This window comes from Muscardinus avellanarius, assembly GCF_963383645.1.
Source record: "Muscardinus avellanarius genome assembly, chromosome: 1".
NCBI classification, from domain to species: Eukaryota; Metazoa; Chordata; class Mammalia; order Rodentia; family Gliridae; genus Muscardinus; species Muscardinus avellanarius.
The window spans coordinates 139,980,489-140,047,369 of NC_137786.1; the positions used below are offsets into that span (position 1 = coordinate 139,980,489).

Genomic DNA, 66,881 nt, shown 5'->3' on the forward strand with positions numbered 1-66,881 from the left:
ACAGGGTCTCGCTAAGTTGTTGAGGCTGTCCTCGATTGTGCAAAGTAAACGTTCTGAGGTTGAGAAAGATTCAGTCATATTGGTTACAACATTAAAAACATCTGCCAAGCCAGGCGTGGTGGTGCATGCTTGTAATCCCTGCGCTTGGGAGGCTGAGACAGGAGGATCGCACAGGTTCGAAGCCAGCCTCAGCTACTGAGTGAGGCTCTCAGCAACTTAGTGAGACCTTTTCCAAATAAAATATAAAATAGGTATGCGAGTATAGCCTGGCGGTAGAAAAGCCCCTGGGTTCCACCTCCAGTACCACAAAAACAAAAATAAAAACATCTGCCTTGGGCGGGGGTGTAGCTCAGTAGCAAATAACTCGCTTTGAAAGCGCAACTCCCTGGGTCCAATCCCCATTGCCAAAAAGACAAAAAACGATGCCAAAAAGAAAAGGTCAAGTTTAAAGGAAAAAAAAAAAAATCTTAGCGAGAAATCGGCGGGAAACATCCAGGAATTTGAAAGCCGCTGAGAAAATCCCGCCTATGTAGTTGCAGTTGCCCCGCCCTACGTTGCAGTTGTCCCGCCCAGGGCGGCGCGCGGCCTGCTGGGAGTTGTAGTGCGGCCCGCGCCTGCGCACGCGCGCGGCGCCTTCTAGCCTCTGTTTCCCGGCAGGCCGCGCGCGGAGGCAGCCGGCGGGACTGTAGTGCCGCGGTGGCTGCTAGCGTGACCCAGTCGGCGTCGCTTCCCGGGGAGGCGATGGCGTCCTTCGTGACGGAGGTGTTGGCCCACTCCGGCAGCCTAGAGAAGGAGGATCTCGGCACCCGCATCAGCCGCTTGACCCGGCGGGTGGAGGAGATCAAGGTGAGAGGGACGCCGGCTCGGCGCTTGGGGACTCAGAGCGGAGCGGGGGCTGCGGTCAGCCCTCGCGGTGCCGGGCAGCGGCCGGCCGGGGTCGGCTGGGGGCTGAGCCGGGAGCGCGCGCGGGGGAGGGGGCTTGGCAAGGCCTGGGGCGGCGGGCGGGCGGGCGGAGGCCGGACTGCGGGGGAAGGGGCGGTGGCTGGGGAGTGGGGTCGGGTTGGGGACCAGCGAACCAGGGGGAGGAGGAGACCTGAAAGACTGGCCGAACGCGAGGTGGAACCGGAAGCGCAGAGAGAGGGAGCGGGTGAGACGGACGGAAAAGAGGACAGGACCAGCCACCCAGCTGTGAGCGGGCCCTCCGCCACCTGGTCCTCCATTCGGGGATGAGTAGAATGGCTTTGGGACGACTGCGCCATTCTCACTCAAACTCTTTTGAGACCCCTCACTATGTTTTCAGACTTTCTTCTTCATCCCCAAGCACTGAGGCCATGCTGAGGATTAGAAAACATGTCATTGCTACATACGTTGATTTGCTGAGCTTAGCCACACACAGTTGCACTTCGTACTGGCATGTTACCTTACTAGTATTTGGGCATATCTTAAGTTACGTTCGTGTAATTTTTTTTTTTTTTTTTTGGTACCTGCACAAGTCTGGACTTTAGGGAGCAAGTGTGGCACACAGCACAAGATAGAGTACTTCTTAACTCTTGATTATGCCAAAGCTTTTCCTGAATTTTAATTATTCATATCATTGGCATTTACATCACATGGCTTTAGCGTTTTTCACTGCTTTTTAATGTTATGGGATGAGGACAGGCTATTAAGCTACCTTAGCATGACATTCAAGGCTCCTACCAATGCTGGACCTAAATAGTTTCTTTGTCAACTTTCTATCATCCACTCAGGCCCGGTTTTGTTTCTTTTTTTCCTAGTTTCCAGTTTTGCTTATATTGCCATTTCTCCATCTTTATACCATTGTTTGAAGTATTTATACTCATTTTCAACTTCCATCTTAAATGTAGTCTTCTGCATTTAAGAAAAATACCATTTTCTCCTAGAGAATTGGCATTTCTAATTTGTACTTTTGAAGAGTTTGTAACTATTCCTGAATTATGATTTGGCCTGTAGTCTGGTAATTTCAGTGTATAGATCTTTCCTACTGAAAATAATTCTTGTATCTTCCAAAGCATTGACTCACTCAATACAGAGTATCCAGTAGTTTATTAAGTTAATTTGAATTAAAAGAGATAATGAAACAAATCATTTAAGAGTCTTAAGATTGGCCTTAAAATTTTATAGGCAAGATTGATTGAGGTATATGATTTTTGATTTATCTGTTTACATTGTGTGTGTTAGAGAGAGTGTGTATGTGTGTGTGTGTGTGTGTGTGCGTGCTGTATTTTTTATTTTGAAACAGGATCTCACTAAATTAGTACACACCAACCTCAAACCTGTGATCCTCCTGTCTCAGCCACCCAAATAGTGGGGTTACAGGCTTGTGCAACCATCCAGCCATCTCTTTACACTTTTAAAAGTAGGTATATTATTAAAATTTGTGGATAGTTTGATTAGTTCAGTATGAAAATTTTTGGTTGCATCTTTATCTTTTCCAGTATTTGTGTAATTCTTGGGCACTGTTATAGTTTTTTAATGTGTGGGATCCTTAAAAGTGGAAGAAATGTGTTTTTGAAAGAAACTTATTAACTTGGAGGGACAATTAATAAGCTGTGGGTCACTGTTAGGAAAGCTTCAACATGGAAGATGCCTTTTGGAAGAAAAGTTGTGTATTTTTAGCAAAGTTCCTTCCTCATCTCACTGTCTTAAAATTATTCTTTTATTGCAGGGTGAGGTATGCAATATGATCAGTAAGAAGTATAGTGAATTCCTGCCTAGCATGCAGAGTGCACAGGACCTGGTTGCCCAGGTGGATAAACTATCTGAGGACATTGACCTGCTGAAATCCAGGATAGAAAGTGAGGTAAGAATAGTTTGTTAAATTGGATGGGTTTGTAGGGAGATAGTTTAGCTTCTGAGTCCCAGTACCACCCAGTTCCACATAACTTTTCTTTTTAGTACTAGGGATTGAACCCAGGGCATTCTACCTCTGAGCTATAACCCAACCCTTTTTATATTTCATTTTGAAACAAGGTCTCACTAAATTGCTGAGGGTCTTGCTGAATTGTTGAGGGTCTTGTTGAATAGCTGAAGCTGGCCTCAAACCTATGATTCTCCCATCTCTGCCTCCTAAGTACTGGGATTACAGGAGTGCACCATTGTGCCTGGCTAAGGACTTTATATTTTTTGGCAGTGGTGAGGATTGAATCCAGGGCCTTGCACATGTTAGGCAAATGCTCTGCCACTGAGCTGCATCCTCAGCCCCACACAACTTTTAAAGACCTCACTTTCCTTATTAGTAAATGGAGGTTGAACCAAATTATTGTAGTGTCACTTCACTTCTAAATTAGAAATATTTTTGCTGGGCGTGGTGGCGCACACTTGTAATCCCCGCGCTTGGGAGGCGGAGACAGGAGGATCACAGGTTCGAAGCCAGCCTTGCTTGCTTAAGAGACCCTGTTTCCAAATAAAAAATATAAAATAGTTCTGGGAGTATAACCTGGAGGTAAAGGGTTCCATCCCCAGTACCACCAAAAAAAAAAAAAAAAAGAAATTAGAAATATTTTCCAAAACAAATACTTTTTTATAGTAACTTTATTTTAAAGCTATAGTAATAATATCTTGCATTTGGATAGCACTTTGTAAAATAGTCTCAAGACCTTATTTTTATAAGAAGAAAATAGATGAAGCTTAAAACTAGATATTTGGTCTTTTGTCTTTTCCTAGTTTGAAGTACTTCCATTTCTTAATGGCCAATATTCTCTTAGATCTGCAGCTGGCTTCAACACTTTCAAAGTTCATTGCAGTCTTCAAGGCCTTCTTCTGGAAAGTTGGCTGGGTATGTCTACCACAATCACTCAATTTGGCTGCCATCAAGCTACTTTCCTTGAGCATGCAAAAGAGCATGCTCCTCTTGTAACTTCTTGAGGAGAGTCTGGCAGATTTTTGAAGTGTTTACCATGGTTACTGGAGTGTTGTCTTCACAGAAAGAAATAAGTCAGTCTGGAATCAGAAGTATTTGCTTTCTACTTTTAAAAAAACATTTGCTCATATATTATCTCACCAAGATTTTCCCTATGTAGTTTGCATTAGGAAATATAAGCAAGTGGAAGAAAACATGCTAATATAGAGGTGTAAACAGTCTAATTTTAAGGGTCTTCTATTACCTATTTCTACGTTATTGCTCAGGGATCACTGATGCAAAAATTATGATGTTGAGGTATTTTAAAGATTTTTAATATCAAAGAAATCAAATCTGTTCCCTCTGTGGTAGTTGTTAAAAGAAGGAAAGTAGCTGGGTGTTTTGGTGCACACTTGTAAACCTAGTATTTGGGAGGCTGAGACAAGAGGATCACAGGTTCATGGCCAGCCTCAGCTACTTAGTGAGGGCTTCTCCAACTTAGTGAGACTCTGTTTCAAAATAAAAAATAAAATAGGACTGGGGGTGTAGCTCAGAGGTAGAATGCCTCTGGGTTCAGTCTCCAGTACCACACACAGAAAAAAAGGAAAGTAAACAAATGTGTTTTTCAAAAGTTATCTATAAAACTTGAATCAAAAATAAAATCATTGGTTACCTAGAATATCTGTTTAGTATCCTAATTACCCATTAGCATTTTAATCATTCTGTGTGTGTGTGTGTGTGTGTGTGTGTGTGTGTGTGTGTGTGTGTGTTTTACTGGGGATTGAACTTAGGGGCATTCTACCTCCAAGATATAGCTCAGCCTTTTATTGATTTTTATTTTGAAACAGGGTCTTGCTAAGTTGCTGGAGCTGCCCTTGAACAATCCTGTCTCAGCCTCCCAAGTACTGGGATTATAGGCATGTACCACCATGCCCAGCTTGACTAGAGGTGTTTTTGTGTGTGTGTGTCTCAGAACTAAACCTAGTGGCATTCTACCTCTGAGTCACTCTACCCCCAAACCCCATAGAAAGAGGGTATATATTGATGAGTCTCACTACTTGCTGAGGCTATCCTCAAATCTGTGATCCTCTTGTCTCAGTCTTCAGTAGAGCATGTGTGTGTGTGTGTGTGTGTGTGTGTGTGTGTGTGTGTGTGTAGAACTAGGGATTGAAACCAAGGGGATTCTACCTCTGAGCTATATACCCAGCCCTATTTTTTATTTATTTTCTTTGAAACAGGGTCTCACTAAATTGTGTAGGGCCTTACCAAGTAGTTGAGACTGACTTCGAATCTAATCCTCTTGTCTCGGCCTCCCAAGTACTGGGATTACAAGCATGCACCACCATGCCTGGTTTTACTAGAGTTTTTAATAATAATACATCTGTTACTCTGCAACCCTGGCACAGATTAAAGAAAATATTCTCAGTTTATTTGTACTTAGTTGATTTTTTGATCAGTAAGTTAGTAGTATGGTATTAGATACGCTGTTAGAAGTGAAGTATCTGAACAAGACAGTATTGAGCGCTCTGGACCTTTTGTGGGTTGGATTGTAGTTGATATAATTTATTCAGTTCTGGTTGTTGTGTTTTTAAAGATGGCTGGTCTTGATGAGAAGGTTCTGAACACCGTAATGATGAACAGTGAAAGAAACTGAGGAAGTTAAACCTTGGGAAGAAACACTTACAGGATAGTATAGAAATGTGAGAAGCTCTAGAGATTTGTCTTTGAAAAGATAGCTTTGAGCTGGGTGTGGTGGTACCTGCCTATAATCCCAGTACTTGAGAGGCTGACACAGAAGGATCACAGGTTTGAGGCCAGCCTCAGCAACTTAGCGAAATTCTGTTTCGAAATTAAAAATAAAAAGGGCTGGGGTGTAGCTCAGAGGTAGAATGCCCCTCCCTTCAGTCCTCAGTATCCCCCCAGAAAAAGAGGCAGTATTGACCATACATGGTGGCTTGTGAGAAATGCAGAATCTTAGGCCCCAACTCTAGACCTGTAGAATCAGAACCTGGATTTTAATGAGATTTATCATGTTTATTCGGTATAGTTAGGGAAGCACTGCTTTAGGATTTTTTTTTTTTATTATTGGTGTGGTTGACGCTGGTCTCTGTGAGGTTGCAGCTATAGAATAAGGGCAAGGAGAAGGCACAGAGAAGTCATATATATTTTTTTTAGGACTCAGAAGTGGTGTGCAACCAAAAATGTTTCCAGATATTGCTAATTGTTCCTGGGTGGGAATGGGGCACAATCACTCTCAGAGGGTAGCCAGGGAGAAAGGAGTATCAATGTATAAGAAGTGGTTAGAGAAACAGTGAAGCTCCCTAAAGGAAAATATAAAGGAATGGCCAGAGAACTAGGCAGAAAATCAGTAGAAAATTGTATCATGAAGCTGTGGGAAAAGAATGTTTCAGAAGGAAAGAAACAGCATAGTCTATTAAATAATTAAATACTGGTAATGTGTATTTTGGATTTAGCAACAAGGCATTGATTGATGTTTTTGACAACAATTTTGGTGGAACAGTGAATGAAACTAGAGTCCAGATCAAAGTGAGGTGTAGTGTGAACAAGAGGTGAGAAAGTAGAAACAGTGAGCACTGATTATTTCAAGAAGCTTATCTGTGTGGAGAAACAGAAATAAAGCAGTTGCTAAGAAATAGGATAGTTGCTCAGAGGGAAGGGATTTTTTTTAAAGATGGAGGAAATGTTAACATATTTAAATCTTATTAGGAGGAGCCATGCATTAGTATTTGATCACTATATATTTCATGAATGAATGAAGAATGAATTAGGGAGAGGTTAAAGTCTTGGAAAGAGTGGGATAGAATGGGAGGTGGATTATATCTTAATATTATTATTATTAATTATTATTTTTGGTGATACTGGGATTGAACCCAGTGCCTTGGGCATGCTAGCCCAATACCCTACCACTTAACTAACAACCCCAGCCCTATTTATTTATTTATTTATTTATTTATTACAGGTCTGGAGATGGAACCCAGGGGCACTTAACCTCCAAGCTACAACCTGTGCCCTAATTTTTTTTTATTCTTTATTTTGAAACAGGGTCTCACTAAGTTGTGGAGGGTCTCACTAGGTAGCTGAGGCTGTATGCAAACCACGATCCTCCCTGGTCTCAGCCTCCCAAATGCTGGGATTATAAGCATGTGCCACCATGCCTGGCAGCCCTCATTTTATTTTGAAATAGGGTCTTGCTGAGTTGCCTTGTCTGGTCTTGAACTTGAAATCCTTAGCTTCCTGAGTAGCTGGAATCACAGGCTTGTGCTAGCACAGGCATAAAAATCTTTCTAGCCGGGTGTGATGGCGCACACTTGTAATCCCTGCGCTTGGGAGGCTGAGACAGGAGGATCGCACAGGTTTGAAGCCAGCCTCGGCTACTGATTGAGGCTCTCAGCAACTTAGTGAGACCCTGTTTCCAAATAAAATATAAAAAAGGTCCAGGAGTATAGCCCGTAGGTAGAAAGCCTCTGGGTTCCACCCCCAGTACCACCAAAAAAAAAAAAAAAAAAAAATTTCAACATGAATTAAATTGATCTACTTTTTGATTCACTGAATATTTTATTTCTTAGGTGGGCATAGTTTAAAGTATTTATTTTTGATGTATGAATTAGGTCCGTCGAGATCTTCATGTATCGACTGCTGAATTTACAGACTTGAAACAACAGTTGGAAAGAGACTCATTAGTCCTGAGTTTGCTTAAACAGCTACAAGAGGTTAGTAAATCAGCCTAAATTTTAGTGTTTTGGTGCTGAGAAAGTTTTTTTTTTAATTGTTCTCATTATTCAATGAATATTTCCTGCCTAAACTGTGTTTTTTTTTATGTTTTAAAAATGACTTGAAACAATAGGACATATAAGATAAAATAACCTAATAACTCAGACTTCTATTTTCAGTTTTCTACTGCTATTGAAGAATATAATTGTGCATTAGCAGAGAAGAAGTATATCACTGCTGCTGAGCATCTGGAAGAGGTACTAAATCTTTCTCTGAAACATGACCAGTTAGTTCTATAGTGTATATTTTGTGTTCTCTGTATTCTTTATTATTATACAAGTATGTTCTAATTGCTCTGGGTCCAGATGGAGTATTTAACAAAGATTCCATATCTCTACCAGGCACAGAAATGCTTGAAGTTATTAAAGTCCAGAAAATGCTTTGATTTAAAAATGTTGAAATCTCTCAGTATGGAGCTCACAATACAGAAACAGAACATACTCTATCACCTTGGAGAAGAGTGGCAGAAGTTGATTGTATGGAAGTTCCCACCATCAAAAGGTGCTACTGACCTCAGGTGGACTGCTTTGTTTAATCTGCCTGAACCGTTTTGGCCTCTGAATATATTCTAAATATTTTGTATTGGAAGGAAGAGGAGAAGGTTTCATTTACTAACCTCCTAAGACGTATTTTAAATTCTCACGTTGAATACAACGCTCTGTTAAGATGAACACATCTGAGTCCTTAAAGTGCCCTTACTTTACTTCCCTTACATCCTTCTTTCTGTCCCCTTTGCTAGGAAAGTGAGGACGGGTGATTGGGTGGTTAGGGTTTATTTATGTATTTAATTTGTTCTTTTTGCAGTACTAAGGATTGAACCCAGGGGCATTCTGCCTCCAAGTTACACCCCAGTCTTACTTTTAATTCTTTATTTTGAAACAAGGTCTCAGTAAGTTACAGAGGGCCTCACTAAGTAGGGAGCCAGGAACCTGGGATCCTCTTGTCTCAGCCTCCCAAGTACTAGGATTACAAATGTGCGAAACCACGCACGGCTAGGTGGTTAGGGTTTATATGGTGGGGCCGTAGTAGAGGAGGAGGTAGTAGTTTGAGACCACACTAACTTTCTGCTGCCTTATAGGACATAACTTATCAACAGACCTAATCCCAGCCATGTTTCTTGGCTGGAAAATTTTTTTTTTGGTGGTGGTACTGGGGTTCCTGGAAACCCTTCTACTTCTGGGCTACACTCCAAGACACCTATTTTTTATATTTTTTATTTGGAAACAAGGTCTCTTTAAGTCAGCGCTGCTGGCTTCGAACCTGCCTGATTCTCCTGTCTCCGCCTCCCAAGCGCAGGGATTACAAGTGGGCGCCACCACGCCCGGCTTGGCTGGAAAATTTAAAGAAGCCATTTAGCTAGTCTCTGTCTTGCTGAGGAAAGAAGGGAGAGAGGTCATTGGGCCTATGGGTAGAAAAAGGGGTTTGACTCAATTTTTTTTTTTTAGCTTCTGGGGAAAATTATAGTGACAAAATCATGAGACAGGGTTTATTATATTTGTTTGGTGGTACTGGGGTTTATTCATTTTAAAGATGAAGAAATAAGATTATTGTGGCCCTGGCCTTTGACTTATGCGACTTGACTATCAGCCCCTCTGCTGCTCTGCTGATGTGAGCTCCCTTTGATGAGTAAAACCTCAGGAGGTGTATGTTAAGGACAAGACAGTACACTAGTATATTTTTCAGCATTGGAAATTTAGCGTATTTCAAGGGACCCTCACTCTTCTCCTGCTTCATTTTCTATCCATTTTGTCCTCCAAATTCATTAGGCAAGCATATCAGGTATTTTGAAGAAAGTGATCTAGAAAAACTTGGATTCTAACTTCAAATAGACTAAATTAAGAGAAGATGGTGAGTGTGTTGAACTCATTTTTATAACATGCAGTACCTGTTAAACTTGTTTGTCAGGCTATTCTCTTGGTAAAAAAGAACATACAAGTGGAGGTCTATGAAACTAGGAATTCATTTTTGTTCCTTGCTTTCATTCAGTAATTCAGCATATATTAAGTAAACATTTCTTTTAGGTATATCATCTTTTATATTTGTTTCTTTGGACATACTAAAAAAGTCATTTTCTGTTTTAAAGTGATACCAACAATATGTATGCCTTAATTACTATTTGTTTGCATTAGAATTATATTGTAATGAAACCACATGTTTAGGAATCTCAATAGAGATCGCCTCTGAGAACTAAAAATGGGAACATCTTGTATTTCTGAGGCAGCTAATATTCTATGCCCCCCCTTTTTTATTTTAGATACCAGCAGTTTAGAATCTTGCCTGCAAACAGAACTTCATTTATACACTCAACAATCTGAGAAAGAGAAGACCCCTATGCCACCCATCAGTTCTGTCCTCTTGGCATTTTCTATTCTTGGAGAACTACACACTAAGCTTAAATCATTTGGTAAAGCATGTTGCTTTGTTTGATTTACATGAAATTTCAGAAGCCTCAGAATTAAAAGGATGACAAAAAAGATTATAAAATATTTTCTGGAGATTACTAATGACAATTTGACCTCATGATTCATCAAAGAGAATTCTTGTAAATATCCTTTTTATTAAGGGCTTGTATCTTTTTTCCTTATTTAAAAAAAGCCAGTTCCTGTTTACTTTGTTTTTTAAACCAGAATCAATAGTTTGGAAGACTTTAGTGGGAAAACATGCAGTGCATGACATAATATGTATTTTGATTGTGAGATTGAAAGATACATATATGTCTATATATTTTTTCTTTTTTGTATGCTTACTCTTTAGAAATTACTTCTAGTGATTTTTGATGAGTGTTTATATGATTTTTCAGGTCAAATGCTGCTGAAGTATATCCTTAGGCCTCTCGCATCTTGCCCATCCCTTCATGCTGTGATAGAAAGTCAGCCTAATGTAGTTATGGTTCGTTTTGAATCTCTGATGACTGACTTGGAACATCCATCGCCATCTGATGTTTTTGAAAAGATCCGACTGGTGCTGGAAGTGCTCCAGAAACAGCTTCTAGGTGTGTATCTCCAAAGCAGTGTTTTTGTATTTGAAAGAGTAAATATTGTTTTTTATAGTAAATATTTTAGAGATTCCCATAATGCTAATGAAGGGAGGAACAGAAGTAAATTATGCCATAGGAACAAAGTGGTTGCTTCTCTTATTTCTTGCCTACTTTCATTTCTTCTCTGTACTGTATTGACAAATTGCATCACAAGTGGCACCTCATGTTTTTTGTTTTTCTTTTGTGGCACGGGGGATTGAATCAGGGGCATTCTACTTCTGAGTCACACCTCCAGCCCTATTTTATTTTTTATTTTGAAACAGGGTCTCACTAAGTTGCTGATGGCATTGCTAAGCTGTTGAGGCTGGCTGAGAAATTGAGGTCCTCCTGCCTTTCAAGTACTGGGATTACAGGTATGTACCACCATTGCGAGCTCAGATTTTGTATTTCTAATGTTACTTCAGTTGACTCCTCGGATGTACTTTACTCACTGCACTTAAAGTAATACCCCATTTTGGGAATCGTGTATTAATTGTAGAAAGAGAAATTATCCCAGTGCTATTTTATATATTTTATTCATCTGACATAGACAAACTATGTCTAACATAGGAATAAGTTACAGTTCAGGTTCACCTATTGATTAGATCTTTATTTACACTAGAAATAACTAGTTTCCATGTTGCTTTGTATCAGTCTTTTTTTTTTTTTTTTTTTGGTTTCATATTATTTAAAGTTTCTGGTTTTCTTTTTTTTAATTTAATTTTTGTAAGGCCAGGTGTGGTGGTGCTTGCTTGTAATCCCAGCTTGGGAGGCTGAGACAGGAAGATCTCGCAGGTTCAAAGCCAGCCTCAGCTACTTAGTGAGGCTTTCAGCAACTTAGTGAGTCCCTGTTCCCAAATAAAGTATAAAATAGGTCTGGGAGTTTCTCCCAGAGGTAGAAAGCCTCTGGGTTCTACTTTCAGTACCACCAAAAAAAAAAAAAATAATAATAGTAATTTTTGTGTGTGTGTGGTAATAGGGATGGAACCGAGGGTTGTTCTTTCTCTGAGCTACATCCCTAGTCCTTTTTTTTTTTTTGCGGTACTGGGGATCAAACCCAGGGGTATTCTACCTCCAAGCTACATCCTTAGCCCTTTTTTTTATTCTTTATTTTGAAACAGGATGTCACTAAGTTGCAGAGTGACTCACTGAGTAGCTGAGGCTGGCTGAAAACCTGGCAATCTTGTTTCAGCCTCCTATGTACTGGGATTACAAGTGTGTGCCACCATGCCCATGGACCCCCAGCCCTTTTTATTTTTTATTTTGAAACTAAGTTGTTGAGGCTGGCCTTGAAGCTGTAATCCTCTTGTCTCAGCCTTCCAACTACTGGAATTACAGGTGTGCACTACTATGCCAAGCTACTATTTTATTTTAATACTGTTGTTTTTTAGTATGTTTTATTTACCTCTATTTTACATTTTTTCGTTGTTGATTAGTTCGGTCAGCATTTTTGTTTTGGAGAAAGTGAAAATACTGCTATTGTTTGTAGGTTTTGCTGAGAGTCATATAATGCTTAATTGTATACAAATGATTTATAGGTAAAACAAGGACTTCTTTGTGTAGTGGTTTTTTTTTTTTTTGTGGCACTGGGGATTGAACCCAGGGGTGCTCTACCACTGAGCTATATCTCTAGCCCCATCTCCCCTTTAAAATTTTGAGGAAAGTCCTGCCAAGTTGCCTAGCTGGCCACAACTTGTAGTTCTCCTACCTCAACCTCCCATGTAGCTGGTTACAGACATGTGCCACCACACTGGCTTTGTATAGTTTTTTCTTTTTGTGTGTGTGTGTGTGTGGGCTTTTCTACCTCCAGGCTATACTCCCAGACCTATTTTATATTTTATTTGGAAACAGGGTCTCACTAAGTTGCTGAGAGCCTCACTAAGTAGCTGAGGCTGGCTTTGAACCTATGTGATCCTCCTGTCTCAGCCTCCCAAGCACTGGGATTACAGGTGTGCATCACCACCACGCCCGACTTTTGTATAGTTTTGACAGGAATAGAGAAGGAAAAAAAAGAAAAAACCTTAAGCCTTACGTAAACTGTAGGAGTCCACAGTAGCTTTTTTTTTTTTTTTTTTTTTTTTTTTTTTTGGTCATTGTTGTTCTAGATTCTTTGATTAGGTTAGGGAGAAATACATTTTTAATTTTTATTAAAATTAAACAGAGTTGCGAAAAAAATCCAAGAATTGGACTGAATCCAGATATCTCTGGTGTTTTAATATCCTCTATGTTATTCCATCAGTTGGTCACATAGCCACCCTAGCACCTTTAGTGAGTGGAAACTCATTTCTCCAGCTTGCCTTAGGGCAACTCTTGAGTCCTTGGAAGGTTTTTGTTGTGTTCTTTGAAACTCATACCTCCTATTTATACTAAATACTATTACCAAAATGCTCATTTTGCAAATTTTAATCTTTAGGGTAATTCTTTTAAAAGTTTGTTCAAAATATAGCCAGGCATGGTGGCACAAGCTTGTAATCCTAGTAGTTGGGAGGCTGAGACAGAAGGATTGCAGGTTTAAGGACAGCCTCAGCAAATAGTGAGACTCTCATTAACCTAGTGAGACTTTGTTTCAAAATCAAAAAGATTACATAAGGCTGGGGGTATAGCTCAGAGGTAGAAAATGTCCTTGGTTCAATTCTCCATGCCACAAAAACAAAATATATTTCCCATTACATTCTAGTTTATTGATGCTGTTTTTATTAGTGGAACTATTCAGAACAAGTCTAATTCCTGTTACACATGATAGATTTTCACATTTCAGCTGTTATCCTTTCTATGTCTATCACCAATATGAACACCCTTGAGTGTGTGTGTGTGTGTGTGTGTGTGTGTGTGTGTGTGTGTGTGTATGACGTAGTTTTAAGTTCTGTTTCCATTGTTCTCCTGGTGTTTGCAGGTGGGTTTTCCTAAAGCCTCTCTCCCTGTTTTGCACATGGCCTTCTGGCTGTACTCAAATGGCATTTTCTCAGTGTACTTGCATTGCTAGTATGTCTTCCTTTTCTTATAAGAGTACCAGTCATATTGGATCAGAGCATTACCCTTATGACTTAACTTTATTTATGCCTTTAAAAGCCCTATGTCAGCTGGGCGTGGTGGCGCGTGCTTGTAATCCCCGTGCTTGGAAGGCAGAGACAGGAGGATCGTGCAGGTTTGAAGCCAGCACGCTTAAGAGACCCTGTTTCCAAATAAAAATATATTAAAAAATAGGTCTGGGAGTGTAGCCTGCAGGTGGAAGGGCTTCCATGAACCCCAATACCACCAAAAAAAAAAAAAAAAAAAAGACCTGTGTTCAAATACATTCACATTAGGAGTTAGCACTTCAGTGTAAAAGTTTTGTAGTTTTGTGGAGGTAGAATTTAGTCCTTGGCAAGTGTGTGTGTGTGTGTGTGTGTGTGTCTGCACCAAATTTGGCGCGCACGCACACACACACCTTGTTTGTGCATAATATGAAATTGGGAAAACAAAGTAACACTGCCATTTTATATCTAAGTTTATTTGAATATTTGACAAGCATTTTTTTCAAGAAAATCTTGAAGATAATAGTGCAATAAATCTTGCTAAAACTTGTGCAAGCTGGGCGTGGTGGTGCATGTTTGTAATCCCAGCTTTTGGGAGGCTGAGACAGGAGAATCACAGTTTGTGGTCAGCCTCAGCTACTTAGTGAGGCCTTCTGCAACTCAATGAGACCCTGTTTAAAAATAAAGAATAAAAAAAAAGTAGGGCTGGGTGTGTAGCTTGGAGGTACAGTGCCCCCGAGTTTCACCCCCAGAACTGCAAAAAAAAAAAAAAAAAAGACTGCAGACTCAACTGAGTATTGGCAAAGAACACAAGGTCATTATATTTATTGTCTTTTGTTTATTTCAACAGTTCTATAAACCAGGGATAATTTATAATGTTTGCATGTGTATAAAATGAATGATTTTTAACAACTGTATTACCTTTTTCATATAGCATGTTTTATTTAAAAAAACCCCAAATATTTATCATGCATGCCCCTGGGTTCCAACCCCCAGTATAAACAGATTTACAAATCTGAGCTACGTGTGTTGGCATATGACTGTAATTCCAGTATTTGGGAGGCTGAGACAGGAGGATGGCAGGTTCAAGAATAGCCTCAGCAATTTAGCAAGATATTCAGTAACAGCCAGACCTTGTTTCTATATTAAAAATAAAATAGGGTTGGGGGTTTAGCATGGAGGCCTCTACCATCTTGTACACTATTAAGCTGTATGACAACAATGCTCCAATAAAAAAAGCAAAGAAAATAACTATGACAGATTTTTTAAAATATATTTTTTTTTGTGGGATTGAACCTGGGGTTTCACACATGCTAGGCAAGTACTACCACTGAACTCTATCTCCAACTTCATGGTTATTTTTTTAAACTAGAAGAATTATATCATAATTAAAATAAGTATTTCTTTTTAGATATTTGTTATAATTTATGTAAATGTAATATGTGCTATATGCATAAGATATTCAAATTAATAAGTGGCAGTGTTACATTAGCCCACAGAGAAAAAAGTGATTGGAATGGATCAGTCTGACTGGATTACCCTGACTGGATTACCAGTTACATGGAATACTAGAAAGGTGCCTTGTGTGTTTGACAATGCAATATTAATACCATAGTTGCAGTGAAATATAGTCCTCTCAGAACTTTGAAATTGTGTCCAATAGAAAATATTTTATACTGCTTTCTTTTTTTATTTTTAACATTTTTATTTAAAAAAGAACATATAAAAAAACACATAGAGAGGTACTTGGACTATTCACTCAATTTCCCAGTGTTAATGTCTTGCATAACTAGAGTAATAGGAAATTTATGTAGGTACAGTTCAGAGTGTATTCAGCTCTCACATGCACCTTGTGTGTATGTGTTTTATCATATGTGTAGATTTATGGAAACACTACTACAATCCAGATACATAACTCTTCCATCACCATAAGGCCCTCTTTATAACCACACATTTCTGCTTCCATTTTAGACTTAAATTAATCAAAATTAAAAAGAAAATTAGTTCCTCAGTCACATTAGCCACTTTTTTTTTTTTTTTTTTTGTGCGTGTGTGTTACTGGGTTCGAATCCAGGATCATTCTACCTTTGATCTACATCCCCAGCTTGATTTTATTTTTTATTTTGAAATAGGACCTCTCTAAGTTGCTGCTTCACTAAGATGCTGAGGCTGGCCTTGTACCTCTGATTATCCTATCTTAGCCTTCCAACTATTAGGATTACAGATGTGTGCCTCCACCCCTGGATTACAAAGCTGTGCCTCTACACTTGGCACATTAGCTTGTCAGACATATATTAAGTGCTCAATAGCAAAATAAGGGTGGTGGTTTTTGTATTAGACAATGTAATCCTAGACTTGACACAGTAAGGTATTTGAGTTAATATGGTTACATTCTTCTAAGATTCTTATCTCCTCAAGTCTTTATTGGTGAATCAGAACTACATTGAAAATAGTTGGTCTCTTTTGTGATTCCTCTCCTGCATTGGTTATTTATTTATTTATTTATTGTACTAGGGATTGAACCCAGGAGGCTTCTACCACTGAGCTACACCCCTAGCCCTATTTTTATTTTTTATTTTTTTGTGGTCCTGGGGATGAAACCCAGGGGCATTCTACCTTCAAGCTACACCCACAGCTCTATTTCTTAGTCTTTTTATTTTTTGAAACAGTCTCATTGAGTTGTGAAGGGCCTTGCTAAGGAGCTGAGGCTGTCCGTGAACTGCAATCCTCTGGTCTCAGCCTCCCGAATGCTGGAATTACAAGCGTGCGCCACATTTATTTTTTTTGTGGTACTGGGAATTGAGCCAGAGCCATTCTACCTCCAAGCTACACCCTCAGACCTATTTTATTTCTTCTTTAGAAACAGAGTTTTACTAGTTTTCTGAGAGCCCCACTAAATTGCTGAGGCTTTTCTTGAACCTGAGATCCTCCTCTCTAAGCCTCCCAAGTACTAGGATTATAAGCATACACCACCACAGCTGGCTCTCATCCGTCTTTCAATTTTTACTTTGAAACAGGGTCTCACTAAGTTGCAAAGGCTGGCTTCAAACCTGAGATCCTCCTGTCTCACAGCCTTCCAAGTCCTGGGATTATAGGCGTGCACCAGCACACTTGACTGCATTGGTTTCTAAGTATTATTTAATTGACTAATAGGATATATTAAACATAACATCTTCAGAAATGTGTTTGGAAAAACTACCATGTGATAGACTATAGAGGAGGCAGTCTAATATTCTGTTTGGTAGACTAGATATAATGCTTTAATGAAAGTATTTGTTGATATTTTACTTACAATAAACACAGCCTACGTAGAGACTTTTTAGTTTGTTATTAAAGTGGGATTTTATTCTTAGTTTTGGCTTTGAATGTAGAACTTTTGAGTGCTTATAATCTTGTCAGTGTAACAGATGATTACAATACAGATGGCTTAACACCTTATTGTTATAGAGTATAGGCAGTGGGTTACACAATTCATTTGAGTGGTAAAAAATAAAATAATCTTAGTTGTCATGCATTGTCACAGTTGAGATGACTGTAGAATTATCTGGGCTATGCTCTTTCTCATTATTTTAATTAATTAATTAATTAATTTATTTATTTTTGTGGTACTGGGGTTCTGGAAACCCTTCTACTTCTGGGCTACACTCCCAGACCTATTTTTTTATACTTTTATTTGGAAACAGGGTCTCTTAAGCCAGCACGGCTGGCTTTGAACCTGCACGATCCTCCTGTCTCCACCTCCCAAGTGCAGGGATTATAAGCGTGCGCCACCACGCCTGGCCTTTCTCATTATTTTAAAATGAAAAATTCTAAGCCAGATGTGGTGGTGCACACTTGTAATTCCAGCATTTGGGAGGCTGAGACAGGAGGATCCAGATTCACAGACAGCCTCAAGGTACTTAGTGAGGCGCTTTGCAACTCAGTGAGACTCTATTTCAAAAATAAAGAATAAAAAAAAATAGGGCTGGGGGTGTAGCTCAGAGGTAGAATTCCCTTTGGTTCCATCTCCAGTACCGCAAAAAAAAAAAGAAAAGAAAAGAAAAGAAAAGAACAATTCTAGAAAACTAGGGAGTTTAAGAATATATTAGAACTAAAAATAGTTTCTTTTAAAACTTTTTTTTCTTTAAATTCAGATTTGCCTCTTGACACTGACTTGGAAAAGGAAAAGAAATCTGCCATCATCTTGGCTGAAATGCTTGGTGATATGATCTGGGAGGACTTGTCTGAGTGCCTTATCAAAAACTGTTTGGTTTATTCTATTCCAACAAATAGCAGCAAGCTACAGCAATATGAGGAGGTAAAGAACAGAGATATTACAGAAGGTTTTAGGACTTTTATTTCTGTAAATGTTTTATTATTTTTCCCTGTAAATCTTTTGTTCTTTACTCCATTAAGGAAATTATTAATACAAAATAGAAAAAATCTTTATAACTTTATTTCTGGTGTCTTCACTTTCTTGTGCACGCATGCTCTCTGTCTCTGTGTGTGTGTTTTACTGGACATGAAACTCACAAGAAATCTATCTCTGAGCTATACTCCTTAGCCCTATTATATTTTTTATTTTGAAACAAGACCTTACTAGGTTGATGGTTGCTGGGAGTCTCACTACCTGCTGAGACTGTCCTTTAACTTGCAATCCTCCTGTCTCAGCCTCCAGAGTACTGGGCTTATTACAAACATGTGCCACCATACCCAACTTCTTGTCTCAGCTTTTTGATTGGGGGAATATGTTTTCTTTTCCTTCTTTTTTTTTTTTTTTTTTTTTGTGGTACTGGGGATTGGATCTAGGGACATTCTACCTCTAAGCTACAAACTCAGCCCTATTTTGTTTTCATTTTGAAACAGGGTCTCACTAAGTTGTGGAGGGCCTCACTAAGTTGCTGAGGCTGGTCAGACCTATAATCCTCCTGTCTCAGCCTCCTAAGTACTGAGATTACAGGTATGTGCAACTATGCCCTGCTAGTATGTTTTCTTATTAAATTTATCTTTTTTATTCTTTTATACTTGTATCAGCTATAGTACCTATTGTATGGCACTGTTTTTTCCTTCCTTTTAGTGTCTTCTTAAATGAGCAAATAAGTATATTTATTTTTAAAATTTTCGTACCTTTTAAGTCAGCAATTTCTGTTGAAGATATTCTTCCTAATGAATTTAAGGCTGGAAAAATGTTTATACCTTGTAATTGATGATTTGTTCTAAGACCTAAGTGACCATTTTGATTCTTTTCTTTTTTTTCTTCTTTCTTTTTTTTTTTGTGGTGCTGGGGATTGAACTCAGGGGCATTTTACCTCTGAGCTACACCCCCAGCCCAATTTTTACTTTTGAAACAGGGTTTCACGAAGTTGTAGAGGGCCTCACTAATTAGCTGAGGCTTTTGGTGAACCTGGATCCTCCTGTCTCAGTCTCCCAAGTACTGGGATTGCAAGCATGCACCACAATGCCCAGCTTCTTGTTCTTTTCTATGTACTGGATTTGAAATTTTAACATTGAAATGAAATATATATGTACATTTAACATTGGAATGAATATGTGAAATACATTCTTTGTGTCCATAGGTTTTGTAGCCTTGAATTCAACTGACTGCAGATTGAAAGTATTTGGGAAAAAAATTTCCATCTCTAGGAAATATGTGAAGACTTCTCATTATTCTCTAAACAATATAATATAACAGCTATTTACATAGCATTTATATTGTATTGAGTGTTACAAATAATCTAGGAATGATTTAAAGTTTATATATGTAGTGCCTTGATTAAATGGAAATACTGTACCTCTTTAATATAAGGGACTTGATCATCTGTGAATTTTACTCTTTGGAACAAGTCCTCCACAAATACTGAGGAATGACAGTATATAATTCTTTTTCTTTTCATGTTTTTCTTAGATCATACAATCCACTGAAGAGTTTGAAAATGCCCTGAAAGAGATGAGGTTTCTAAAAGGAGATACTACTGATTTATTGAAATATGCTCGTAATATCAATTCTCATTTTGCTAACAAGAAGTGCCAGGATGTAATTGTGGCGGCCAGAAACTTAATGACCTCTGAAATTCACAACACTGTGAAGGTACTAGGGTTATACTACTACTACATTGTATTTAGGAAGCAGTTTATTTTAATTTTTTTGGTGGTACTGGGGTTCCTGGAAGCCCTTCTACCTCCGGGCTACACTCCCAGACCCATTTTATTTTTTGGAAACAGGGTCACTTATGTCAGCACAGCTGGCTTCTAACCTGCGCGATCCTCCTGTCTCCGCCTCCCAAGTACGGGGATTACAAGCGTGCGCCACCACGCCCGGCAGAAGCAGTTTATTTTTGAGATACATGTGATCAAGTGGAAGAGAGTATGACAGTTGCTAAGCTCACAGAGGCAAGATATTAATCTGAGTATTAGTTTTATTCTCTTTAAAGTGGTCTTAATATCTATTTTTTTAATTGGGTATTTAGACATCAAGATAATGAGTTTGAAAGTGTTATATACATTGAAATGTTTGCATAAATGAAATTAAGTGAATTATTTTCATCTTTATGAATTCATGTTTTAGTACACAATTTTGTGTATACTTGGATCATCTAGAGATTGTACTATTACAAAAAAGATCACTTCTTAAACTAAGACTAGTTTGGAGATAAAATATTAACTAAGTAAAATGAAGGGGTATAAATGAATAATTGCAAGGACAATGGACCCATCAATTTACATTAAGGCTAATTTATTTCTTTTGATCTTAGATAATTCTGTGCAGCTTTTGGTGTAATTGTATTTTATTTTATGTTTTTGTTATTTTTGGTACTGAGGAGTGAACATAGAGGCATTTGACCTTTGAGCTACACCCTCAGCTCTTTATATTTTTTATTGTGAAATAGGGTCTCCCTGAATTGCTAAGGCTGGCCTCAAACTGCAGTCCTCTCATCTCACAGCTTTCCACATACTGGGATCACAGGGGTGTGTGCCACCATGCTTGGTTTGGTTTATTTTTATATCATATATATAAAATATTTGGTAAATGCAGGGTATTAGATTGAAGTAAAAATAGACTAAGCCTGTCATTTAGTAGATAATTCTTGGCCTGAGAGATTCTCATTTTTCTGCTATTACAAGGAGACTGGGCTTTTTCTTTTTCTTTTTCTTCATGGTGCTAGGGATTGAGCCCAGTGACATTCTGCCTCTGAGGTTTACCCCCTAGCCCTTTTTTATTTTGAAACAGGGCCTCACTAAGTTGCTGAGACTGTCCTTGAACCTGCTGTGATCCCATTTTCTCAGTCTTTCAGGTACTGGGATTACAGGTGTACACCACCATACCCAACTTGTAAACAGTATTATTACAGAAGTACTCTGTGACTGACTAATTTTCTTTTTTTTTTTTTTTTTTTTTTAGGTGTAATGGGGAATGAGCACAGTGGGGCTCTATTACTGAGCTACATTTTCACCTCCTCTTTTTTTTCTTTTTGAGACAGGGTCTCATAAAGTTGCCCAGGCTGGCCTCAAATTTTCTTACTCAAATAGTTCTGACATTCTAAAAAACTGCATTTTTCCTGAGTACTCAAATCCTGATAATGTAGCTTCTTCTAGGTCAGCATTTCTCATAGTACTGTTGACATTTTGGGCCAGATAGTTCTTTACTCTGGAGGGCTATCCTGTGGATATTTAGCAGCATCCCTGATTTCTGTCCTCAAGTGGTTGGATGTTGGTAGCACCTTTCCCAGCTGTGATAAACAAAAATTACTTTTCATTGCCAAAATTATTCTGGTTGAGAATTACTGCTCTAGATTCTGACCTGGTTCTTTATCTTGGCATTTGGGCCCTGGAATGTGATCTACTCAACTTTTTTTGTGTGTGTGGTACTGGGCGCGGAACCCAGGGGCTTTCTACCTCCGAGCTACACTCCCAGACCTTTTTTATATTTAATTTGGAAACAGGGTCTCACTAAGTTGCTGAGAGCCTCACTAAGAAGCTGAGAGTGGCTTTGATTCTTCACACTCCTCCTGTCTCAGCCTCCCAAGCACTGGGATTACAAGCGTGCTCACCATGCTTGGTTCCTCAACTGTTTTTTGTTTGTTTGTTGAGGTTTTTTTTGGTACTGGGGATTGAATCCAGAGGCATTCTACCATCAAGCTATATCCCCAGCCTGATTTTATTTCTTATTTGGAAACAGGTTCTCACTAGATTGCTAAGAGACTTGCTAAATTATAAGGCCTGGCTTTGAACCTAAAATTATCCTGTTCTGTTCTCCCAAGTACTGTGATTATAAGTGTGCACCATCAAACCTGGCTGAACTGTGAAACTTTGAAAAGCTTCTCTTTCCTTTTATAAAAACGATCCCAACTTAATTACCTTTCATAGTCTTCATCTTAATTCTAAAATACTCCCCTACATGTACTCACTATTTTCCCAAAAGGTATATAAATTTGTGGGATTTTATTGATTATTTTTACATTGTTTCTCTATAACAATCTAGTAAAGGCACTACTAGATTGTTTAAATATCAAACTAAAAGTTTCTTCTTTCTTTTTGGCACTGGGGATAAAACCAGGGATGTTGTACCTTGAATCCAAACCCCAGTTCTTTTTACTTACTTTGAAACAAGGTTTCACTAAATTGTGGAGAGTCTCCCTAAGTTGCTGTGGCTGGCCTCAAACCTTCAACCCTCCTGTCTCAGCCTCTCAACTATTAGTGCAACACCATGCCCAGCTCAAATTAATAATTTCTTTGTGTGTGTGTGGTATTGGAGGTTGACCCATGGGCATTCTATTTCCGAGCTGTACCCCCCAGTCCTTTTTTTTTTTTGAAACAGGATCTCACTAAATTGTGGAGGGCCTTACTAGTTAGCTGAGACTGGCTTTAAGCCTGCGATCCTCCTCTCTCAGCCTTGCCAGTACTGGGATTACAAGTGGGGGTTACCATGCCCGAGCTTGGATCCCATAATTAGTTTGAGATGACTGTTGTTAAAGAGGTTTTATAACACTCTAAATTCCTTAGTTTAGATAGCAAGATATTTGCTTTATATTTCACATCAAAGTACACAATAACACCATAATGATTTAAAACCTCAAAGGAGATAGCCAAAGGGCTGAAGCCCTGTAATATGTCCAGTCACGCATGAATTCATGAGCTCTGCCACTAGCACAGCATCACAGAAAATGGAGAAATTATTCAGAGTAGTTAGTGAACACTAGCTCTTTAATAAACATAGCTCATACATCTAAAAATTGGGTTAGTTTCCCCAAAAGATAACTTTCATTTTTAGCTCTAATGCTCAAAGAGCAGCTTTTTAATGTAACAAATGATTTCAGTATGTGAGTCATAGATTTCTCTTATGAGAAAAACAGTAAACAAAATACAAACTAAACAATATCCCAGAGGTAATAAAATCTCATTTTGCTAAAGCATATACAAATTAAGGCTTTGCCATGGTACATAACAAGTTTGAAATTATGTTGCAATATTTCTAACAAATCAATAGCACATAAAATTTTAAGCAATTAGTTAAAGAATTGGTAGTGGGGTCCAGTTTAAACGAGTAAATATTATGCACCCTTACATTCAACTTAATACACTTAGCTGCTTGCTCTAAGGAGGGTAACTATTTCCTTTCTCATATGCCACTCATAATGTTAAAAATTGAAACCAGTCAGGTGACAGGGTGGTATAGCATTTAGCTCCCAATAAAGAAGTTTTATAGTTTTAGTTTAGAGTTTTCAACTAGAACAAGACCCAAACAGAAAGTTTCCTGTTTGCTTTGTTTTTGTGGCTTTTATGCCCTTTGACTTTTTCTTTGCAGCACTGGATATTGAACCCAGGACCTTGTATATGCTAGGCAAGCATTCTACTACTGCTCTGTACCTCTAGGTGCCCTGTAGCTTTTTTGTGTTGGCTAAGTACAATTTCTGATAAACACAACCACTTGACAAATTATTTTCTGTGTGTGTGTGTGTGTGTGTGTGTGTGTATGTGTGTGTGTTTGTGTGTGTGAGAGAGAGTGGGTACTGGAGCTTGAACCTAGGGTATTCTACCTCTGAACTATACCCCCAGCCCTTTTTATTTTTTATTTTGCACAGGTTCTTGCTAAATTGCTAGGGCTGGCCTTGAACCTGCTATCTTCTTGTCTCAGCCTCTCAAGTACTGGGATTACAGGTGCACACCATTGTGCCCTGCCTGCTTGAATAAATTATTTAAACATTGATATTTTTACTAAAGGTTGAGATTGGCAGAGTGTTTCTACTAATTTATGTCTTAAATAATATATCTTTCCAACAGTAGAGGAAAAAGTAAAAGACAAAGACTAATATGACCTCATAAAGAAAGGTAAAATATTCATAAAGCAGTATATTCATTTATGAAGCTATTTTTACAGTTGAGCTGAGAGATACCATATTAGATCTTACTTTCTTCCATCCTAGTCCTTTGCCCTCCTCATGAAACGACTTTTTTGAATCATATATTCTGAGCCCACTATTTTTCAGATAATTGTGAGCATTTTTTCAATTACCCCTATAATTATATTTTTTATCAGTATTCTAATCTTAGCCATAATTTTTGACTGACATTTGTATTCTCATTTAAACTTTATAATAGCCTCCTAAAGTAGATATTATTATACCATTTTATGGATCAGAAACCAAGTCTGCTGACTTACATATTTTTATTAGACTTGGAAGTTTTCTATCAGAAATTTTCCATAGAGCTCCACTTATATGCAGAGCAGAGCTGCTATTCTTGAAGTAGGGAGCCTGCTGCTTCTGCCTGCTTAATCTTTCTCTCTCTTTAACTCCTGAAGCGTCTTTGCGAAGCAACGTTTGAAAGTCATTATTAGTATAGTTTATTCATTTTATATTGAGGAAATTGAGATCCAAAGAGGTTAAATGACTTAAAAGTTAAAAATATCACTGTTTCCAGCCTTGCAACCTAATGTTCTTACATTTATTCTCAGTCAAATCTGGGAGTTCTTTCTCTTTCTATGTAAGTGTTAGAAAAAATTTTAGTTTGAATTTTTTTTATGGTACTCGAGATCAAACTTGGGGGCATTTTACGTCCAACCTGTACCCCCAGCCCTTTCTCTTTGTTCTTTGAAACAGGGTCTTGCTAGGTTGATGAAAATCTTGCTATGTTGCTAAGGCTGTCCTGGAATCTGTGATTCTCCTGTTTCAGCCCCCAAGTACTGGGATTATAGGTGTATAGGTGTACAGCACCACACTTGGCTTGAATTAGATTTTTTTTCTTTGCCGTGCCCTGCCCTTGTGGTACTGGAGATTGAACCCAGGGGCATTTACTTCTGAGCTACATCATCAGCCTTTTTTAATCTTTGTTTTTGAAACAGCATTTTGCTAGGTTGTTCAGAGTCTTGCTATGTTGCTAAGGCTGGCCTCAAAACTGAGATTCTCCTATCTCAGCCACCCAAGCACTGAGATTATTGGTATGTGCCACCACACCTGGCTGACTTAGTTTTTCTTTGACTGAGTTAATATATATGCCTGGTGTGAAAGAATTTGTTTTAATAACCTGGTTAGTGGAACACAAAATTATCCTGGTCCTAATAATTAGTAGTCTAATCTCTCATCTAAAACAGGTGAGTTTTAAAAAATTAATTTATTGTGGTAGTAATAATTGAACCTAGGGGGTGTTCTACCACTGAGTTATACCCCAAGCCCTTTTTTTATTTATTTTGAGACAGCCTCTCAAAATTGCTGAGGCTGGCTTTGAACTTGGAATCCTTCCATCTCAGCCTCCTAGATATTGGGATTACAGGTGTGAGCCACTGCACCCAGCGAGAAAGATAATTTTTTAAGGTCTTTTCTCCTCCATCCCTTCTTCAGCCTCTGAATAACTAGGACTCTAAGAGTGAGCTACTGTGCCCAGCTTTGAAGGTCTTTTCATTTACCTGAAATCTTGGGTCAGTTGCACAGCTTTGATTTTTCTACCAAGATTGAGTGCTTGGAAGAATTTCATAGGAAAAGGGAGTGCTTATTTCTTATGACATGCTGTCATCCCAGACTGAAGAGTCATTAAAATAATGTCATTATCTACTCAGTCTTTTAATTACTTTGTAGTGCCTCAGCTTTATCATTGTGAAAGCAAGCCATATCATAGTCGTTGCTGAGTGTGCTTGTATTTGAATTATTCTGAAAACAATGCATTTTCTGTTTTTGTGTTTGAATCTTAGATTACTCCTGATTCTAAGATAAGTGTGCCAGATTTACCCAGTCCTGATGGGGACAACAAGCTAGAAGTACAGAAAGTGTCCAAAACTCAGGATAATGAAGCAGTGAATTTAGAACCTGAAAATACATTGGACCAACATTCCTTTTCTTTGCCCACATGCCGCATCAGTGAATCTGTGAAGAAATTAATGGAACTGGCCTATCAGACTTTACTAGAGGCAACAACCAGTAGTGATCAATGGTATGAATTCTGACTTGTCTGAAAATAGCAATAACTTGGTTAAATGCATATCTGAATAGACTTTTATTAAAAAATAGCTGGGTTTTCTTACCCTATTTTTTTTTTCTATAGAAAGACAGTATAACACACATACATTGCTCTCTAACTTATTTACAATAACATGGATGTTAGAGCAAGGTATAAGAAATGGATGTATGTATATAGATGGACATATGGGTTTGTTGGACTTTTAAAAATTCTTAATCACAGCCAGGCGTGGTGGCGCACGCTTGTAATCCCCGCGCTTGGAAGGCTGAGACAGGAGGATCGCACAGGTTCGAAACCAGTCTCAGCTACTTAGTGAGGCTCTCAGCAACTTAGTGAGACCCTGTTTCCAAATAAAATATAAAATGGGTCTGGGAGTATAGCCCAGAAGTAGAAAGCCTCTGGGTTCCACCCCCAGTACCACACACACATAAAAATCTTAATCACTGTTTAAGAAAGCACTCTTGAATTTTTGTTTAATTATTTTATGATAAAACTAATGATATTACATGAGAATGTACATGCAAAGAACTTAGAATGCTACCTAGAAATGATTAGTACTCAAATGTTGATTATTATTGGTGGTGGTAGTAATAGTAGTTGTACCATCTGCTCCAGCCTGCTCCTGTAGCTTTTTACCTTTTGAAATAAGTGTAAATAAATAGAAGTCTACATTTAAATGGTTTATTTTTAAAGCTTAGTAATTTGTTAGACAACCAAAGGTAGATGGAAAAGAATGAAATACATTACAGGTCTGGCTTCACTCTCTCAAGGTAACTTGTAATCCACATTGTGTTCAGAGTATGTCAAACTCTTCCACATCTCATACATAATCTCTTTTTGCTTGATAAGTTCCTTTTCTACTCCTAGATTAAATTGAGAAGAAATAATAGACAGTTGCCTGAATTGATCATAGAACAGGTTTACAAAGCTAATTTAGCTTGAATCTGTGTTTACTAGTTTTTAGTTCTTAGTAGAAAACAGTTTTAGTCAGGGCTAGACTTAATCATACTACAGTTTTTTTTTTTTTTTTTTTTTTTTTGCGGTACTGGAGATGGAACCAAAGGGAATTCTACCTCTGAGCTACACCCCCAGCCCTATTTTTTATTCTTTATTTTGAAACTAGAGTCTCACTAAGTTTCAGAGGGCCTCACTAAGTAGCTGAGGCTGGCCGGCCACGAACCCGGATCGTCCTGTCTCAGCCTCCTAAATGCTGGGATTATAAGCGTGCACCACCACGACTGGCTAGATCTGCAGTTTTTGTTTTTTGTTTTGTTGTTGTTTTTGGTGGTACTGGGATTCCTGGAAGCCCTTCTACCTCCAGGCTACACTCCCAGACCTATTTTTTATTTTTGGAAACAGAGTCTCTTAAGCCAGCGCGGCTGGCTTCGAACCTGTGTGATCCTCCTGTCTCCACCTCCCAAGCGCGGGGATTATAAGCGTGCGTCACCACGCCCGGCTAGCAGTTTTTATCTTTACATGTAAACAAACTATTTTGCAGTAAAACAAAGTATTATACATTTCTTCCACGGCTTTAGTGAATCATTATATTCATGGTCCAAGCAATTTTAATCATGAGTAGGAAGAAAAATACATACTTCCTTATAAGGACATATATATTTCTTTGGCAAAATAAATATAGGAATAATTATTTCTTCACCGAGCATTGTCCTGAAATAGACCAGAGGTTTGAGATTCAAAGCAATATTTTTAAAAATTTCAGAGAAAAAAAAAACAAAACATTACTTTTGTATAGTGAATATTTATAGACATTTATTCCACTAAAAAAAGATGGTTTTTAACAGGACAGACAAAACCACAACTATAGAACCTTTCTACCTACAGTATCAAAACCTCAGACAGCAATGAATTCAGCAAAAGCAAAATGATTTAACTCAATCAGCTGTCATGGTAATTAGTAGCAGCAGTGTTTTGGAGTAGAGCAGTTATGACATATTTTTCTAGACACCATGGAATTTCTCTGAGTTATTCAAGGTACATTGGTTAGGATACTTTTTTTGTATAGCTAAGTGACAGCAAATCTTGTATTTGCTCTTTTTAAGTGCATTTTAATATTTTTAGGCATTTTAAGACCAGAGCTAAAGGGCAAAAAAATCTTGAGGGCTAAATTCTGTCTTAGAAAATGTTGATTTATCTCCTTGCATTGGGGAAGAAGGAGAAAAGGTGAAAGCTGAAAGTCAGATTGATTCTAAAAGAACCGAGAGAGTGCCTTTATTGATACCTTGCCCTTTGCAGAGTGCATCAGTGAGTAGGTGACATTTGCTTGTGGCTTAGCTCCATTTGTTACTAAGAGGGTACTCTGGGTATAACAGAACACAAATTGATAAATGGAAAAGAGGCTTTGGGGTCGAATGCTGCTGGTCTAAAATTATTAATGGATCCATGTTTCTAGAACTGTGATTTAGTTAGTAAATACTGGTTAAGGGTATATTTCCATCTAGGTTAATGCTCTTTTTCAGTAGTGACCAAAGCAGGTTTTCACTACAACTGTAGGTTTAATTGATTGCCCTCAATAGAGGTGCACTTAGTTTGATTTTTTTCACATTACATTGTTTAAGTGTTTCTCTTAAATCTTTATTGTTCTTTTAGTGCTGTCCAGCTTTTCTACTCAGTGAGGAATATCTTCCATTTATTTCATGATGTTGTGCCAACATATCACAAGTATGTACCAGTCTCATTTCTGTATAGTAATTGTATGTCTAAAATATTTTTTAAGGTAAAACCAGCCATTTTCATCAAAGATATTTGGTGCAAAAGGTGCAATAGAGTGCAATAATAAACTATTTTAAAACATTTTAAAGGACTCAGAGATGTACTATTATATTACTAAGGGTATAATAAGCTGGGCACTGTGGTGCTTGCCTGTAATCCCAATGCCTGGGAGGTTGACACAGAGGATTGCAGATTTGAGGACAGCCTCAGCCACTTAGCGAGACTCTGTTTTAAAATAAAATAATAGGGCTGTGGGTGTAGCTCAGAGGTACAGTGTCCCTGGGTTTGATCCCTATTGTGAAGAAAAAAAAAAGTACAAAATCCTGTATAATGTAAAGTATAAAAATCTTGCAGTATAGTGAGTAACAAAGATCTACAAATGTGCCTCACAGTGTCCAACTCAGTTCAGATTTGTTTTTTCTTTTTTTTCTTTTTTAGTACTTGGGATAAAACCCAGGGCATTCTACCTCTGAGCTATACCCCTAGCCCTACTTTTTATTCTTTATTTTGAAACAGGGTCTCATGAGTTACAAAGGGCCTCACTAAGTAGCTGAGGCTGTCCGTGAACCCCGATCCTCTCATCTAAGCCTCCCAAATGCTGGGATTACAAGCGTGTGCCACCATACCCGGCTTTGTGCTGGACCAATGGTTCACCAACTTTAGTATGTATCAGAATCATCTGAGAGCCTTTTTATTTTTTTGTGGTACTGGGGGTGGAACCTAGGGGCCTTCTACCTCCGGGATATCCCCCCAGCCCTATTTTATTTTTTATTTGGAAACAGAGTCTCGCTAAACTGTTGAGGCTGTCCTTGAACCTGTGGTTCTCATGTCTCAGCCTCCCAAGTACTGGGATTACAAGCATGTACCACCATACCCAGCTCTTGAGAGCCTTTTAAAATACAGATACCAAGCCAGGCGTGGTGGCGCAAGCTTGTAATCCCAGCATTCGGGAGGCTGAGACTGGAGGATCATGGTTCGTAGACAGCCTCAGCTATACTTAGTGAGGCCCTCCGCAACTCAGTGAGACCCGGTTTCAAAATAAAGAATAAAAAATAGGGCAGGAGGTGTAGCTCGGAGATCGGATGCCCCTGGGTTCCACCCCCCAGACCTGCAAAAAAATAAAAAATAAAATAAAATACAGATACCTTAAACTGGATCCCATGTCCAAGATTCAGTAGGTTGGAATTTGGATTTGGGACGCCACCTGAATTTTCAGCAAATTTTGAGGAAATGCTGATCTTATTTGTCAGGGGACCACACTTTGAGAACCACTTTCTTAGATTATAGTCTCTGCTTTGGCAGTATTTTAGAATCACTTATAAAACTTTAAATATATACATTTTAGCCAAGGTCCTCTTTCTAGAACTTTTTATGTATAAGTCTGGTGTAAGACCAGGCATTTGTGTTCTTTTTATATCTTTTTTTGGTGCTGGGTATTGAACCCAGGGGCATTCTATCTCAGAAGCTACAACTCACCCACCCCGTCAACTTTTTTTTTCTTTTTTTAAACAGGGTCTTGCTAAATTATTGAAGCTGCCTCAAAACTATGATCCGCTTATCTCAGCCTCCCAAATATTGGTATTAAAGGCCCACAAATGATTCTGGTGGATAGCCTGGAATAAGAATGGCTATCTCACGTTTTTGGTTTCTGGCTTATGTATCCTAAGCCTGACATTCAGTCAGCAAACTAATATGTGTTCATTGAATGATCCTAGTGGATATATAGCTTCTGCTGTCTGCTATGTAAGACAAGCTTTCTTCCCAGCTTGGACAAGATAGAGTAATATGTGTGGAAGAATTAAAGCAATGGTTTTTAATCCTGAATGAAAAGTAAAATCATACGGGGAGATTTTTATTTATTTATTTTTTTGTGGTACTGGGGGTAAAACCCAGGGGCTTTCTACTTCTGAGCTATACTCGTAGAGCTATTTTATATTTTATGTGGAAACAGGGTCTCACAAAGTTGCTGAGAGCTTCACTAAGTAGCTAAGGCTGGCTTTGAACATGTGCAATCCTCCTGTCTCAGCCTCTCAAGCTCTGGGATTGCAAGTGTGCAGCACCATGCCCGGCTATATGGGGAGATTTTTTTTTTTTTTTTTTTTTTTGGTGGAACTGGGGTTCCTGGAAGCCCTTCTACCTCCGGGCTACACTCCCAGACCTATTTTTACATTTTTATATTTGGAAACAGGGTCTCCTAAGCCAACGCGCGCGGCTGGCTTCGAACCTGCGCGATCCTCCTGTCTCTGCCTCCCAAGCGCGGGGATTACAAGCGTGCGCCACCACGCCCGGCTTATATGGGGAGATTTTTAAAAAGTCTAATTACCTTGGATTCATTCTCAGAGATTGTGATTTAATTTATTTGGGGTAAAGTTTAAACATCTTTGTATTTTAAAATTTCCCATGTAACTCTAATCTATAGTCAGCTTTGAAAACTAGTGAATTAGAAAATAGTTAAGTGCACTGGGCGTGGTGGCGCACGCTTGTAATCCCCACGCTTGGGAGGCAGAGACAGAGGATCGCGCAAGTTCGAAGCCAGCCTTGCTGGTTTAAGAGACTCTGTTTCCAAATAAAAATATAAAATAGGTCTGGGAGTGTAGCCCAGAGGTAGAAGGGTTTCCAAGAACCCCAGTACCACCAGAAAGAAAGAAAGAAAGAAAGAAAGAAAGAAAGAAAGAAAGAAAGAAAGAAAGAATAGTTAAATGCTTCATAATGTATATGAACTATGAGTTTGGAGAAAGGAGCTATCATACTGTATTTCCAGGGCATTATGCACAGTTCTTACAGGTTTCCAGTTAAAGGGTTGATATTGGTAAGCGTTTTGATTCTGTTGGTCTTCTTGCTTGTTAATCACCGGATAGTTTTATAAGATAAGGTCATATTCAGGCAGAACAACCTGACTTGGGATAGGAGTGATAGGATTACATCTTGTAATGTATAGCTTGACAAGGTGTACAGTTATTAAAGTCTAGAGATGTGACACACTGGAGCAGCAGGGACTTTATCAACTTTGACTTCAGTAACAGGTGATTTAGTTTCTTTCCTTTCTCTTGACCTAGGGAGAACCTTCAAAAACTCCCCCAGTTGGCTGCCATTCACCATAACAACTGTATGTACATTGCACACCATCTGCTGACCCTGGGGCACCAGTTCAGATTACGTCTTGCTCCCATTCTTTGTGATGGCACTACTACGTTTGTGGATCTCGTACCTGGCTTCAGAAGGCTTGGTAATGCTACCTTCAATTTAGGAAAATAGATAATGCAGCTTCTGAGCCTAGGATCTTTGTAATTTGATTGAGGTGGTTAAAAATTAGGTGATGGTATTGAACTGTATTGGAAAATGGGAGGGCATTTAATTTGCACATCTTTTTAGTTACTTAATTTTATAAAATAAATGCAGTTTTTATGGAAGCATTTTTTTAGGACATGATTTCATGGTATATCAAGAGTTCCAAATTTCATGTTGGTGTGCATTGAATTCACCAAATCAGTTATATTAGAATGATACGTAGTAAGGTTTGTATTGCATCAATTCTGATAGCATTGTTGGTAAGAGCTCACTGATGCAAAACACTAAGACATCTCCCTTTTCTTACATCTTGCTTAGTCTTACTTGAGATTATTAAAAGTTAAAAGAAATGATAATGATAGCCTGAGAAAAGTGGAGAATCGGTATGGTCCACTTAGCTCTTTAATTCATTACTTTTTTCCCTTTAGCAATACACCTGTATCAGAATAATAAGTAGCTTCTTCTGTATAAGTAAATTTTCTTAGCTGACTCAGACTCCAGGCAAACTATTGAGAAAGATTTATCTATTATCCTGAGAAGGGATTGGAGGGACTGGCTAAGTATAATAGAAGTGATTGCTTCTGATATTCTTAGGGCAGCTTTTTGATGTTATGTAGCAATTGTTTGTATATAGGCAGAAGAGATAAATGGTCGCTGCTTGTTTCTCCTCTTCTACCCTGGTTTTGCAGTGTGTTAATGAACAGCTTTTATAATTCTTTATTTTATTTTCCCATCATAGGGACAGAGTGTTTTTTGGCTCAAATGCGGGCACAGAAAGGTGAACTTCTGGAAAGATTATCAAGTGCTAGGAACTTTTCAAATATGGACGATGAAGAAAATTACTCTGCAGCAAGTAAAGCAATACGGCAGGTGGGAGGCTGCTGCTAGCACTGAAATTTGTACTCTATCCTTAGATGCCTTTCTTTCTTTCTTTCTTTCTTTCTTTCTTTCTTTCTTTCTTTCTTTCTTTCTTTCTTTCTTTCTTTCAAAGCAAAGAATACCTAGCAAGTAGCTAAGTCTATTCTTTATAGCCATCATTGGAAAATCTAGATATCTTTTACACTCATGTTTAAGAATGTTCCCCTGCCTTCCAAGATGATAGGAAACTTTTTTCATTGACCTCTCATGAACTAGTATTTTATTTATTTATTTATTTATTTATTTATTTATTTATTTATTTATTTTGCGGGTCTGGGGGTGGAACCCAGGGGCATTCTACCTTTGAGCCACACCCCTGCCCTAGTTTTTTATTCTTTTTATTTTTGAAACCGGGTCTCACTGAGTTCCAGATGGCCTCACTAAGTAGCTGAGGCTGTCTGCGAACCGCGATCCTCAGGTCTCAGCCTCCCAAATGCTGGGATTACAAGCATGCGCCACCACGCCCAGCTATGAACTAGTATTTTAGAAAATTAAAATAGAGGTTTTTATTCATGCTCTTTTTAAATTCTCTCTTTCTCTCTTTTTTGGTGGGGGAGCAGTACTGGGGATTGAACCCAGGGGCATTCTACCTTTGAGTGATTCTCTGAACCCTTTTTTAAAAAAATTTACTTAATATCAATTATTTTATTTTTAGGTACTTGAGATTGAACCCAGCAACATTTTGCCTCTGAGCTATACTCCTAGCACAGTGTGTGTGTGTGTGTGTGTGTGTGTGTGTGTGTGTGTGTGTAATTTTTTTTTGTGTGTGTGTGGTACTGGGAGAACCCAGGGGCCTTCTACCTCTAGGCTACACCTCCCAGCTCTATTTTATTTTTAACTTAGAAATAGGCTCTTGTAAAGTTACTCAGAGCTTCACTAAGTTGTTGAGGCTGGTTTCGAACCTCTGATCCTCCTGATTTAGCCTTCTGAGTACTGGGATTACAGGCATGAACCACCATACCCGGCCAATTTTTTTATTTTGAAACAGGGTCTCAACAATGTTGGTAAGGGTCTTAATAAATTGCTGAGGCTGCCCTTGAACTTGTGATTCTCCCAAGTTCAGCCTCAAGTACTGGGATTACAGTTATACACCACTGCACTGGCTAAGTGATTTATCTTTTTACTGTAGTTTTCCTATCCTCAAGATGAGTCTGCCTTTCAGTTACCAGGGATATTATTAGGGTTAAACATTCAAGAAGCCCGTATCATTGATTACCTTACCATGGCATATTGTCTCATTCCTCATACACATATGTAGTAATAAATGTAAATCTGGAAAATGTGAATTGCAACAATCTCCCTTCTGTGTAAATAAGTGTATTCTTCTGACAGGTACTACACCAACTAAAGAGACTTGGAATTGTGTGGCAGGATATCCTGCCAGTGAATATATATTGCAAAGCTATGGGGACTTTACTAAATACGGCGATTTCTGAGATCATTGGCAGAATTACTGCTCTTGAGGTAAGAGCCATTGTATGCCTCACCAGACTCAAGATGCAGTTTTGATCCCAGATTGCGACTTTATTAAGAAAATGATGTTGAAGTTTAAGTTTTAATCAACACAGATGATAGAATAAATTGTTCATGTTTTATGTCTAACTCATACTGTTGTTTTCAGTTTTGCCTTAATTCTATTTGCTAGAGACTTTGTGATTCCTTTTATATCTAGATAAGAAAGTAAAAATTTAAAAAACTGCTTCTCAGTCAAGCATCTCTATATTATGAAGAGGATATTGGAAACAGGGCAGTGGTCCAAATATATATTGTCATTTGATTTGCAAGTGAATTAAGTAATTTAATTTAGTAAGGTGAATACAGTCTTATACAGGTACCACTTTTCTAACATACTGTTGCAGTTGAGATCATATATTTGAGCCTGCAAGGAAAAATGCCTGAACTTGGCCATCTTTTGCATCTAAAGCGTAAATTGATAAAATCCTTATTTGTAGTAATGTCCCCTGCTTTGTAGCAAGCTGTACCAGTATGTACCACATTCTACTGGAAAAGTAGACTCTTTCATGCAGACAAACTAAATTACTGACAATCTGTTGAAACGTGTTTTGTGTCAATCTAGCTTCACGAATAGTCCCAGAGAACTGAGGGAATCTACTGTTTAGTAAGGTGTGTTAAATTGGTTGGAAAACTTATTGCTGTAGCTAACCCACCTGGATTTGTCCTGCCCTTTTTGTACTATTGAATTGGTCCAATTCTATTTTGTTATGTTCCCTTTGTTCAAAACTAGGACATCTCCACTGAAGATGGTGATAGATTGTATTCCTTATGCAAAACAGTGATGGATGAAGGACCCCAAGTATTTGCACCTCTATCGGAAGAAAGCAAGAACAAGAAATTTCAAGAAGAGGTTCCAGTCTATGTGCAAAAATGGATGCCTTTCAAAGAATTGATGCTGATGCTACAAGCAAGCTTGCAAGAAATTGGAGATCGGTACGTGTACCTTTCTATGGAGGCACATCTATCTTTGTAGCCACAAAAGAATAATACCATTGGTAGCAATGCTTTTCTCTGTTTCTTATTACTACTCAGGGAAGAGTTTTATATTGAATAGCAATAGTTGGGGCCTTTTTATGGTCTGTTGTAATATAGATCTCGGTACCACTTGTCCCTATTTTATAACAAAGGCGTTTCAGTCATATTATTTTGATCTTAAACATGTGGTTTTGGCATGAAGTGCACATAATCTGGTATTTATAATAAATACAGCCTTCTTAAATCTGATAGAAATTGTTCACTTTAACCAGTAGTAGATGTATTTTAAGGATGACTTCGGTATATTAACAAGAATTACTTCTATCTATCTTAAATATTCAATATCAAACCATAATTTTATTGACCAGTGGTTTTTATGCAGGCAGTATAATGGTTTTATTACTATTTTTTTAAGGTATTCTATTCTGCTTTCGAGCTACACCCCCAGTTCGATTTTTTTTTCTCATTTGGAAACAGGGTTTCCCTAGGATGATGAGCGTCTGTCTCACTACTTCCTGAGGCTGTCCCTGAACCTGCAGTCCTATCTCAGCCTCCCAAGTACTGAAATTATAGGCGTGTGCCACTATGCCTGGCAATACAATAGTTTAAGAGGTTAAGAGCCATACATCTAGAATGGATTCCTTTCTTAAATATAGTGGATGATACTTTCACTTAACATGATCATTTAATGTTGCCCTGCCCAGTAAGTGTGTGCTGCATTATATTACAGTGTGCTGAGGGCATCAGTACTGCACAAACAGAATAGATGTGGGGTTAGTTTGACTCTAAGCAGAAGTTTTTGTTTTTTTTTTGGTGGTACTGGGGATTAAACCCAGGGGCATTCTTCTTCTGAACTACACCCCCAGCCTTATTTATTATTTTTTATTGTCAAACAGGGTCTCACTAAGTAGCTGAGGCTGACCATGAACCTGCAATTCTCCAGTCTCAGTCTCCCAGGTACTGGGATTACAAGCATGTGCATCATACCCAGCTGAGTAGAGGTCTTAAGGCCCATCCCTGTATTCTTCACTTTCTGTTTTAGCTTGATTTACTGTAGAAATACAGTTATTAGATCAGCTATCCTAGATGTGTCTGAGTATTTCAGTACATATTGTTCATTTGAAAATGACATAAATGGGGTTCCTGGAAACCTTTCTACCTCCATGCTACACTCCCAGACCTATTTTATATATTTTTTTATTTGGAAACAGGGTCTCTTAAGCCAGCAAGGCTGGCTTTGAACCTGCGCGATTCTCCTGTCTTCGCCTCCCAAGCGTGGGGATTACAAGCGTGCGCCACCACGCCCATCCATAAATGAGATTTCTACTTGGAAAAAATCACATCAAAATATCTCTAGTTAGATTTACTACAAAGTTTTGATTTATTTGTTACTTATAAGCCCTTGTTGATAAGAAAGATGTCTTTAGGTAATATGCTCCAGAGAGCAGTAGATAAAAAGTTTTCTTTCTGTTGTTAAAGGGCCATGTTGCATAATTCCTGGTTAATGAGAAAAGTAAAATACGGTATATTTCAGCTTTTCTGCTTAGAAAGATTTTTTACTACAAGGCTAGTAACTAATTGGGAACATTTTTACTAGAGAGTCAATCTTTAGTCATGTGTAATTTAAACATTTTAGAGTTATAAAATATACATATGAAGTATTGGTATACATAAGTATGTTCAGTTTAAAAAAAAGTAAAAATGTTAATATACCTATTATCTAACTTAAAAAAATATAGCCAGCTGGGCTATATATACAGCTGGGCTAAACAACTTGGGAGGCTGAGACAGAAGAAATTATAGGTTTGAGGCAAGACCTTGTTTCAAAATAAAAAATAAAATAGGTCTGGAGAAGGGGTGCACCTCAGAGGTAGAATCCCCTTGGGTTCAGTTCCCATACTATTAAAAAGAAAAAAATATAACCAATATCTCCTTCTCCAAATACCATCAGAGTTGACTATTTTCTTGAATTTTATTTCCTTTTCTTTATTTTTAATTTTATATTTACACATATTCTTGTTTTTTATTTTCATTTTTACATTTTTATTTATTTTTTTGTGGTGTGTGTGTGTGTGTGTGTGTGTGTGTGTGGTACTGGGCATGGAACCCAGGGGCTTTCTACCTCTGGGCTATATTCCCAGACTTATTTTATATTTTATTTGGAAACAGTGTCTCCTAGTTGCTGAGAGCCTCATTAAATAGCGGAGGCTGCTTTGAACCCCTGCGATCCTCCTGTCTCAGCCTCCCAAGTACTGGGATTACATGTTTGCGCCACCACACCCAGCTTGTTTTTTATTTTTGTACTGGGGATTGAACACAGTGGCATTCTACCCTTGAGCTACACTCAAGGCCTTTTTGTTTTTTATTTTGAAACAGGATCTTGCTAAGTTCCCAGGAGTCTTACTAAATTGCTAAAGACTGGCCTTAAACCTGTAATCCTCCTTGTTTTAGCTTCCCAGGAACTATAATTACAGTTGTGTGCTATCATGCCAGCTCATTTTGCATACTCTTTTTCCTTTCTCTTTGTGTGTGTGTGTGGGGGGGGTGCTGGACCTGGGGTGGTCTACCTCTGAGCCACATCCTTGGCACCCCCTTTTTAAAACATTTTTAAACATGGTTTCACTAAGTTGCTGAAGATCTCACTTAATTGCTGAGGCTGGCCTTGAACCTGCAATCCTCCTTTCTCAGCCTCCCCAGTAAAGTACTGGAATTACAAGTATATATATTCTCAGACAATAAAAAAATTTAGATTTGCCTGCTTGTTTTTAAATTTTCTATAAATGGAATCTTCTGTAACTTGCTTCTTTTGTCCAATATTATTATATTTTTGAAATTTATTTATGATGGTATGAGTAGATATACTTTATTTTTGCTGCTGTATCATATCCCATTTTACCAATAATTCATACTATATATATCCTGTTGCTTTTATGTTTCCCTGGGTATTTGGAATTAGCAGACTTGATAGTTTAGTTGATGTGACATAATAGCTCATTGTCATTTTTTCATTTCCCTAAAGAGATCAAGCATCTTTGTGTTGGTCTCATTTTTTTTATTCATTTGTAAAATCCCTGCTCATATGTTTTTATTCTACAAGGTTTTTTTTTTTTGTTGTTGTTGTTATTGATTTGTGGGAATGTTTGTTGTTATTATTTTTGTTCTAGATATTGAAATAGGGACATTCTACCTCTGAGCCATATCCTAGACTTTTTTTTTTTTTTTTTTTTGGTGGTACTGTGGGTGGAACCCAGAGGCTTTCTACCTCCGGCCTATACTCCCAGACCTTTTTTATATTTTATTTGGAAACAGGGTCTCACTAAGTTGCTGAGAGCCTCACTAAGTAGCTGAGGCTGGCTTTGAACTCGTGCGATTCTCCTGTCTCAGCTTCCCAAGCGCAGGGATTACAAGCCTGAGCCACCATGCCCAGCTGTTTGTTTGTTTTGAAATGGGCTTGCTAGGTTGCTGAAGTTGTCCTTGAACCTGTGATCCCTGTGTTTCAGCCTCCCAGGTACTGGGATTACAGGTGTGTGTCACTAAGCCTGGCTTTTTTTTTTTTTAATGTATTTTTAATACCAGACCTTTTTCAATTAAAATTTGTTGTCTGTGTTTTGCTTTTTAAAGTAGCTATATAGTCCAAGGCATGAGAATTATGGTCTTAAGTTTAGAAAGGACTCAATGGGTATAGAATTAAGGAAAACAGTCTTCATCTCCTTGGTCTTTTCATCTAGCTGTGCTGATACCAGATGTAGCCAGTGAGCAGAAAGGTCTATGTTATTGATGGATAAATCTATAAAGAAGAGGAAGGATACCCAGGACTTACTTTGTTTCTTTCTTTTTTTTTTTTTTTTTTGGTGGTACTGGGGTTTCTGGAAACCCTTCTAACTCAGGACTACACTCCCAGACCTATTAATTTTATATTTTTATTTGGAAACAGGGTCTCTTAAGCCACCACGGCTGGCTTTGCCATCCTCCTGTCTCAGCTTCCCAAGTGCGGGGATTACAAGCGTGCGCCATCACGCCCAGCTACTTTGTTTCAGTTTAAAACAAGCATTTGGATCAAATATAATTTTAAAATCTTATGATTCAGAGATATAATAGGAAATAGAATTCTGTCTTTTTTGTTTTGCAGATGGGCAGATGGAAAAGGACCCCTGGCAACTGCATTCTCTTCGAGTGAAGTAAAAGCTTTAATTCGTGCCTTGTTTCAGAACACAGAAAGAAGAGCAGCTGCCCTTGCTAAGATTAAGTAGCTCCATCTTCCTGAAAGAGCCATACCTTGACTATCTGAATTTCTCCTTTGGTATAATTACTCCCTTCAAGAGTTCTTGGAATCACCCACTGGTTTGATGAACTAGTATGTCACGAAAGATTGACTTTACATAAGAACATCTTACCTCCTGGCCTGTATGAAGCTTTCTTGAAGAACTGGATATTAAGATGTCAAGTGAAGCACTTCTGTTGACTTTCTAGTTACCCTCCTTTGATAAATAATTAACTCTAGGGCAACATTATAGTGTGTCCAAGGCCCTCTGGAAACTATACATTGTCATTCTAGGCTCTGGCTTTGGATTACAAAGTCCAAGAGATTCTGAGTCAGGGTAAAGAACTTGTGAGATACTTGGTTGGGTTAGGGTTATCATATTTGGCCTTGCAGGATTGAGATCTCCTGTAATATTTCTTTTCAGTAAATAATCCCTTTCAGAGTTAAGGGTGAGTGTCTTTAATAATCTGGGAGCTTTAATAGAAGATACCAAATTTTCTTATCATCAATGTTGTTCTTTTATTTCTTGTATATGACCTTCATAGAAGACATACTGATTTGTCATCTCCTTTCTCTGTAATGCTACCTGATATTTTTGCAGAATTCCTGGGTCTCTCAGAATTTTAATTTTAATTTGTTGCTTTTTGCTATTTCAATTAAATTTTATTTTTTGGTTGAAGTTTTCTTCTCTGTTCTGAAGCTCCACTGTCTCTGGACCTTGTCAGATGTGAAAGATTTTAAATTACCAGCACTGCTTTGGGATGTATGTGTCATGAGAGGCTAATGCTGGGCTTATAGCTTAATCCTTTATTTGGTGGACACAGGTTGTCCTTCAGCTCAGTTTTTTTGTGTTTGAATTTTTACAGCCATTGGGGATATGTATTATGTTAAGGTGTTATCCTGGATATCTCTAGGATACTGGATTATATCTCTTGGTATTAAATTAGTTTCCCCTCTTCTCAAGGGGTATAATCTTTATGTGTTTTGAGGCAGGTGCTGGTCATATCCAGTATAATGGGCCTGCTTCCTTTGGTCTTTGGAGGTCTTTGGCCTCTTTAGCCTAGAACAAATTGTTTTTTTCCCCAACGAATTGTTTTTTTTTTCTTGCAATGTTCTCTGCCTTCATTTTCTTGTTCTTAGTTCTGCTTTAGCTCCCTAAATCAAGTAATTCTGGTTGCTTAGACTTTCTTTCCCCATTAAAGGGTCATAGAAGAACTAAAAGGAATGAGGACTGGGTTTTTTATAATAGAACTCAGCTGAGTTAACAAGCTTTTTGTCTATACTCTGCAAGTCTCAGTATGAGAACTCACAGAGAAAATGCCCTGAACCAGCTTTTTTGAGAACAAAGGGTGTGTGTGGGGGGGCTATTTTAAAAGAAAATGTCTGTTTTTGAAAATTCACACAATTTTAGGTAGCATTTTTTCCTCAGCATTTTAGAGAATGGGGAACTAAGGGCAGAACCGAAATGAATGCATCACGGGACCATTACACAGAACAGCAGATTTCTTTTGTTCACGAAGCTATTCCTATTGCTTGACAGGTATAGCAATTTGGGGGTGGGATCTCTTATAACTGAAAAGCATGCTCCTCATCCTTCCCTCCTCCCAGAACTATAGAAAACTGTATTCAGTCCTTGAGCTCTGTAGGCTCAGTCCTTGGAAACTGTTTCCCCTAATGAATAGTTTGTAAGCATGGCAAACAGAGCAGGCAGGCTTCATCTTCCTTGGCCAAGGCAGCTAATAGCTGATGAATAATGGGATGTTCCTTCTGGTTAGGATTGATTTTTCTGGTTGAAAATATGGGACTTGGTTTGGCAGCTCTGATAGGGCCTCTGAGGGTACCTATTTTGATTGGAAACCTGACTTGGAATGGGAGTAGAACCATTTAGCAAAAGCCTGTCCATTATGGGAGTAAAGAAGTTTTAAGAGTGTTGACTCATTAAGTGTATCTGTGAGCCAGGTAGAAGCTCTTCCCAAAGAGCAACCAGAATTATACAGATGACTTTCAGAAATGAAATTCAAGAAAGATTTCCAAGATTGTAATGAGAAGGAAAGTTGTTTAAAAGGCAAGCCTGCACACAACCTAAGTCTATGAGGTGATTTGAGAGTGCCTGTTATTCCCGTGTTGATTCTGAGTTGCTGGCCTGATTCGTGATTGGTTTTATAACGGATTTCTTTCTGAAATGGAGATCCTCCAGATGGCACTCTTTCCTCAGGCCTGGGAGCACACAAGGTATCTAGGCTTGGTTTGTGGAAATACAAACTGGAAAACCTGCCCGTTTTGCCTTGAGCTTTTATTTTGGCCTTGATCAGCTCTGGAAAGGTCATCTAGACTCTGAACACCATTTATACTGTAAACTTCAGTACATTGCTGAACAACTACTTGTGAGTAGTATTTTGATTAATAACATTGTTAAAGGAGAGATGGGTAATCCTCTTTCCATGCTTGCAAATACATCAAGATGACGATTTCTGTTTTCATGGTATTATATTCTATTGTTTGTCTGATTTTCCCACAAATATATGTACATACACACACCCCTAAGTATTATTATTATTTTTTTGTGTGTGTGGTACTGGGGTTCCTGGGAGCCCTTCTACCTCTGGGCTACACTCCCAGGCCAATTTTTTTTATTTTTGAAAACAAGGTCTCTTAAGCCAGCATGGCTGGCTTCAAACCTGTCTCAGCCTTCCAAGCGCGGGGATTACAAGCGTGTGCCACCACACCCGGCACCCCTAAGTATTTTTGTGACCATAAAGATACTGGCTCAGAGAAGTTTGTCCAAGCTTTATACCTAGTTTGTGCTGTAGATAAATGAAGATGTAGAGGCAATGGGAGATACCGTGATTGTAAGAAGGTAAGGCCGTGGAGCGTTGCCTCATCTACAAAATGTCTTGGCACACAGTAGTCTTTTTACATTGGATTTTGATGCCTCCATTTTTCCTAATCAAAACTCATTTTGAACACTTGTGATAATTTCCTCCTAAAAATAGGTATTTTGCCAAAGCCTAAAATTTTCTAAAATTCTTTTTTTTTTTTTTATTGGTGCACTGTATTCATACATCATAGTGGGATACAAACTTTTGTAGACATACATGCACACATCGCCCTGTCAGCCCCCACCCGATCCCCACCCCATTCTCTCCCCATCCCTCCCTCCCATGCTTGGCTTAGTGGTTGACATCTAGTATTATAGCAATTTATCCAAAATTAAAAATGATAATCTCACATAACAGTTTCATTTGTCTGATACCAAGCTTTTGATGACTTAAAGATAACATTTCAATATTTCTTTTTGCTTTCTTTCTTACCAGAGAATATTTTTTTCTTTTTTTTTAGGTGAAACTATCATATATTTATTTTTCAGAAAAAAATCTATCCTGATATGGAATATGGACTCTAGATACCCAAAACAATCTCGAAGCAAAAACAAAGCTAGAAGATGTATATTTTCTGATTTCAAACCATATAAAGCTACAATAATTGAAACAGTGTAGTACTGTTCTAAAGGCAGATATATAGACCATTGGAGTTAAATACAAGCCTAGAGCTAACTTCTTCCCTATATTGTCAAGTTATTTTTGACAAGGTTTCCACGTACATTTGGTGGTGGAAGTAATAATCTTTTAACTAAATATTGTTGAAACATAATAATTACATGGAAAAGAATAAAATTGGACCCTTACCTAATCCCACATACAAGTATTAACTCAAACTAGATAAAAGACCTAAATATAAATCTTAAGACTATAAACTTTTAGGAGAAAATCTGGGTCATAAAACCTCACAACATTGAAATTGGCAGTGATTTCTTGGATATGATTTCAATGGCACAGGCAACAGAAGAATATACAAACTCCCTAAAAAATAAAAGAAAATATTGTATATCCAAAGACAATGTAAACAGAGTTAAAAGTTACTAATAGAATTGGATAAAATATTTCCAAATGCTATATCTGAAGGTATATTAATATTCCAACTAGAAATCCTAAAAATTAACAACAATAAAGGCAAACAATACAATTTAGAGATAGGTAAAAGACTAACATAAATAATGAATCTCCACAGATAACCAATCTTAGTTGTCTGTTGGATGGAAACTCTTGTTTCTCTGGTTCTGGTGTGTGTTACCTATTTCTTCTTTGTAGTTAATCTCTTTGAGTATTTTCTCTAGCGCTGGTTTTGAAGACATAAATTCCTTCAGTTTCTGTTTGTCATGGAAGCTTCTTATTTCTCCATCTAATTTGATAGAAAGTTTTGCTGGATAGGAAATTTTTGGCTGGAAGTTGTTTTCTTTCAGAGTTTGGAATATGTTACTCCAAGCCCTTCTGGCTCTCATGACTTGGTTTGGGAAGTCTGGAGTGATTCTAATTGGTTTGCCTCTGAATGTCACTTGGCCCTTTGTTTTTGTTGCCTTTAAGATTCTCTGCTTGGCTTCCACATTGGTCATTTTGACAATTATATGGCGTGGGGATCCTCTTCTTGGATCCTGTCTAAAGGGAGTTCTATAAGTTTCCTGGATCTGTGTATCAACCTCTTGCTCTATATTTGGAAAATTTTCTGCTATTACTTCCTTGAAGAGATTGTTGATCCCTTTGGTATCACTTTCTTTTCCCTCCTCTATTCCAATTATTCTTAGGTTAGCTCTCTTAAGATGGACCCATATTTCTTCAATGTCAGATTCCTGCTGTTGGATATCTTTTTCTAGATTAGAAACTATGCATTCATTTTTGGATTGCTCATCTTCTAAGAGCGAGATTCTGTTCTCCATGTGGTCTAATCGGTTGTTTGTGCTTTGAATTGAGGCCTTTACTTCATTAATTGCATCCTTTATCTCTTTTTGGCTCTCTCTGAGTTCTTTTCGAAGCACCTCTATTATTTCTACAGTTATTTTCCTGATTTGATCTTCTAGAAATCTCTGATTTTCTGTTTTATCAGGTTCTGATGTTGTGGGGTTGTGCACATTCATTACTTCAGTGTTATTCCTCTTTCCCATGATTTCGGAGGTTTGTGCCTTCTCTGGGTTCTTCCCTTGGGTCACTATGGCTTCACTTAAGGTGCTCTGGATCTCGAGTCTGTATTATCTCAGACCCTACTACTCCTTTACTGGGTTGTATCACAGAGTCTCCGACCCAGGGAGTCGATAGAGGCTGCTTTAAACTATGGGGGGTGCCAGGTTGCACGCTCTCCTATGGTGTGATATCTCTGCCACCACCACTCCCTCACTGGGTCAAGTCCCAGGAGGCACAATACTGGGATTTCTCCTCTGTGGCCCGCAATTTGACTCACTGTTCTTGAGTACGTAGATATAGCTGTACTGGACTCGGTGAATTCACTGCTGCTGCCGCCGCCGGTGGCAATATGGCGCCTCTGCCACGCCCTCGGCCATGAGGCTGGCGTATTTTTTCTTCTCTGGTTTTGATTTCTACTCTGAATCCCTGCAGTGTGTGCTGAGCTCAGCCACTGGGAGCTTTAAATGCTGTCTATGCCGAAAGATCCCGCCTGGCTGTTCCGCATCGGCTCACCTCGGCTTGCTGTAGCCGTCCGCTGAGTTCGCCGCTGCCGCCGGCAGTATGGCGCTGCTGCCGCGTCCTCGGGCGCGTGTGTCTCCTCTGTGGCCCTGAGCTCTGTTCTCAGTCCGCTTTCTCTCTGGAGCCTGGTGGTTTTTTTGTTTTTCTGGTGATGGTGTTTTCTGGCTATGAAAGGCGCTCTTTTTGTGGTAATGGAGATTGGTTGTTAGCGGGACTCTTAAGCCCCGCTTTTCTTGGTCGCCATCTTCCCGGAAGTCTAAAATTTTCTAAAATTCTAAAGCCTCATTTTTGAGAAAAAAATTCAATTATGGTATGGTTTAGACAGAAATTTGACCTCCTGTGCCTCAGGCTTAAGAGTTTATACACATTCATTTCACTTAAATGTACTGGGTGGCAGCATTGTTCTAAGTAATGAACAAAACACTCCTCCAAACAAAAATTCCCTGCACTTCTGGTAGTTTAAATTCTTTCTTTTCTTTCTTTCTCTCTCTCTCTCTCTCTCTCTCTTCTTTCTTTCTTTCTTTCTTTCTTTCTTTCTTTCTTTCTTTCTTTCTTTCTCTTTTATTTTTGCAGTACTGGGGATGGAACCCAGGGCATTCTAGCTCCAAGCTACACCCCCAGCTTTATATTTTATTCTTTATTTTGAAGCAGGGTCTCAGAGTTGCAAAGGGACTCACTACGTAGGTGATTCAAATAGGAAACATTTGATAGCTTATAAATAAATTTTTAAAATGAAAACATGTAAAAATAGAATAGTATGGGGTCCATCACCTGTGTCCATTACCCAGCTTCAACAGTTATAGTCATCTAGCATCATTAGTAAGCCTCCCCTTTCCTCCTCTTTTACCCCAAGTATGCATTGGATCATTAAATGTGTTAGTGGATTTTGAACCTGGAGCTCATTCTATACTCTGCAAATTTTTTGTGTGAAACTTTCTCTTGTTACAACCCTCTTTTTTCCTTTTTCTTTTTTGCAGTACTGGAGATTTGAACCCATGGGCATTCTCCCTCTGAGCTATACCCCTAGTCCCGTTTTTCATTATTTTAAGTTTTGGGGTTTTTTTTTTTTTTTGTTTGTTTGTTTGTTTGTTTGTTTGTTTGTTTTTTGGTGGTACTGGGATTCCTGGAAATCCTTCTACCTCCAGGTTACACTCCCAGACCTATTTTTATATTATTTGGAAACAGGATCTCTTAAGTCAGCAAGGCTGGCTTCGAACCTGCGTGATCCTTCTGTCTCTGCCTCCTAAGCGCGAGGATTACAAGCGTGCGCCACCATGCTCGGCATCATTCTTTATTTTAAAACAGGGCCTAAGTTGCAAAGGGACTCAGTAAGTTGCTAAGGCTGGTTGTGAACCTGTGATCCTCCTGTCTCAGCCTCCCAAGTACTGGGATTACAAGTGTGCACCACCACACCTGGTTTATAGCCCTCTTTCTGCACTCAGGAGCTGCCTGCATTCTTCCCTTTTCCCCCTAGGTCCCATTCAGGCCTACCCTATGTCCATTCTATTCCCATTCCCTGGACGTTGTGTATATTATTTCTAGGGGTAGAGGGTACTGGAAATTGAAACCAGGGACATTCTACCTCTGCTACACCCTGCTCCTTTTATTTATTTATTTTTTTAGTTTGAAACAGGTTTGCTAAATTGTCGAAGGTCTTGCTAAGATTCTGAGGCTGGACTCGAACCTGGGATCCTCCTGTCTCAGCATCCAAGTACTAGGATTACAGGCATTTACCACTATGCCCAACTAACACTAGGTATTAAATGCTTTAGAGGCAACCAACAGCTGATTCACACCTCCACTTCCCCTTTATCTGCTTCTCTCTCTAACCATTCCCTCCAGCTAACCCAATCCCATAGTTTCTGTGTTCAAAAGCTATACAAAAAGGGTAAAAACAATCTTGCAGATTGCTTTATCAGAAAGGATATCTCTTGTCCCCTTAGATTCTCCTGGGTTGTGTTCACAGGGAATCCTGAAGACCTGGTTACCCAGCTCAACTAGCGAGTTTTAGGAATAGATGGTGGCTAGAGTCTGAGGTTGGCTTTGACTTAAGGAAGTGCAACCTCTTTCCTGACATTTGTTTGGCTGGAGTGTTGGGGAGCAGATTGGCTCCTCCTCCCCATTCCCTGCTTTAGAAAAACTGCTTTAAAAGTATTGTTTTCATTTGTGTGAAGGATTCCATTTGTGTCTGGTTAGCATGTAGTATGATAAAAAATATGTACCATTGATTATGTTATTTTCTTAGAAATTTTATTTAACTTAAATACTAACCTCTGTTCCTAAAGGTGGTCGAAATACTTTGCCATACCTTTATATTATTATTGTTTAAAACAAAAATAATAGTTAGGCGTGGTGGCGCACGCTTGTAATCCCCGCGCTTGGGAGTCTGAGACAGGAGGATCGCACGGGTTCGAAGCCAGCCTCAGCTACTTAGTGAGGCTCTCAGCAACTTAGTGAGACCGTGTTTCCAAATAAAATATAAAAAATGTCTGGGAGTATAGCCCGGAAGTAGAAAGCCTCTGGGTTCCACCCCCAGTACCACCAAAACAAAAAAAAAGATAGTAAAACAAAAATAATAGAACTTGTTCCCCAACTGTTTAGTAATCAACTTTAGGATATTTTGTACAGTTGACTTCAATTGAATTGGTCTGAAGGAGCAATACGTCTTTTGTCCTCCTTGAAAATTAGAGCACTTGTTCATCTCAGAGAACGTGTAACACAGTTTTGTGATCGCATCTGCAGTTTCTTTTCTGTGTAGGTCCCATGGGATAGAATACACCTGGATCTAGAATTGTGAACTCATTTCAATGAATATTTTTTCCCCTATCTTTTCAACTATTTCAGGCTTCATTTTCCTCTAAGTCGCATTTGTTCCATCCTTTTCAGGCTGAAGATGATTCTTGATATGGAATATGGAAACAAAATAGTGGTTGAGCTCTTTAGCTTTCTTTTCTGTCTTTGTCATTGTTGTTGGTATGTGGGCTAAACCTAGAGGCCCTCAGCCCTATTTAATTTTTTGAATTTTGAAACAGGATCTAACTAACTTGCAGAGGGCCTTGCTAAGTTGCTGAGGTTGGCCTTGGACCTGAGATCCTCCTGTTTTAGCCTCCCAAGGACTGGGAGTATAGGCATGTGTCACTGCCTGTGTCTAGCCCTTTTTATTTTTAGGTTTGAAACAAGTTCTTGCTAAGTTGTTGATGCTGGCTTGCTAAGACTGGCCTTGAACCCGTGATCCTCCTGTCTCAGCTTTTTATAGGCCTTTCTGTAATTTTTTACATATCACATCCAAACCTAGTCTAACCCTTTTCCTTTTTTTTTTCACTATCAGATCCTCCCCTAATAAATTGAAATATTTTAAAATCTATTTCAGCATATTCTAGGCTTTGATCTTCATAATGTTTGATCTTCATAATGTTTCCATGTTGGAGACATTCCTACAGTTTTGCTTATGAATGGCCTGTTTTTTGTTTTTTGTTTTTGTATGTGTTATGTTTTGTTGTTTTGTAAATTTATTGCTGGTTTCCACCTACAGTTGCACTCCTGTTTTTATCATATAAGGTCAGGTTTTTCATTTTGAAAGTCCCTTCCTTCCCCCACATTTTTATCTGTAGTATTCTTTCTTTTAAAATTTATAGCCATAGCCGGGCGTGGTGGCACATGCTTGTAATCCCTGCGCTTGGGAGGCTGAGACAGGAGGATCGTGCAGGTTCGAAGCCAGCCTCAGCTGGCTTAAGAGACCCTGTCTCCAAATAAAATATAAAATAGGTCTGAGAGTGTAGCCCAAAGGTAGAGGGCCCCTGGGTTCCATCCCCAGTACCAAAAAAAAAAAAAAAAAAAAAATCTATAGTCATGAGATCATTACTGACATATATCTGTTCCTTGATATATGTTCCTATCTTTGCTTCTTTGATTTCCTGAAAGACAGGAGCAAGGCAATTCAGAATATATATCAGACATTCTAATATTTAGCAGAGTGGGACCTCTATCAGACTTAGGGAGACCTGAAATCTTCTACATCCCAGTGTCAACCTCTTGTTCTTATTAGAAAAAATATTAGCCATCTCTTGCATTTGACTGATAGTATTTCTGATTTTTTTTCATTTTTTTCTTCACTCCAAGTGCCTCATTGTTTGATTTAACTTTATTAATCTTTGTGAATTTAACTTGGAGTTCTTATGAACTCAACAGAATCTTCTTTCTGCTAATAAAGCAGAAGAAGCAGATCTGTATGGCAGTTCTCTGTTTTTTTTGTTTTTTTTTTTCTGTACTAGGGATGGAACCCAAGGACATTCTACCTCTGAGCTACAGCCCCAGATTTATATTTTATTCATTATTTTAAGACAGGGTCTCACTAAGTTGTGGAGGGCCTCACTAAGTACCTGAGGCTGTCCACAAACCTATGATCCTCCTGTCTCAGCCTCCTAAGTACTGGGATTACAAGCGTGTGCCTCCACACCCAACTCAAATCAGTCTCTGGGAAAGTAGTGTTATTCTTCCAATGAACCAAAGACAGCAAGCACCACCTTTTTTGAACCCAAGGCCATTCTGCTGAGCTATACCTCCAGCCCTATATTTTTTCCTTCCTTCCATTTTTTCTTTCTTTCCTTTCTTCTTTCTCTTTTTTCTCTTCTTTCTTCTTTCTTTTCTTTCTTCTTTTTTTTCCAGTACTGGGGATAGGAACCCAGGGGCATTCTACCTCCAATCTACACCCTTGGACCTATGTTTTAGTGTTTTTAATTTTTGAAACAGGGTCTCACCAAATTGCAGAGGGCCTCACTAAGGAGCTGAGATCCTCGTTTCTCAGTCTCCCAAGTACTAGGATTACAAGCCCTTGCCACTATGCCTAGTTTAAGCACCACCTTTTAAAATTTGCATTGAAGTTTGCTTTAGAATGGAAGGGATCTGCTGGGTGTGGTGGTATAAGCCTATACTTCCAGTACTTGGAAGGCTGAGACAGGAGGGTTGCAGGTTCCAGCCTAGCTTCAGCAACCTCATGAGGGCTTTGGCCACTTAGTGAGACTTAAGAATTTAACTTGGAGCCGGGTGTGGTGGCGCATGCTTGTAATCCTAGTATTAGCGAGGCTGAGACGGGCAGTTCGCAGACAGCCCCAGCTACTTAGTGAGGCCCTCTGCAACTCAGTGAGACCTGGTTTCAAAATAAAGAATAAAAAGCCAGGCGTGCGGAGACAGGAGGATTGCACAGGTTTGAAGCCAGCCGCGCTGGCTTAAGAGACCCTGTTTCCAAATAAAAAGTATAAAATAGGTCTGGGAGTATAGCCTGGAGGTAGAAGGGCTTCCATGAATCCCAGTACCACTAAAAAAAAAAAAAAAAGAATAAAATAAAATAGGGCAGGGGGTGTATCTCAGAGGTCAAATGCCCCTGGGTTTCACCCACCCCCCCAAAAAAATCTTCTCATTTCTTCTGCTGGACTCCACTTGGGCAGAAACAGACCCTGTTTCAAAATAAAAAAATAAGATAAAATAGGGCTGGTAGTTTATAGATAGAATGCCTCTGGGTTTAATCCCCAGTACCAAAAAAAAAAAAAAAAAAGGTTTATAAAGAAGCCTTTATTCTGCTTTTAAAAATCTTTTATCCATAGGAGATATGATAGAGTACAGGGGATAAAAAGGGAAGTAAAAAACATGATAGAAGGGAGCACATTGGATCCTTGGCAGGAAGAGGCAGCCTTTGGAGAGGTGAAATGTCTTTGTGGGCTGGGTGGGGCATCACACTGACCCGGGTTTTATGTCCAAGTCTACATTTGCTTAGCTCTGTGGCCTGGAGCCAGTTATTTGTTTCAAGACTCAACTTTTGTTTATAAAGTGGGGGTAATATGGCTAAGAATATGAGATTAAATGATTTAATTTATGTAAGACATGCAGCACAGAATAGTGATCAAGAATGTCAAATTTTAGTGTTCAACATTTTGAGCTCAAGGCACTCAACTTAAAATTCGATAACATTGGACAGATCTCCAATGAAATTGCCTCCTTTGATGGCAGGAAGAGTGTCTTGTATTTCTTGTGCTGTTGGAACTGGGCAGAGAAGCTTAATACTGAGACCTATGTGAGGTGAGCTCCACACAACCTATTGTGGATGATGTAGCCCAAATGAGGAGAGGAAGAGGAGTGGTCCTCATACCCCTCTTTGAGGTGAACTGGAGTAGCCTTGTAAGTAATCCATGAGTGCTCTGCCATAGGAAGCATTTGATTTTGGGTCCTAGGAAAGCTTCCTTTGGCTCTGTGGTTATTTGTATTTATGTGTATATATAAAACCTTGTTTTGAATTCATACCACATGGAGGCACAAATTGCCTCCGGTTCTTATCAGGACTCTTAAGCAGCAACTTAGGTTTTGATAGAGTCTCTCTCTCTGAAACGCTGCCAAATCTTCAAAGCTTCTTGAACCTGTAACAATCTACCCATTGCAGTGCTTTTGGTGTTTGGCATACTTGATATACATTCTCATTCTTTGAAATTTGCTTTTTAGCAAGGATACCTTGTTATTGGAATTGGCAGTTAAAAAAAATGGCCAATTTCTCAAAATTTCTGGCCAAGTAGGACACTTTATTTTATGACATTATTTGTGGAGGGGGTTTCCATTTGGTTTTATTATGGTAATTATTATTTTTGAGTAAAGGTGGGAGGGTTTAATGAGCATTTTTGAAAACCCAAGTCTAAAAATGCAAATAGAAGTCTATATGGCCATCTACATGGATAAGCGTGAGAAGGAAGTGGTGTGAGGCAGACCCTGGAGCCTGATGGAAGAAAAACCCCTCCTGGCTCAAATCCAGCTGGAGGAATGAAGGAGACCAACCTCTGCACAGAACTGAGGTCTCAGAGACAAAGAACAAGTATGTGATAAGCTCGACGGCGCAGAAAGAACTGAGATTGGAAGCATTAATCATGTGCAGAGTCCCACAGAGGACATGGAAACATCAGGCTAAGGTGCTCTGCTCATTATCATTAGTATTTGGTAGGTGGTCAGAATTATATTGGTTATTGGGCCTGATTGCTGAGGGACCATGCATTAGACATTTCACATTTAATTCTAAGAACACCCTTGGGAGGAAGATATTATCTTTCCTATTTTACAGATGAGAAATCATGGTACAAAGAGGTTAAGTGTCTTGATGGAAAACACAGCAGGTAATAATATAAAAGTCAGGGTCCCAACCCCAGTTTTGTTTGTTCCCAGGGCTGATGGTCTTTTTGTGGTTAATCATGAAAAGTTCTTATCTAGGGGTCTTTCTGCCTCTAATGCCTTCAGATGTATTTATTAGGCTGCTATAGCAAAGTACCATACTTTACTAGGTAGCTATTAATAAAAATACCATAGGTTGAGTAGTTTAAAAATAGAAATGTATTGCCTCATGTTCTGGATGCTACAAAATCAAAACCAAGATATCTGCAAGTTTGATTCCTTCTGGAGTTGCTGAGGGAAGGATCTGTTCCATACCTCATTTTTTGGCTTATCAATGGTCTTCTCCCTTTTTCTCTACATGGTCATGTTTATAAATCTTGTTTATAAATCCTGTTTATAAAGCACACTGGATTAAGGCCTATTATAATGACCATCTCTCTCTCTCTCTCTCTCTCTTTTTTTTTTTTTGGTGGTACTGGGGTTTCTGGAAACCCTTCTACCTCTGGGCTACACTCCCAGACCTATTTTTATACTTTTTTATTTGGAAACAGGGTCTCTTAAGCCAGCCTGGCTGGCTTTGAACCTGTGAGATCCTCCTGTCTCTGCCTCCTAAGTGCGGTAATTACAAACGTGCGCCCCCATGCCCGGCGTAATGACCATCTTTTAACTTGTAACTTGATTACTTCTATCTCCAAATAAGGTCCTATCTCTGAGGTACTGGAGTTACAACTTTACCATGTGAACTGGGGTGGGGGGTGGGCACGATTTAACTCTAAACACCTAACAAGTCTCCAGCTCCAACAACTGTGCTTTATTTAAATATTTATTTTTAATTTTTTAACTTTGATTTGTGCATTATACTCTTACATCATAATGTAGTTAATTAAATACATATTTACATTGATGGGATTTTCCTGTTGCCCCTTATTGTTTTTGTCCATTTTATCTAATCTGTTAACTAACAGCTGTGAATATAGTCACCTTCAAAGTGGGCCTGCTCACTGGAGTGAGCTTCAGGTCAATAAAGCGTTCAGTGGACTCTAATTTAATTAGCCAAGTTACTGGGACAGCTGCCTCAGAACTGATTCAGAGAGCAGAGCTGATTCCAGACATCCTTGATGCAGCCCTAGGCCCTGGGAACTTTGCACCTGTTCTGGCAGGAAAAGAGGGAATCTGAAGGTGCATTTAGGCCTTTCTGTCCTAGATGTGTATTATGAATAAGAGAACCCAGAGGTTGAGGCAAGGCCTAGCAGCTTCATGCCCCTTTGCTCATCTTGCCACTATCAACTCAGCTCTCTCATAACTTAAAAGATTTCTGAAAAATCCCCTTTTCGTTAAAACCTTTGTGGTCTGTGTACTGATTTTGCTAGCTTCTTCCACCCCACACATCCAAATGGGCATGGCCCTCCAAGCCTCTTTGACTCCTGCTCCTAAACCTTGGTCCTGTGCTCACCTCTAGACCCCAGCAAGTGACCTCATGTTTTTCTTTGTTCTTCCCAGGTCTATGGGAGTCAGCCTTGGAGAGGGGGAGGGAGCTCTTAGGTGCTGTCTGAACTCTGGATTTCACCTTGCTCCTGGCATTTGCTGACAAGTGTAAACTCCGGCAAACCATTTAGCTGCTCTGCTCTCAGTATGGTGTCTAATCAAACAGGGCCAGAGCCCTAGCTTGCTTACCTTCAGGATGGCCCCAAACACAGAAAACCCTTCAAAGGAGCTGTCTCCACACAAACTACTATAAAAAGGAAGAGAATATGATTTTTCTTATGCTGTATTTACCATATAACATATTACTGGTATCATTTTGTTGTTTTTTTGTTTTACTTGTGTGTGTCTGAATTATACTGTGAATTCCAAGATAGCAGAGTAAGTTACATAGTGCCTAGCCCTGCATCATCTGCAATTAGACACCAGTAAGACTTGGAATGACTGATGAAAGCCAGTCTTGGAAGATAAAAGACCCACAAGTGAAAGAGTAGTTATCGAAGAAGTTGTACATGGAGAGAGAGGCTTTTTTTTTTTTTTTTTTGAGTCACAAAGCGTTTTCACTCACATCAGTCATTAAGCATTGATTTAAAGTGTTAAGACAGTTTTTATGGGCCTCAAGCAGATGTTTAGGAATTATTAATCAACCCCACATGATTAATATTTTTGCTGCTCCTTTGTGTCTTAACTAAAGCAGATGAAAAATGTTCCATGTGTCCAATATTGACACCACTGACTCACTGTGTGGGGAATTGATTGGTCTCACAGTCCACATTCAACTGAGTATTTTTTACTAAGTTTAAGTTTTTCAATATAAATCTGGCTTCCTAAGTAAATGGCCTTTAAACCAAGTGAAAAGCTACCTTAAAAAAATAAAAACAGCAGTTGGTAAAGACATTTTAATTTGTAGTATGTAAATTTTAAACTTCATTTTTTATTTCTGAGCCTGCTAAACATTTCAGAAACAATAGATGGTTCTTAGTAGGCTGAGAAATGATTTCCTAGAATACAGTTTGGGTCATTTATTTTGTCCGAATATTTGATCAAGGGAAGCATTGTATTCCTCCTGGGAATGCATGCTTCTGCATAGGAAGCAGAAAGCTACTTTCCTTCCATCCTTCCCCATCTTGCTGTCATGGCGGCTGGTGCAAAGAGATGCATCATTGGACAGAATTTTTTTTTTTTTTAACTTTGAGGACTATAATGCCATTACTAGGCAAGGCTCTAGGAACATACACACATTTTTCTGTTCACATATTATATATAAACAAGCCACTAATTACAGATTTGGGGCATTAGAAACAAAGTTTTGAGATGGACCATCAGTCGAGCTGGGACTTGAAGTATCAGTAATTTTCTAATTAAACATGAGGGCTGGACGTTCTAGGCTGAGAGCACAGCCTAAACAGGTGTGGGAGTGAGTGGCCTACTAGAGGAATATACTAGGGCTTTAGTTATAGTAGGAATATGAGAAGAAAGGATGCAATGAGACATGAAGGCAAAAAGATGAGTTTGGAAGTGGATAATGAAGTACACTGGGCAATTAGCCTAAAACGTTTTGAGTTTGGTCTTGCTGGGGAGTCAGTGAAAGTTTACAAAAGAAACAGTGGCCTGGCCTGACCTTTAGGAAGAAAACCTGGTAGCCACATGGAAGACAGAAGGTGTAGGAGAGAGGGATGCAGGGGGGTTGTTTAGAAGGCCAGGGTTAATAAGAGTGATATAAAGCAGTGGGGCAGAACCTTCCTGACTGGGCGATGTGGAAGACGGGAGGAAATAAAACAGATTGCCATTGGCATTTGTTGCTTGACTGACCAATTCAACAAACTTTATTTTGTGGTACTGGGGATGGAACCCAGGGGTCTTCCGGGCTACACTCCCAAACCTATTTTATATTTTATTTGGAAACGGGGTCTCAATAAGTTGCTGAGAACCTCACTAAGTAGCTGAGGTTGGCTTCAGACCTGTGCGATCATCCTGTCTCAGACTCCCAAGCACGGGGATTACAAGCGTGCGCCACCCCGCCCAGCTCCAACAAACCTTTAATGGGCACTTGCCATGTGCCAGACATTGTGCAATTGAAGTTAGAAAGGGTGAAGAGGACAGGTATCCTCTTGAGGGCTCACCAGTGACTGAAGAGTCAGACACAGCTTAGCCCTCACCATGTGCCATGATGCTCTACCAGAAGAGGATCTGTAGTGCATTGGCTTCCTGGGACACTGAGGAATGTTTAACCTGAGTCTACAGGGTGATGGCAGGTCTTTGGGGGTGCTTAGGATTGCCTTTGCTCTAGGGACAAGGACCATTCTCCATAGTGGCTCCAAAGGCTCTGCCTGATACGGTCCACACTCTCCTCCAGCTTTTGCTCAGGTCATCTCTTCTCTGCAGTCCTGCTCAGCTTCCTCCAGTCCCTTAGAGGTACCACTCTTTCTCTTGCCAAAGGAAATTCACTTGTTCCTTTGGCACATCTTGTATCTTTCCAGATCCCAGGTGATTGCCTTCTTTAGGGAAGTCTTTCCTAAGTCCTCAGATTCAGTCCTATTTCTGTACATGCTCTCATTCATATCTTGTACTTCTTATTGATAATACTTATGTCAGAGTTATAAATACCAGAGTTATAAATTTGCCTTTCTGACTTACCTATGTCTCCTCCTGTTAGATAATAGGCTTTTTGGGCCAGGAATTGGGCCTGACCTTGCTCACCATTTTGTCTTCAGTGTTCACATAGTGACTGGCACATTGTATATTTTCAGTAAATATGTATTAACTGACCAGTGAATTCAAATCATTAATTAAAAAGGGAAGGGCATTTCAGGAATAGGGAATACTGTGAGCAAAGGTACTATGGTTTACTCTAGGGATATTCTAGGAACAACAGATGACTAGATTATGGAAGGAAGTTAAAGGTAAGCACAAAATATGAGGCTAAAAATTATGCTGGACAAACTTAGAACACCTGTGCCATTGCTAAAGATACCATGTTTCTTGCCCATAAGAGAATATAGTTGAATTGTTGGCTTGACCAAGCTGATCTATGAACTCTTCAAAGGCAGGGGTTCTGCCTGTCTTTTTTATTTGCATTAATGAATCTAGAATGGTGCCTGGTAGGGCCCAAAACATACTTAATGAATGAATCAATCAGCAAATAAATTAATGATTTTTTTTTAAATTAATTTATTTTTTAAATTGGTGCATTGTAGTCATATATCAATCACATTGGAGTACAAGACTTGAGAGGATATACAAGCACACATCATCCAATTAGCCCTCCTCCAGCCCCCGTCCCATTCCCTCCCCCTCCCTCCATCCCACACTTCTTTGGTGATTTACTTTGATACATTTGTTTATGTACCTCCTGCGTTTTAAAGAGGCTCCGTCCTCCAGTATTACATACCCTCTGATTGGTCACATTAGTTGCTTCACTATAGGGCCCTTTCTATAGCTCAACCTCTTCCTGTTGCCCTTTTCCTCCTAGTTATTGCTGATTAAGAGAAGCGTCTGATTTATATTTTCTGCGATATTTCTCTGTGCATGCTGCGTTGCAAGTACCAATCCCACTCTTGATGGTCCCAGTAGTGGCCTGGCTACTCAGTGGACTGATCCAGACCTCGCTGGCTCAAGCAGCGGCCTTGCCTCATGGGAGGACACAGTTCTGGTCTCGCTGGCCCCTGAACCGGTCAAACCCCTAAGCTGGCTTTGGTCCCGACCTTGGAGGCCCCAACACTGGTAATGTCTCACAGCAGGCTCCGATGACGGCCTCACTGGCCCCAGCACCGGCTTAACCCCTTGGCAGGCTCTTATCCTGGCCTCAGAGGCCCCAGTACCGGCCTTGCCTCAAGGCAGGCTCCGATCCCGGCCTAACTGGCCCCAGCACCGGCCTAATCCCTCGGCAGGCTCCGATCCCGGCCTCGGAGACCCCAGCACTGGTCATGCCTCAAGACAGGCTCCGATGCCGGCCTCGCTGGCCCCAGCACCGGCCTAACCCCTAGGCAGGCTCATATCCTGGCCTCGGAGGCCCCAGTACCGGCCTTGCCTCACGGCAGGCTCCGATGCCGGCCTCGCTGGCCCCAGCACCGGCCTAACCCCTCGGCATGCTCCGATCCCGGCCTCGGAGGCCCCAGCACTGGTCATGCCTCACGGCAGGCTCCGATCCCGGCCTCGCTGGCCCCAGCACCGGCCTAACCCCTCGGCAGGCTCTTATCCTGGCCTAGAGGCCCCAGTACCGGCCTTGCCTCCAGGCAGGCTACGATGCCGGCCTCGCTGGCCCCAGCAGCGGCCTAACCCCTCGGCAGGCTCTTATCCTGGCCTCGAGGCCCCAGTACCGGCCTTGCCTCAAGGCAGGCTCCGATGCCGGCCTCGCTGGCCCCAGCACCGGCCTAACCCCTCGGCAGGCTCTTATCCTGGCCTCGGAGGCCCCAGCACTGGTCATGCCTCAAGGCAAGCTCCGATGCCGGCCTCGCTAGCCCCAGCACCGGCCTAACCCCTCGGCAGGCTCTTATCCTGGACAAGAGGCCCCAGTACCGGCCTTGCCTCAAGGCAGGCTCCGATGCCGGCCTCACTGGCCCCAGCACTGGCCTAACCCCTCGGCAGGCTCTTATCCTGGCCTCGGAGGCCCCAGTACCGGCCTTGCCTCACGGCAGGCTCCGATGCCGGCCTCGCTGGCCCCAGCACCGGCCTAAACCCTTGACAGGCTCCGATCCCGGCCTCGGAGGCCCCAGCACTGGTCATGCCTCAAGGCAGGCTCCGATGCCGGCCTCGCTGGCCCCAGCACCGGCCTAACCCCTCAGCAGGCTCTTATCCTGGCCTCGGAGGCTCCAGTACCGGCCTTGCCTCACGGCAGGCTCCGATGCCGGCCTCGCTGGCCCCAGCACCGGCCTAACCCCTCGGCAAGCTCTTATCCTGGCCTTGGCGGACCCAGTACCGGCCTTGCCTCACGGCAGGCTACGATGCCGGCCTCGCTGGCCCCAGCAGCGGCCTAACCCCTCGGCAGGCTCTTATCCTGGCCTCGAGGCCCCAGTACCGGCCTTGCCTCAAGGCAAGCTCCGATGCCGGCCTCGCTGGCCCCAGCACCGGCCTAACCCCTCGGCAGGCTCTTATCCTGGCCTCGGAGGCCCCAGTACCGGCCTTGCCTCACGGCAGGCTCCGATGCCGGCCTCACTGGCCCCAGCAGCGGCCTAACCCCTCGGCAGGCTCCGATCCCGGCCTCTGAGGCCCCAGTACCGGCCTTGCCTCAAGGCAGGCTCCGATGCCGGCCTCGCTGGCCCCAGCACCGGCCTAACCCCTCGGCAGGCTCCGATCCCGGCCTCAGAGGCCCCAGCACTGGTCATGCCTCAAGGCAGGCTCCGATGCCGGCCTCGCTGGCCCCAGCAGGTGCCTAACCCCTCAGCAGGCTCTTATCCTGGCCTCGGAGGCCCCAGTACCGGCCTTGCCTCACGGCAGGCTCCGGTGCCGGCCTCGCTGGCCCCAGCACCGGCCTAACCCCTCGGCAAACTCTTATCCTGGCCTTGGAGGCCCCAGTACCGGCCTTGCCTCACGGCAGGCTCCGATGCCGGCCTCGCTGGCCCCAGCACCGGCCTAACCCCTCGGCAGGCTCTTATCCTGGCCTCGAGGCGCCAGTACCGGCCTTGCCTCAAGGCAGGCTCTGATGCCGGCCTCGCTGGCCCCAGCACCGGCCTAACCCCTCGGCAGGCTCCGATCCCGGCCTCGGAGGCCCCAGCACTGGTCATGCCTCAAGGCAGGCTCCGATGCCGGCCTCTCTGGCCCCAGCACCGGCCTAACCCCTCGGCAGGCTCTTATCCTGGCCTCGGAGGCCCCAGTACCGGCCTTGCCTCACGGCAGGCTCCGATGCCGGCCTCACTGGCCCCAGCAGCGGCCTAACCCCTCAGCAGGCTCTTATCCTGGCCTCGGAGGCCCCAGTACCGGCCTTGCCTCAAGGCAGGCTCCGATGCCGGCCTCACTGGCCCCAGCAGCGGCCTAACCCCTCGGCAGGCTCCGATCCCGGCCTCGGAGGCCCCAGCACTGGTCATGCCTCAAGGCAGGCTCCGATGCCGGCCTCGCTGGCCCCAGCACCGGCCTAACCCCTTGGCAGGCTCCGATCCCGGCCTCGGAGGCCCCAGCACTGGTCATGCCTCAAGGCAGGCTCCGATGCCGGCCTCGCTGGCCCCAGCACCGGCCTAACCCCTCGGCAAGCTCTTATCCTGGCCTTGGCGGACCCAGTACCGGCCTTGCCTCACGGCAGGCTACGATGCCAGCCTCGCTGGCCCCAGCAGCAGCCTAACCCCTCGGCAGGCTCTTATCCTGGCCTCGAGGCCCCAGTACCGGCCTTGCCTCAAGGCAAGCTCCGATGCCGGCCTCGCTGGCCCCAGCACCGGCCTAACCCCTCGGCAGGCTCTTATCCTGGCCTCGGAGGCCCCAGTACCGGCCTTGCCTCACGGCAGGCTCCGATGCCGGCCTCACTGGCCCCAGCAGCGGCCTAACCCCTCGGCAGGCTCCGATCCCGGCCTCTGAGGCCCCAGTACCGGCCTTGCCTCAAGGCAGGCTCCGATGCCGGCCTCGCTGGCCCCAGCACCGGCCTAACCCCTTGGCAGGCTCCGATCCCGGCCTCAGAGGCCCCAGCACTGGTCATGCCTCAAGGCAGGCTCCGATGCCGGCCTCGCTGGCCCCAGCAGGTGCCTAACCCCTCAGCAGGCTCTTATCCTGGCCTCGGAGGCCCCAGTACCGGCCTTGCCTCATGGCAGGCTCCGGTGCCAGCCTCGCTGGCCCCAGCACCGGCCTAACCCCTCGGCAAACTCTTATCCTGGCCTTGGAGGCCCCAGTACCGGCCTTGCCTCACGGCAGGCTCCGATGCCGGCCTCGCTGGCCCCAGCACCGGCCTAACCCCTCGGCAGGCTCTTATCCTGGCCTCGAGGCGCCAGTACCGGCCTTGCCTCAAGGCAGGCTCCGATGCCGGCCTCGCTGGCCCCAGCAGCGGCCTAACCCCTCGGCAGGCTCTTATCCTGGCCTCGAGGCGCCAGTACCGGCCTTGCCTCAAGGCAGGCTCCGATGCCGGCCTCGCTGGCCCCAGCAGCGGCCTAACCCCTCGGCAGGCTCTTATCCTGGCCTCGAGGCCCCAGTACCGGCCTTGCCTCAAGGCAGGCTCCGATGCCGGCCTCACTGGCCCCAGCAGCGGCCTAACCCCTCGGCAGGCTCCGATCCCGGCCTCGGAGGCCCCAGCACTGGTCATGCCTCAAGGCAGGCTCCGATGCCGGCCTATCTGGCCCCAGCACCGGCCTAACCCCTCGGCAGGCTTTTATCCTGGCCTCGGAGGCCCCAGTACCGGCCTTGCCTCACGGCAGGCTCCGATGCCGGCCTCACTGGCCCCAGCACTGGCCTAACCCCTCAGCAGGCTCTTATCCTGGCCTCGGAGGCCCCAGTACCAGCCTTGCCTCACGGCAGGCTCCGATGCCGGCCTCGCTGGCCCCAGCACCGGCCTAACCCCTCGGCATGCTCCGATCCCGGCCTCGGAGGCACCAGCACTGGTCATGCCTCACGGCAGGCTCCGCTGCCGGCCTCGCTGGCCCCAGCACCGGCCTAACCCCTCGGCAAGCTCTTATCCTGGCCTTGGAGGCCCCAGTACCGGCCTTGCCTCACGGCAGGCTCCGATGCCGGCCTCGCTGGCCCCAGCACCGGCCTAACCCCTCGGCAGGCTCTTATCCTGGCCTCGAGGCCCCAGTACCGGCCTTGCCTCAAGGCAGGCTCCGATGCCGGCCTCACTGGCCCCAGCAGCGGCCTAACTCCTCGGCAGGCTCCGATCCCGGCCTCTGAGGCCCCAGTACCAGCCTTGCCTCAAGGCAGGCTCCGATGCCGGCCTCACTGGCCCCAGCACCGGCCTAACCCCTCGGCAGGCTCCGATCCCGGCCTCGGAGGCCCCAGCACTGGTCATGCCTCAAGGCAGGCTCCGATGCCGGCCTCACTGGCCCCAGCACCGGCCTAACCCCTCAGCAGGCTCTTATCCTGGCCTCGGAGGCCCCAGTACCGGCCTTGCCTCACGGCAGGCTCCGATCCTGGCCTCGAAGGCCCCAGCACTGGTCATGCCTCACGGCAGGCTCCGCTGCCGGCCTCGTTGGCCCCAGCACCGGCCTAACCCCTCGGCAAGCTCTTATCCTGGCCTTGGAGGCCCCAGTACCGGCCTTGCCTCACGGCAGGCTCCGATGCCGGCCTCGCTGGCCCCAGCAGCGGCCTAACCCCTCGGCAGGCTCTTATCCTGGCCTCGAGGCCCCAGTACCGGCCTTGCCTCAAGGCAAGCTCCGATGCCGGCCTCGCTGGCCCCAGCACCGGCCTAACCCCTCGGCAGGCTCTTATCCTGGCCTCGGAGGCCCCAGTACCGGCCTTGCCTCACGGCAGGCTCCGATGCCGGCCTCACTGGCCCCAGCAGCGGCCTAACCCCTCGGCAGGCTCCGATCCCGGCCTCTGAGGCCCCAGTACCGGCCTTGCCTCAAGGCAGGCTCCGATGCCGGCCTCGCTGGCCCCAGCACCGGCCTAACCCCTCGGCAGGCTCCGATCCCGGCCTCAGAGGCCCCAGCACTGGTCATGCCTCAAGGCAGGCTCCGATGCCGGCCTCGCTGGCCCCAGCAGCGGCCTAACCCCTCAGCAGGCTCTTATCCTGGCCTCGGAGGCCCCAGTACCGGCCTTGCCTCACGGCTGGCTCCGGTGCCGGCCTCGCTGGCCCCAGCACCGGCCTAACCCCTCGGCATACTCTTATCCTGGCCTTGGAAGCCCCAGTACCGGCCTTGCCTCACGGCAGGCTCCGATGCCGGCCTCGCTGGCCCCAGCACCGGCCTAACCCCTCGGCAGGCTCTTATCCTGGCCTCGAGGCGCCAGTACCGGCCTTGCCTCAAGGCAGGCTCCGATGCCGGCCTCGCTGGCCCCAGCACCGGCCTAACCCCTCGGCAGGCTCCGATCCTGGCCTCGGAGGCCCCAGCACTGGTCATGCCTCAAGGCAGGCTCCGATGCCGGCCTCACTGGCCCCAGCACCGGCCTAACCCCTCAGCAGGCTCTTATCCTGGCCTCGAGGCGCCAGTACCGGCCTTGCCTCACGGCAGGCTCCGATGCCGGCCTCACTGGCCCCAGCAGTGGCCTAACCCCTCAGCAGGCTCTTATCCTGGCCTCGGAGGCCCCAGTACCAGCCTTGCCTCACGGCAGGCTCCGATGCCGGCCTCGCTGGCCCCAGCACCGGCCTAACCCCTCGGCATGCTCCGATCCCGGCCTCGGAGGCCCCAGCACTGGTCATGCCTCACGGCAGGCTCCGCTGCCGGCCTCGTTGGCCCCAGCACCGGCCTAACCCCTCGGCAAGCTCTTATCCTGGCCTTGGAGGCCCCAGTACCGGCCTTGCCTCACGGCAGGCTCCGATGCCGGCCTCGCTGGCCCCAGCACCGGCCTAACCCCTCGGCAGGCTCTTATCCTGGCCTCGAGGCCCCAGTACCGGCCTTGCCTCAAGGCAGGCTCCGATGCCGGCCTCACTGGCCCCAGCAGCGGCCTAACCCCTCAGCAGGCTCCGATCCCGGCCTCTGAGGCCCCAGTACCAGCCTTGCCTCAAGGCAGGCTCCGATGCCGGCCTCGCTGGCCCCAGCACCGGCCTAACCCCTCGGCAGGCTCCGATCCCGGCCTCGGAGGCCCCAGCACTGGTCATGCCTCAAGGCAGGCTCTGATGCCGGCCTCACTGGCCCCAGCACCGGCCTAACCCCTCAGCAGGCTCTTATCCTGGCCTCGGAGGCCCCAGTACCGGCCTTGCCTCACGGCAGGCTCCGATCCTGGCCTCGAAGGCCCCAGCACTGGTCATGCCTCACGGCAGGCTCCGCTGCCGGCCTCGTTGGCCCCAGCACCGGCCTAACCCCTCGGCAAGCTCTTATCCTGGCCTTGGAGGCCCCAGTACCGGCCTTGCCTCACGGCAGGCTCCGATGCCGTCCTCGCTGGCCCCAGCAGCGGCCTAACCCCTCGGCAGGCTCTTATCCTGGCCTCGAGGCCCCAGTACCGGCCTTGCCTCAAGGCAGGCTCCGATGCCGGCCTCCCTGGCCCCAGCACCGGCCTAACCCCTCGGCAGGCTCTTATCCTGGCCTCGGAGGCCCCAGTACCGGCCTTGCCTCACGGCAGGCTCCGATGCCGGCCTCACTGGCCCCAGCAGCGGCCTAACCCCTCTGCAGGCTCCGATCCCGGCCTCAGAGTCCCCAGTACGGCCTTGCCTCAAGGCAGGCTCCGATGCCGGCCTCGCTGGCCCCAGCACCGGCCTAACCCCTCAGCAGGCTCCGATCCCGGATTTGGAGGCCCCAGCACTGGCTTTGCATCAAGGCAGGCTCCGATGCCGGCCTCGCTGGCCCCAGCACCGGCCTAACCCCTCAGCAGGCTCTTATCCTGGCCTCGGAGGCCCCAGTAACGGCCTTGCCTCACGGCAGACTCCGATGCCGGCCTCGCTGGCCCCAGCACCGGCCTAACCCCTCGGCAGGCTCCGATGCCGGCCTCGCTGGCCCCAGCACCGGCCTAACCCCTTGGCAGGCTCTTATCCCGGCCTCGGAGGTCCCAGTACCGGCCTTGCCTCATGGCAGGCTCCGATGCCGGCCTCGCTAGCCCCAGCACCAGCCTAACCCCTCGGCAGGCTCTTATCCTGGCCTCGGATGCCCCAGTACCGGCCTTGCCTCAAGGCAGGCTCCGATGCCGTCCTTGGTGGCCCCAGCACCGGCCTAACCCCTCGGCAGGCTCTTATCCTGGCCTCGGAGGCCCAAGTACCGGCCTTGCCTCATGGCAGGCTCTGATGCCAGCCTCGCTGGCCCCAGCACCGGCCTAACCCCTCAGCAGGCTCCGGTCCCGTCCTCGGGGGCCCCAACACTGGCCTTGCCTCACGGCAGGCTCCGATGCCGGCCTCGCTGACCCCAGCACCGGCCTAACCCCTCAGCAAGTTCCGGACCCGACCTTGGAGGCCCTAGCACAAGCCTTGCATCATGGCAGGCTCCAATGCCGGCCTCGCTGGCCCCAGCATCGGTCTAACCCCTCTGCAGGTTCCAATCCCGGCCACGGAGGCCTCAGTAGTGGCCTTGCCTCACAGCAAGCTCTGATGTCGGCCACTGGCCCCGGCGCCCGCCTAACCCCTCAGCAGGTTCCGATCACTGTCTCTGTGGTTATTATTTCAAAGGTCCCAGTTGTAATGTATCAGATCTCTGCCTCCCCCGAATATTGGCCACTGGCATTGCCACTGCCTCCACCGTTTCAAATCCTTCTCAGGCTCTTTTTCCACTCTGAATGTTGTCCAGTGTTCCGAAGCATGCGTGATGGTAGCATTCGACATTTGGTGTAATTTCTCCAAAAAAATAAAGTTGGTAAGATCCGGTTTCTGCTTCTCCTGAATACAAGTCTCCACCACCATAGCGAAGAACTCTTTCAACACCGCATTTCTCCTTGGTCTCCGCTAAACTCTCTCCTTATATGTGATGTCTGAGATTCTTAACAATATAGAGAAATAGCAGTCCTCTTTCATGGCGAATTTTTCCATAAGTTCCAGTGCATTTAGATAAGTTTTTTCTGCATCTCCAGTGTCCTGGCATCCATGACGGCTTTCTTACCACCTCTCCGATGTTTTTCTTTATCTTTTTCTGTTCTGGGCCCGGTTTCTCCAGGGGTCTGACGTGCTACTCGCAGTTCGGCCGGGACCCAGAGTCCCGCGATCCGGGCCCCAGCTGGCGTGCCCTGTGCTCGACCCCCCGCCCAGAACCCAGCATCTTACTGGGCCTGGTTTCTCCAGGGGTCTGGCGTGCTACTCGCAGTTCTGCCTGGGGCCCAGAGTCCCGGGACCCGGGCCCCATCTGGCGTGCCCAGCCCGTGACCCCCGCCCAGAACCCAGCGTCTTACTGGGTCTGGTTTCTCCAGGGGTCTGGCGTGCTATGCGCAGTTCGGCCGGAGCCCAGAGTCCCGCGACCCGGGCCCCATCTGGCGTGCCCAGCCCGCGACCCCCGCCCAGAACCCAGCGTCTTACTGGGTCCGGTTTCTCCAGGGGTCTGGCGTGCTACGCGCAGTTCGGCAGGGGCCCAGAGTCCCGCGACCCGGGCCCCATCTGGCGTGCCCCGCCCGCGACCCCCGCCCAGAACCCAGCGTCTTACTGGGCCTGGTTTCTCCAGGGGTCTAAATTAATGATTTTATTAGAGAAGCTATGGGGAATATTGAAAGGTTTTAAAATATTTAAGTATGATTTTGGAAATGTTGCTTTGGCAGCAAGGTGCAAGAAGAATGGTTCATTTTATTTTATTTTACTTTATTTTATTTTTTTTTTGCGGGTCTGGGATGGAACCCAGGGGCATTCGACCTCCAAGCTACACCCCCTGCCCTATTTTTTATTCTTTATTTTGAAACCGGCTCTCACTGAGTTGCAGAGGGCCTCACTAAGTAGCTGAGGCTGTCCGTGAACCGCGATCCTCCGGTCTCAGCCTCCCGAATGCTGGGATTACAAGTGTGTGCCACCAGGCCCGGCTAGAATGGTTCATTTTAATTTACTTTTTTCTTTCATATTAATAGTTGAACTTCTGGATTTGCTTAAAGGGAATGATGGTCCAGACTGCCTAGAATATAGTAGATCAGAGGCAGGATCAAGTGGGGCAGTTGTAGTAATCTCAAGAAATTGCTGGTGGGCAGCTAAGGCAGTGACTGGGGCTGGAAAAGACAGTAAATTTGAACAATATGTATTTGAGTTACTCTAGATGAAAGGTGAAGAATTGGGAGCAGGCAAATGTAACCCCAAGATATTAACAACTTTAGTTGTCAATGGGGATGTTAGGACCCAGGAATGGTGACACACTTGTATTCCCAGTATTTGGGAGGCCAAGATGGGAGGATTGTAGTTCTCCCACATTATCAACTACCCCATTATCAACTCCTGCATTATCAACTAAAATAGGGCTGGGGGTGTAGCTCAGAG

The 66,881-nt window shown here is 42.7% G+C and overlaps 1 protein-coding gene across 1 annotated transcript; it reads left to right on the top strand.

Annotated features, from left to right (window-relative positions):
• Positions 1 to 741: 741 nt before the first annotated feature.
• ZW10 (zw10 kinetochore protein) lies at positions 742 to 39,783 on the top strand (the record flags this gene model as incomplete). The annotated part of the gene is made up of 16 exons (XM_080719701.1): positions 742 to 846; positions 2,687 to 2,821; positions 7,489 to 7,590; positions 7,771 to 7,848; positions 7,993 to 8,152; positions 9,906 to 10,055; positions 10,452 to 10,643; positions 17,815 to 17,978; positions 19,566 to 19,748; positions 25,842 to 26,080; positions 28,715 to 28,786; positions 31,894 to 32,063; positions 32,865 to 32,995; positions 34,376 to 34,507; positions 35,289 to 35,491; positions 39,663 to 39,783. 16 exons carry the CDS (start codon positions 742 to 744, stop codon positions 39,781 to 39,783), a joined length of 2,337 nt encoding a protein of 778 aa, XP_080575827.1.
• Positions 39,784 to 66,881: the final 27,098 nt, after the last annotated feature.